General features: G+C 40.1%; 2 protein-coding genes and 1 pseudogene across 2 annotated transcripts in view; 1 reads left to right on the plus strand and 2 right to left on the minus strand.

Annotated features, from left to right (window-relative positions):
* Positions 1–14,054: 14,054 nt before the first annotated feature.
* LOC145414107 (heparan sulfate glucosamine 3-O-sulfotransferase 5-like) lies at positions 14,055–53,573 on the minus strand. Its single transcript, XM_080283666.1, has 6 exons — positions 53,439–53,573; positions 39,145–39,371; positions 26,371–26,645; positions 23,683–23,903; positions 22,320–22,449; positions 14,055–14,294 (listed from the first exon to the last, which is right to left on the minus strand). Exons 2-6 carry the CDS (start codon positions 39,350–39,352, stop codon positions 14,055–14,057), a joined length of 1,074 nt encoding a protein of 357 aa, XP_080139792.1. The 5' UTR covers positions 39,353–39,371; positions 53,439–53,573.
* Positions 53,574–56,666: 3,093 nt separating this feature from the next.
* On the plus strand, positions 56,667–56,785 carry LOC145414342 (5S ribosomal RNA; annotated as a pseudogene).
* A 13,220-nt stretch (positions 56,786–70,005) lies between these two features.
* Spec2 (CDC42 small effector protein Spec2) overlaps positions 70,006–72,089 on the minus strand; it is a 9,796-nt gene continuing 7,712 nt past the window's right edge. The window contains exon 3 of the mRNA XM_080283631.1: positions 70,006–70,203. Coding sequence (XP_080139757.1) covers positions 70,006–70,203 — 198 coding nt within the window. The remainder of the gene's footprint in view (positions 70,204–72,089) is intronic.

The raw sequence follows: 72,089 nt of genomic DNA on the forward strand, positions 1-72,089 counted from the left end.
CTACCAAGAGGCTTAGGCTGTCTGGTAGAGATTGTATGTAGGGTCAGAAGTGCTTCTTGGTGTAATTGTTGTGTTGTTGTGGTTATGGATGTGTGTGTAGTCTGTGAACCAAGTGTTATCGGCCCGCACAAGCCGACTGCGTGCAAGCATACTTTATAGTCTGCGACACTGGTTCTACCACAGCGCCCCTTGTGTCCGCCAAAGCAGTACGTTGCCAGAAGAACACTCCCAAAGTTTATTACCCTCTCAGGGCACGAACCCTCGTTCTTCAGTGTACGAAAACGCACACTTTACCACTGTACCACAGAGGCTCCATATATATATATATGAATATATATATATATATATATATATATATATGAATATAAATATATATATATATATATATATATGAATATATATATATATATATATATATATATATATATATATATATATATATATATATATATATATATATATATATATATATATATATATATATATATATATATATATATATATATATATATATATATATATATATATATATATATATATATATATATATATATATATATATATATATATATATATATATATATATATATATATATATATATATATATATATATATATATATATATATATATATATATATATATATATATATATATATATATATATATATATATATATATATATTATAGACAGATAGATGAATACAGGTAGACAGATGGACAGATTAAAATAGATAGATAGATACAGTATAAATAGAGAGACAGATCTGTCATTATACATCAATGTCTATCATTAATAATGGTAACTAAAAGTAGCAGCATGTGGCAAGAAACATGGTCACCAACTGCTTAAATTCTATTATATGTGGGATAACTTTCTAATACAGACATTTGCAACATCATAAAAATACACATAGCACAAAAATATAGTCCTGTGAGTACATCCTGAAGCTTTGTTATCATCATTATTAAGCAGATATCTCCTAACCTAATACCACAGTAGGAATGGTCTGGTCCCAAAAAGCTGTAAATCTTGTATTTCTTTTATATCTACAGCCTCAATACACAGAAAATGAGTAGACATAGAGTTTCAGGTAGCCATGTTGTCAATTATGAGTCCTGCATTGAAAGGACAAGGAAGAAGGAAGTGGGGAACTGATGCAAAGGGAGGATGCATCAAGGTGGATCTATTACATGCTGGAATTCAACAATCTTTATCACCATTATGTCTCAAGTAAAGTACAGTAACTGAGATACCGCACATCTACATTATAAAATTATACTTTACTGTAGTTAAGATTTATATTATGGGATATTTTTGATACACTGGATGCTTGATCATACAGCTTTACACTATATTTTGTACTACGTATCATCAGAACTACACACATTACTGTGAAGATATGTTTAAATAATACTGTATCGTACTTAAAATATTAACGACTAATTAGGACATGCCGGTTCTTGCTTAACTTTGATTTGGCGTGACCGAATGCTACAGAAAATGAAAGAATAATTGCAAGATCACAAAATATTGGCCACTGTCTGTGCAAGCCTTGTATGCAGTATGGATGGCGACTGACTTTAAAAAAAAAAAAAAAAAAAAAAAAAAAAAAAAAAAAAAAGGCAGAATGGGATTCTTTAAAAACTCATATTAATAGGGAAGATTAAAGGGAACAAGATAAAACTGCATACCATTAACCTGAAAGCACGGGGCAAGTGGAAAATTAGAAAATTCCTCAATCACCATCACTAATGAAGTGTTAAAATTTGGAATGGTTACAGTCAAACTACGTAAGCTCCTTCACTACAATACAGCATAAAATTGGTGAAAAAGATGGCTTACAGCATGTCAGAACTTTGTGTTAAATCAGCCATGGCAATATGTAGCTTATCATAAACATCCTACTGTTCTCAATACTGTACCAAAAAATTCTAATTATTTATCACAACACCTGAAGAAATCAACACAGATTATCACATAATATGTGGTGCCGGCAGTGTGCGATCACAAAGCTGTTAATAGGTTAAAAACTACATCAATATCGGTGCAAAGAGAGGCGAGGAAAGGGCCCAAACATGCCCCCTCCAAGCTAAGTGCAAGACTGGACAGACTCGGTTACTAAATGCTGCTTCTGTTGGGGTGGTCAGTGGGCCTTGGGATCAACCCATCACACTCTGTGTTTGTTTATCAATGAACATTTTGGCTTCCCAGCAGATTATAAGAGAATGTGTTTAAAACCTACTGTAGATATTAATAACAGTCTCTTCTCAAATACACTGTCTTCTGAGAGGAAGATCTCAACAGCTTTGCATGTACAAGACCACATAAATGTCAGTGAAAAACAACAAAGAATCCTCTCAACTCAGGCCATTTACTGTACTCATAACTAATTACTAATTCCCACAGAAAAGTATAAAATTAGTTTCATTAACACACACTGTTATTCCCAATGCAACTTCAAGAAGCACTAATGCAATGGGTGTAATGGTGAGGCCAACCGCCACCCCCAGAATCAAGGCAACAACGAGAACAACAGCTCCACACTGACACTGCCACTCCAGAACACATTAGCATAGAACACTAACAATCCCACTATTTTGCACCCAGATTTACCAACTCATCAAGGCTTCATTATTCATATTATACAGTGCTTAACTATATTGAAGAGATATTTTAGGCATGATGACTAAGAGTCCACTGCTGAAATGAACCAATTTACATACAGTATATCCTACTGAGCATGGCTTGTTGAGTCAGGTGGAACTAGAAGCAATATGGAGGAACTATGTAGTCTCCTATACCATGGGTACTACAGCAGCATGTCCCAGAGACAAGGTGCAGATGATATATATATGATGTGCAATCTTAGGAGGCAGAAAACAGATCATTCTCTTAAAACTAATATTCAGTAGAGCACTGTAAGTTCAAAAACATTTCTTGGTGACTGTTCAGTCAGTGGGACTGTAGAATATTTATTGCTATCTGCCAGATTTCAACAATAACATACAAATACAGAATATATAAAAGACATAGTAAGTTAGCTATACATATCTAACCTTTCTATAAAAATTTAATGGTTTAGTCTGTCAAAAAGATCACTGGAAGAAGATACCAGGGCTAAGGAACATGCAGTGCTCTACTACATAATAACAGCATACAGTAAGTCCTCATTATATGTCAATGATATGTTCCAAATTATTATAACTTTTTCCACATAACTTGGAGGAGAAATTGAAGGAAGTTGGCAAATCAGCTTTACAGGCAGCAATGGAAGTTTAACAGGTGATTTTTCTGTAATTACTATGGAGTAGTAAACAAACAAACAAACACAAATCTGACATGTAACAAGGACTTTCTGTATTACCTCACTCATGCCCTCCTTGGTCATGTGGCTATACTCACCCATGTGGTCAGAAAACATCCCAGGCAATGCAGTTTTCTACAATGCTGTTATTTTCTTGACATTATGAAAGTTTTCTAACCTTATGGTAGTACAGTATATGTATTCCTGATAACATGACACATTCTTCATGAATAAGGCTAAATTCCATGACAATGTAGTTTCCTTAATGCAATGAGCTTCCTGACATCATATACCTGCTATCCTGACATTATGGCACCATTGTTAGCAGTACCAACGATTCTCTATTTGCATGACTTCTCGACAATAGACTGTACGTTGGTAGAATTGTGACAAACACAATGGCCCTCCTAGGATACTGGCAATTTAACTTATGTTAACACTATTGTACTGACTTCTTTGAGGGGACTCTTTCCATAACTGGAAAAAATAATGTATTTCCTGGATTTCAGTTTCTGAATCATGCAGAATTAGTAGAAACTTATGAACATTATGAGACTCCAAGTAACACACACATATTTGATAGTTATGAGATCAAGATTAGTACCTACAACAGGATCAACGGCATGAATTTTCTTTATTATATATACTGTAGCCATTTCACTGAGATTATCACAAGCTTCCAACAAATTTCAATATACCTATAAGTAGTGAAAATAAGCAATGTATACAGTATATTACTATTATATACATATGCACTCTCACACACACACACACACACACACACACACACACACACACACACACCCATACACACACACACACACACATATATATATATATATATACAGGTATACCCATTTCAATGATGCAATTGGTTAAATTAAAACCTGTCGTTAGGCGCGGTATCGTATCTCAGTGTAGAATTATCATGTAAAGTATAGGGATGCATTTTTGAGCCTTAGGTTTCCCCCCCAACCAAGTCCTAAACCCACCTAAATGAGTCCAAAAACAGGTTTAAAGCCAATCTAAATGGCCTAACAGCTGTAAAAGAAGCTAAACTAAGCCTAACACCCGTAAATAACTCACTAAAACCAACAAATAAAATCTGAAAACTGTCAAATGTAAGTTTCGAAAAAATCAAGCTTCGTAATCTGTACCTCAAAATGATAATGTTCACCCCACCTATGGCTAAAACACATTAAGCTAAGTCTAGAAACAGTTTATAAATCAACACAAACTCACAATTTTTGTTTAAAAAATAGTCAAAATCAGCTTTTAAAAAATCAAAATCCATCGTTAAACTGGGAATTAGCCACTGTTAGGCAGGGTATGGTGGTATTTCTACCTCCATCGCTAAGCTGGGGTATCCCATCTCAGGGTATCGTATATCGAGGTATACCTGTGTGTGTGTGTGTGTGTGTGTGTGTGTGTGTGTGTGTGTGTCTATCTATCTATCTATCTATCTATATATACACACATACATTCGACCCTCGATTTGGCAGACCCCTACTTCCCGCATTTCGGATTTCCCGGTCACGGGCTGAGGCAGGACGATATTATCAAATGCCAGACAAATGCCCGTACAAGTCCGGGATTCTCAACAAAAGTCCGGCCATTATTCTCTCATATAAAACTATAAGCAGTCTGCTGCACAACACAGTATAATTTTGGCAAGGTTTTGACTCGATAAAGGCCATTTGTAACATACACAAGAAATTATTTTCACACATGAAACGCACCTTTGGCAGCCAACGAGCTTCAAGCCACCAGCTCCTAACTCGTGGCAATATCCCATTTGCCTCTTACCTTTCTCAAATGCCACTATAAATAGTTTATTGCACAACACAGTAAAGTTTAAGGAAGGCTTGGACACAATAATATTCATAGATAATAAAAATCAAACATTTTCTTACGGACGAAGTCAGTAGGATCCATTCCTACTCATTTAGCTCACCCAACTCAGTGTGATTAAATACCGAATCAGCACTTTTCACTGGAAAATATTTTAATTCTTTTTACCACAGTGGCTCATACACACCTAATCATCTGAGATCTACTTTTAAAAATTTTGCTTAATATAACTTAATTAAAAAATTAGGTTTCAGAGCTAAAATGCACATTGTCAGTGTTTACATCTCGGTCAGCTGATGAGTGGTTGGCTGATGTTAGCAGATATTTCCCCCTCAGATCGTCAGCACAGCTTGACAGACTTCTCTTTTGCATAAATATTTATTTTGAGTAAAAAAAAAAAAAAAAAATGCCTCTGCATTGTAAATCGATGTTTATCCAGAACAAGAGTCCATCAGGGTGAGTTGTTCGGCTAGAGGCAAAACACTTCTGCTAATTTAAAGAAATTTTCACTCTGAATCCTGATTCTCTATTAATAATTAAATTACGCACAAATTTTTGACTGAATTTCAAATAATTAGGTGTGCAAACCTACATGGTGATAAAGATTAAAATATTTTCCAATTAAAATTGGCGATTCGGTCCAAGATTGCGTGTTTGTATCTTGGTCAGCTACAGTCAATCCACGTAAATCGCGTGTTCATAAAGCACGGATTCGTAAATCACGGCTAAGTGGCCGTCAGACTGCCAGCAACCTTAAATCACCGTTAAGTCACAAAAATCGCAGACCTCGGCAACCAAGTGGGCCTTTTCCGAGAAGAACCGTACATCGCGGCATTCAAACTAAAAATTGCGACTCAACATCAATCACCATGTAACCCTGGTGGCAAGTGTGCATACTAATGCCGCCATGATATTGTTGTTCTTGTCCCGCCAGTCCGCACACTACAGACTGTCGCCGTGGAACATAAGAGCTACCTGTCTTTTTTGTGCAACTCCCCCCCCCCTACCTGCCATGGCCCCTCCCAACCCCCCAATGAAGTGCTCTAAGCAGTATGGCATCGAGAAGCTGCCGCCATTGTCGTACAGTCAACGTTTGGAGCTCATTCGTCGTGTTGAGAAGGGAGAGAAGTTTTCAAAGCTGGCGAAAGAGTACACGAGTTCTTCCCAAAACCACCCCACTCCATTCACTTAAGCAATTTCATCGCAGGATTAAGGTGAGATCCCTTAACATTGCTTATATCTATTTAATACATGCACTGAATATTCCTAAATTCATATGTTTGTGTTTGATGGTGCCTAGATAGGTGTTGGTAGGGTGCTGTGGGGGCGGGGTGGCCAAAGTCCAGACCCAAATTAATTTTTCACATAAGAGTTATTATTCATTAATCACGGAATTCGTAAATCACGGCAGTGGTCGAGACCCAAATTGCCGCGATTTACGGGGACTGACAGTAATTAGTGGCTGGCTGACCTTGGGGTGCTCCATTCCTTGCTCATTTTCCTCTTTTTCCTCAGCTTTCTGATCTTCTTCTATCATACCCTCCACAGTCTCATCAACAACTGTCTAAACAACCATTCTTAGGGTTGTACCTAGCAAAATACAGCTGTTGTGTCAGTTATTATTATTATTATTATTGCATCAGTGTTATTATTTTATGTACTGTGTATGCCGGTTATGTTGGTGTGGGTAGCCTACATTCCAGAATGCTCTAGATTATCTGAATAATTGCCGGACAATATTGAAGAGTTCGGACAAAGTATGGTAATAGTCAGTGGAATGATATGTGCAGCTGGACTTTTGCCATTCCTGGACTGGTCTATCCCCCTTTTAGTCCGGCAAATTGAGGGTCGAGTGTGTGTGTGTGTGTGTGTGTGTGTGTGTGTGTGTGTATATATATATATATATATATATATATATATATATATAGATAGATAGATAGATAGACAGATAGATAGATAGATAGATATAGATATATATATATATGTATATATACAGTATATATATACAGTGTGTATATATATATATATATATATATATATATATATATATGTATATATATATAGCTGAGTTGACATTTTCATTAAAAGTAAGAACACTAGATTGTAAAATTAGAAAAGCATACAATAACTTTCAAAAACATGGTTAATGAAGAAGTTTTCATATAGCTGCATTATTTGATACTCAGCAACCAGTTCCAGATTGCATAGGGTAAAATGGGGTAATTTCAGCCCAGCGAGGAACTGTGAGTGTTTATGCTGACTTTATTCTAGCTTACTGTACTCAACCATGATTTTATTCTATTTTATCATTATGTTTTGTGTGCCTACTGCATTTTTCTTGTGTAGATGGTTTTCTCATGTTTTTCTCATGCCACTGCAGGGTACAGCCCTGAGATGGTGATTGCTTGTCTTTGGTTGATGGGTTTGCTTAACTATGGTAATTGCTTGGCTGTGGTTTATGGGTCTGCCTGACCAGAAAAAGTAGTGTTAAGAACAAGTGCTGAACAATGTACAATACTGTAGTGTCCTTTTACACTGGCTTTCAAAGTTAGCTTATGTACAAATGGGGGCCATGGGAAAAGTCCACTATCTGGATGGAGCCACTACCTGGACATGCCTTTGGCTCTTTTATGTCAGATAATCCAGGGATTACTGTACAATTACTTTATGAACTTAAAGCTCAATTACAATTACTTGTAAATAAAAATGATTAATAACAATTACACCATCATTATCATCTTGAATTTGGCTCTTTTTTGTATTGTTTTTGTTTCTTTCTTGGAAGGAATGGTTTGTGGGCTCCCGGCATTAGGTTCCTTCTTCCATCCATCCATCATCCAATCCTACATTGCTCCATGAGCAACATAGGAGCCTGGGGCTAGGCAAGTTGGTCTTGACATTTAAGATGACAGTGACCAGCCTCATTCATCCCTGAGTAGCATTATGTGAGCAATAAGCCCCAACCATCCCTTGGATATAAACCTTCACCAACTCAATCCGACTGGAGTGCCGTAATTACCCACTAAACCACCAGGCGCCATAATTTGGTTATATGGTTACCACCCAGCATAGTAAATGGTTTCCTGGTGTACAAGAAACCATTTAGTTTGTCACTTAGAGTCACAAACAGGCAGAAGTAAGAGGAAAGAACGAAGGAAAGACAGAAGAGGGAGCGTAAAGTCACCCGCGGGCAGAAGGACGAGGAAAGAATGAAGGAAAGAAAGACAGAAGAGGATGGAAGGAAAGAAGGATGGAGGAGAGGAAAGGGCAGACACCTGAAAGCAGCACTACATCGAGTGAGTGGATGGTAAGTGCCCACACCTACCTCTACTTCCTTCTTCCTTGCATGAAAAAGAAAAGAAAAGAAAAAAAAAATCATCCGGTACATCAGAGTACAATTACGCAAAAAGTTTAATTATTTACATTTCAATTAAATTACGATTACAACTACCCCAAGCCTGGGATGAACGCACGCATGCACGCACACGCACGCACACACACAGAACAGTACCCTGCCATGCACTCGTGCCATGGGAGTCCCCCCGACCAACTTACCAACAGAGAAACAATCAGTGAAGCAATGATGGATGCCATCGATGTAAAATTCGCCCAATACAGGGCATAGGCCCTACTGTATGGTAGCCTAGGATACCTAAGCCTAATTATAATCAATTGTGTATGATATGTTGTGTGGTATTATAACAATATTAATAATATTATAACAATAATGACAACAAATAGGTCGCGGCAAAATTACCCTGTCAGGCAGAGTAATTTCACTATATGACTTTTTCTTTTTTCAAAGTCTATGGTACGAGCATTTTTCTTTTCTTTTTTTTATAAGAATGATTAAGTATCTTTAGCAGAAGGGCTGAATGTATGGCTAAAGCAATAAAAGTATTAATATTCCATATGTGACAGTTTGTAATTAGCAAAACCTACCATTCACAGCAAAAGTACCCCATTTTACCCTAATGTAATTGGATGTACGATATCTTAAACCCATCTCCACAATGACAACTTTTGTTTTTAATTCTAACTCCAGACAATCTAATTAAGCTTACTCTTTGAATCCAGTGATGTTTATTTTTTGCTACTTCCACACAATAATATTCAACTTAGGAATGGTTTCTCGTACTGGGAGTTCACGAAAGCCTAACTAACTCCTCTGGTTTGAAAAGTCTCTCCTAAGTTAAATAAAACTGTCTAAGAGTTGCAAGAATTAAAAATGAAAACATATATATATATATATATATATATATATATACACTGTATATATATATATATATATATATATATATATATATATATATATATATATATACTGTATATATATATATATATATATATATATATATATATATATATACAGTATTTATATATATATATATATACTGTATATATATACTGTATATATATATATATATATATATATATATATATATATATATATACACACCAGTATATCCCCAGACTGAAGAGTTCATGAAACCTTCCCTTCAATGACAAGGTCAAAAACAATCTCCACCAATCCCCTGAATCTTGGTAACATCTTTTTAATCTTATTCTTGCTGTTACTATGAACATAACTTATAAGGTAAACTGAAAATTATAAAGATTCCTTTGGACTGAATGTATTAATACCGTACAGTACATACAAACTGCCTCTGTATTTAACCCCCTAAAGTTCAATGACGTCTTGCTTCTTTTAGTTTTACTACCTTCATACAGTTTCATACATGTTACAGAGAAAAACCTAGTTGCCATGGGGTTAACAGAGACTGCTTCTAACCCCACCACTACAAATTACCTCTACAAAGCTAAATCACAAGACTGATGGGATTAAGTCTTGCTGACACCTGATTATACGTACTTTATTAATTTGGAGGAAAACTCGAATCATTTTTTTTCTAATATGCCTGGTATATTCAGATAATTTTAATCAGCTTAGGAGAGACTTTTCAATACGTAAGTCAGATATGGCCTTCACTAACCATTTCAGTGCAAGAGATCTTTCCTAGGCTAACTTTAACAATCTGGAGGTAAAAGTGCTAAATACAAAAATGTTGTACAGTAGAATCTCATAAATCGCACATTTCTAAACAGCGAATTCATAATACAGTACATGGCAACATCATGCAACAGTTTGGAATAACAATAATTCGTGAAAATTATACATAATTCGCGACTGCACCCTCATGACTGAAGGTTTTCCAATGCATTTCTGAACATCTGTTATGCTATGTTTGCACAAATGGTGGTTTCTAAATAAGTAAAACTGTATAAAAATGAGATTTTCCTCTCTGAATCAGGCAGGCTAATTTTGAAGCATATAAAGATCTGGAGCAAGTTGCCAGATGATGCCAGATCACTTAACACCAGCAGTGTTCACTTATTTTGCCTGTGGTTTTTAACTCTGGAGTATTGGTTGAATGTAAAGACTGTTGTTCTTCTTGGTATCTATAACTGTAGTAAAAAGATTTCCATTGGGATAATATCTAGGCTTAACTCCTTATGTGGATGTGGGCCAATAACTTGTTTAGCAAAGCCAATGACACACTTGCCGACCAGCTTGCTTTCTTCACCTTAATATCTCATAATATCCTTCTTGGCGGATCACAAGGGAGTCAGAAATTCGCACAGAAGGTCTATCAGTGTTACTGCACCAAAATGCAGCACAATCAAACCATTAATAAGGGCAAAAATTACCAGCAAAAAAACACAGCACCACCCCCCATTTTGTGGCTACCAACAGTTTGGTTTGTCAACATTATAATTCAGTGATTATCTCGGTGTTTACATATGTAGAGATGAGTATTAAAATGGAAATCTCAATTAGCTCAAATTAACAAAATTAAAGTATTCATCCATCCATCCATGAGGAGCGTAGGAGCCCGGGGCTAGGCAGTTGGTCCTGACATTTAAGATGAGAGTGACCAGCCTCACTCATCCCTGAGTGGCATTACATGAGCAATCAACCCCAACCACCCCTTGGATATAAACCTTCACTGGTTCAATCCAACTAGAGAGCAATAATTACCCACTAAACCACCAGGTGCCAAAATTTGGTTATATGGTTACTACTGTATTTAATTCATCAACCGATCATATATCACAGCAGGTGACAAGATGTTTTTTTAGACGAATCGTTGTTTACATATGTACAGATGAGGATTAAAACAGAAATCTTCAGAAGCTCAAATTAACAGAATTAAAGCATTTTTTTATTCATCAACAAATCATGTACTGGTACAATAGCAGGTGACGAGATGTATTTTTAGACAAATCTGCAGTCAAGTGACTCAGCCAGCACCTGGGCTGTGAACCGTTTGCACCAAAATGCCACCACATCAGCCAACCTATCGGCAAGCAGCTGAAAATACTGTATTGGCTGTCCAGTCTCTCTATAGGGTCTCTATTAAGTACTAAACCAATCATATTCAAGCACTTACTGTAAACTAAACCAATTACAGTGCTTCCCTCCCAGATCAAGCATTAAGGGCATGTGCGCAAGAGCCCCGCTGCCTGGCTCATGCTTGTGGTTTGTCTCCTCTCTATTGACAGTGTATGGTTCTAGTGTGGTGTACGAGAGGATTCTGCCCCCCCCCCCCCAGTGTTTCCTCTATCTGCCCAGTTTTACCATGGCCGATTGTAACCCTCTTAAGCCTACAACTGCTTCAAGGAAGGGGATGAAGAAGAGGCCAATGTTAACTTACACCCATAAGTTTGATGTAATAAGGAGGAACCCCTCCCCCCTCCCCCGTCCATTCAAGCAATGTCATCAGTCACAGTCAGGTAAGAATCTAACAATACTGTATTGTTCATTTCCATTAAATGGCTTTACTAATTCCTTTTCCAAGTTGTTAGAGTTCGCTGGCAAACAAAGTGACAGACTCATAAGTAATTTTTCCCATAAGATTAGTTACAGTATTTCTAAATCATGAAATTCATCTTCCTTCTGCCTGTGGGTGACTCTACACTCAGTGACAAGCCATATGGTTTCCTCTACACCAGGAAACCATTTACTATGCTGGGTGGTAACTATATAACCAAATTATGGCCTGTAGTGGTTAAGTGGGTAATTACAGCACTGCAGTAGGACTGAGCCAGTGAAGGTTTATATCCAAGGGGAGGCTGGAGTTGATTGCTCACGTAATGTCACTCAGAGATGAGTGAAGCTGGTCACTCTCATCTTGAATGTCAGGACCAACCTGCCTAGCCCCGGGCTCCTACGCTCCTCATGGGGCAACGTAGGATTGGCTGATGGATGGATGGATGGACTCAAATCGCGGCATGTGCCCTGTTCCATAAGACCGTGATTTGGGCAATTCCACTATATGCCATCAAATTTAAGGAGTAAGAGAAAAAGTTGCAGAATACTGTACCTGCACAGGGTATTAATGTGGCCAATTATCTGTCAGGGCCTCTTCACACACTGATGCAAATTGTTGAATCATGTAGGCCAGCATATAGGTTGGTAAAAAAACATGCCACTGCATTAGGCCACATTCTGAGCATTCTATTTCTCTGAGGCAGACTTGATACTGGTCAGTGAGAAACATTATGCCAAGAAAAATGCCCACTGAAACAAGGTGTTCTTATGCCAACTTTTTCTTCAACCTACAGAACCGGACTATTTCCATTAGAATGTCTAATTACTGACATCTGTGTAACAAGATACTTATACTATCCAGAGACTGAGATTCTTTACACTTTGAAAATGCCACTACCCAGTTCTCTGTAACTTTATCAAATTGGAAGCTATATGGTACTTTGTCCTATTTTAAACAGTTGTGACTTCTGACTGTGAGCAGGTACTGCTTGACTGCTCAAATTCTTGGTGTGTACTGTACACTATGTAATTAAACTTTGGACAACAATGCAACTTAAGAATAATCACTAGATGTGCTTTAGCAATGATACCAGTATACAATACAGGATATATATATATATATATATATATATATATATATATACTTACAAATAAAGGGCTCTATATATATCTGACATGCAATTAAACTTCTGCCATCTACAATAGGCAGTGAATGCAACCAAGTACAAAAATAAACACATGCAAATATCAAGTGCTCTGCATGTAGTTCAAATAATAACTCTAAAAGCAAGATATCCAGATAACAATAACTACTGAAGCAATGTTGTTATGATAAAAAGTACCAAAATTCATATCTGCAGGAATATGAATGTTTTATCAGCTGGATAATAAGTATGACTGAAGATCTACTGGAATGATATATCAGACAACTAAATATCGTAAAGTTTAAACTGTAAATTAAATTTTACTGCAATGTGATGCAATATACCATCTGTTGTACAAGAGTCCATGCAAAACTTTCATTTAAAATCAGAACTATACTCACAGCTATCTAGTGATATATCTGGCATAAAAATTTTCAAAGCCTATGGTTAGCCACATTCATCTACTGAAATAATCTTCATTATTTACTATTCATACTACTGTAATAGTACCAGTATATTATTTCCACACCTAAATTTCTTTAACTCACTTAAAAATGAGAAAACCGAGTCATTCATACTCATCTAAACTTTGATCATATTATGGGCCCGAACTTTGACCATATTACAGGCCTGGACTTCTGTATTACAAGCTTAAATAAGTAAAAATAAAATCAGTATTAAAAAGACATACATACTGTATCTTGAGGTCAAACTGTCTGAGATGAACAGGAACTCTTTCAACATCAACTTTCGACAGAGCCTTACTTTCAGGAAGCATCGTACTTACATACTATATGATGCCAGGAGGAGAACTGCCAATACATGTTCACTAGCTACCTGCTGTTAAGATGTGGGCCAACCAAAATTTCTACCCACCACTTCACAGAAATGCCAATAAATGTTCACTAGCTACCTGCTGTTAAGATGTGGGCCAACCAAAATTTCTACCCACCATTTCATAGAACTGTTCATTGAATGGAGTAAAAAACTTACGAAGGTGAGACATGACAGCCGGATCAACTTTGGGGTGGGGGCGGCCCTTTGCATCAGCCAAGCACTTCTGAAAAGTCTCATTCCTCATGCAGTAGAATCCTTTGGTCTCATTGAAGTAGAAGTTATCAGGTCGAATGTGACGTGGTAACCCCAAGAATCTCTGAACCTGTTATAGAATTTTCAAAGTCAGTATTGTAATTATATATTGTTGCTATTATGTGATAAACCAATATCTCACACTCTTAAAATCATTCAATGAACTAATGAACTGGTACTATCACACCTTGTAAAGAAATTTCTTGTTACAGGTTGGCCCCCCCTCCCTTTTTTTTACATCAAGTCCACAGCCAATTTTTAAAGATATGCATATTATAAGTAACAATGGCAACCAATACAATTGATGTACTACCTCTCCCAAAATTATACAGTAGTATCAAACACATGGAAAAAGTTGCGATATTTTAAAACACATTCTCAATTATCTTATACAAAACTGAGGACTGCCTGTACAGTCTTATAATCTGACTAGCAGCCAACAGTCTTATTCAACAATATGAACTTCCTACCACTCAGGGGGTTAAGGATAAATATGGCATGCAACATCCATCTACCCACCTGTCCAAATAAAGAGGAGAGGGAGAGGTGTATCCCTGGTATTGTGTTCTTACACTACAGGCAAATATACCAAGCTATACCCATGCATAACTGCCCGTCAAGTTATATAGTAGGTCTATTAATATCCCCATGCCTTTTTCTCACCTAAAGATGAGGTGTTGCAGAGAAAAAAAAAATAATAATAAAAAAATAAAAATATAGAGGGAAAGCTCTCAGTAACATATTCGTGAAATGAGCCACAAAATCATCTACATTTCAGTCAAACCCACAAAATTTTATTCAGCCTAAAATGTCTAACCATCTGCACGTATTCTCTGCATTCTCCTTTATATATATACCGTACTTTGCATACAACTACTGTATCAGACAGTTACAGCATTCCATTAATTATCACATTCAAAAGGGATGCTAAATCCATGTTATGTACTCCACTTAATTCAGTCTCCTGTCAATTCCCCTGCATGATGTTATTCCACTAACTATCATATTCAAAAAAGAATGCCAAATCCTTGTCATGTGCTTCTCTGTACAGTAAATACATCACCCAACTAAATCAGCTCCATGTCAATTCCTTAGCCTCCTCACTATTTACATCTAGTTTTCTCACACCACTCCTTTACCCTATTCTTCCACCTAACCCTTCTCCTTCCACCTTCAAACTCTTATAGCTACAGTATATTTGATTCACGATCCTAACAACAGTATATCCATTTGCTCTCTACTCTCTCTGTGTGGTCATACTAAGCACACACAATTTGACATTACTGAGAGGCTTCCTTATTTCACATCTTTCTTAAATCACATTACATCTTTTAATATCCACTCTAAGCATTCCACACATATTCCTCAATGACCCCAATTTCTGTCTATTTCCTGATGCCTTAATCCCATAAGGGGTGGCCACAAACAAATCCCCTCCATGTCACCCTGTCCAACACCATTTCACTGCCCTGTTCCCAGCTCACACCCCCCTCTCTCATATACCTCTCCACTCCATCCCTCCATCTCATCCTTGGCCTCCCCCTCCCTCTCCCCCCCTCCACCTCACTCACATACATTCTCCTCATCAGTCTCTCACTCTCCATCCTCTCCACATGGCCAAACTTTCACTGATTTTAATTAAGACTTCGTACAAACATGTCCTACCAGTCTCACAACCATAAGTTTAGGTAGGCACTAATACACCTTCAAACGAACCTCTTCCAACCTCCACATTTAGTCCTCTATTTAGTACAGTGTAGCAAGGCCTTCATAGCACAACCCATTATTTTTCCTTAAGACATACTATTCTCCACTTCCTTTATACATTTACATCTCTCTTCTATAATGCACTGAGGTACAGCAAATGCTTGTATAACACGAGAATAGTGTACTCTGAAGCTCCCACTTTATGGGCCATATGTTTACATGTTAAAGGATTTCATTGTATCTAAGCCAGCCCGAAGTTCAAACTTTTGGGCAATGTTCAGTTTCTTTTTTTTCAAGGACATTTACCTACCTAATAAAGACTTCATTACATCCAAACCATGGAGGATTCCTCACCTTCAATGGAAGAGGTTGTGAGCTTGCTGGGGTCTGGAAAGCTTGAGGCAGGCAATAATATAAAGGTGGTTGGCGGTCCTCCCAATATTTAACGAGTCGATTGGCACACCCTCCTTTTCCTTCCGGTTGCAGTGCATCAGCAGAAACCTCTCATCATTACGAGGGAAGGGTCAAACACTCGTATCCTCTTGTCAATGGGTGATCTTCCTTATGCCTGAGCTGTCTCCAGAATGGCTTCCTTCTTGCCCAGAATCATACAAATGGAGGACTCGTTAACTTTGTAAAATTTCACAATGTCACAGTTCCACTGTCCTCCCTCCTTCCTCTTGATGACATCCATCTTCTGCTCTTGTGTCAGAGACTTCCGACATTTGGCAGGATCATGGAGGACTCGTTAACTTTGTAAAATTTCACAATGTCACAGTTCCATTGTCCTCTCTCCTTCCTCTTGATGACATCCACCTTATGCTCTTGTGTCAGAGACTTCCGACATTTGGCAGGATCATGGTGCAACAGCATGGTCAGGCTGGGTCAAGTGGCCCAAAACAAAGAGCAAAGATCACACAGAGCAAGTGTGCAGCCAAAGCACGGGGAGAAGGTAAGCTCAACTGGGGCAGGAATGCTCAGTGGACCGTGACAACACCCCGAGCAGACATGTGATAGCAAATACGAGTACATCATAGGCTGAATCTGCGCTCTGTCTATCACTTGCTGCACTGGATGAATTCCAACTGTAATTTTATACCTCGCACCACATTCTGTCTATAACTGACCATGTAGTATGACTTAGAAACATAAATTGAGGCCTCCCACCACATTATATCCATCTTCAACACATAGTCAGGTGCTGTAAAAAATGAGCAGCTTCCTCTGACTGCATTACATAAAGTTTCTTCCTCATTGCGACATTTTGGGGACACAATATGGCACCTCCCATATTATGTGAGAATCATGCTTTGTGATCAAACGTTATGCGAGCGCTTGCTGTCATCATCATCATCATCACCATCAACCAGACCTCCTTTCCCACCCTAGGGCAGAGTGAGGAGTAACAACATCCAAACAGCCAAAGTTTGCCCAGTTCACTGGGCCACACTTCCATTCACTCATCATTCAAGCCCTCAAAATCCTGGCTCCATCACACAGGCGAAAAAATTTTTTACCACATTCTGTAGCTTCACATAATTTTACCTATCTGACAGGGCCAATCTGAACACTGTCACATTAAATAGGGGTGCCAAATCCCTGATCATGAACTTCTCCACATAAAATTCATCCATCTGGCTCGGTCTCTTTGTCAGTCCCTTAGCCTCACCAACTTCCACACCTCTCTTCCTCACACACTCATCCACCAAACCTCCTCCCTCCTTCAAATTCGTACAGATATACCTTTTTCACCACTCTATTGTCATTAATTCTCTCCATATGACCAAACCATCTCAGTACCGTCTCTTCGATTCTGGTGTCCACAGACTTCCTCACGCTGCATCTTTCACATATCACATTATTCCGTAACCTATCCACTCTCTGTACTCCACATACATTCCTCAGCAGTCCCATTGCCACTGCTCTTACTCTTGACTTTTCATTTTCATGCCACACCATAGTCTCACATTCATATGTTAAAGTTGGAACTAACATTCATCCATGTAAGCCTTGCGCAGCTGCAACACTCAAGCCTATTTCTTATCACGGCCTCCACAGCACCGGCTACTTTCCTTCCTCATGTCACTACTTTCCACTTCTGTTGCACATTTTCCTCTCTTTTCTATCATTGTACCCAAATATTTGAACTTTCTCACCAATTCCAGTTTCTCTCTGTTCACTGTAATATCTCACTGGGAGTCACCTTCTCTCTCAGTAACCATCACTTTACTCTTCTCTACATTTACTCTAAAGACATCTACAAAACTCTGCACTAGTCTACCAACCTCTTGTCCGATATTTGCAAGTAGCACTGCATCATCAGCATACAACAAAAGTGAAATATTTCATCCATCACCACTCATTACCAACACCATCCCTCTCTCAACAACTAGCATTTTTACTTCTCTCACCATCCCATCCACATATACAATAAACAACCATGGGGACATCATACAACCTTGTTGCACGCCCATACTGATGGCGAACCATTCTCTTAGATGCCCATTTACCCTTACACATGCTTCACTTCCATCATAAAAACTCTTGATGGTACCTAGCATCTAAATCATACATGAGCTAAACCTTCCACAATCCTTCTCTGTCTACTTTGTTGTATGCTTTTTCCAGATCCATAAATGCCATAAACACCTTATAGTCCTTCTCACAAGCCTTCTCCACTATCTGTCTTACTGCAAATATTTGATCCACACATCCTCTGCCTCTCATAAAACCACTCTGTTCATAACTCACTACAACTTCTGATAGGTCTCTTACTTTCTCTATAATAATTCTTTCATATACCTTCCCTATAACTCTTAATAGACTTATACCACGATAATTCTTGCACTCACTTTGCTCACCTATATTTTTGAACTGGGGCACAATCACTGCCTTTTTCCACTCTACGGGCACAGTTTCACACATCCATGCCTTCTTATATATCTCCAACGAGTACTTCATTCCACTCTCCCCAATACACTTAACCCCTAAAGTAGTAATCCCTGTACTATCCGGACGTCCACTTTCCGGACACCCCACTTACCGGACATTGTGGGCCTGGACCTTAGGAACCCAAAAATGGCCAAAAAAAATAAAAAATCCAAATTTTTTCCCACCCGTAATTTGAAATTGCTGCGTGGCTCTGAACAGATGGTTTACACCATGGTCCCTTCACCCCTTCCTCCCTCCTGCCTCCCATCTCAGGTTGCCATTTGATATTTTTCATTACCAAATGTGGGCCAATTTGGTAATGAAAAATTTGTTTGGTAATGAATAAGAATACAGTACATCCCCACAGTACGCGAGTTCTGAGAACACGATCCCCCTTGTACATGAGGACCTATTTTCTTTTTTATTTTAGTGCATTTTTTATTAGTACGCGAATTGAACTTGTAAGCGAGATGGGCAGCAAAGAGTGGCCCAAATCCTGGAGTGACCCCGAGTACGCGACATTACCCCCCCACCAAGAAGCAATAACGGGTAAAGGTGAGCAGCCATATTCTTGTTGGTTTAGTTAAGCCATATCCTAGTTGATTTACCTAGTAAAGCCAGTTTCTTGCTTCCTTTTTCTCTCTTTCACTTTCCATGTTCCATCATTCCCCTTCACCACTCACTCTCATCCCCACTCCCACTCTCCCTCAGCTTCTCCTCCCCCCTCCCTCCACACTCAACATCTCCCCCTTTCACCATTCCTCCTCTCACCTACTCCCTCTTTACCCCCAATTCCTACCTCCCCCTATCCCTCCATTATCTTAGGTAACATGTCTTAGTTAGTTTCCCTGTATAGCACAATACTTAGGTCTGAAAGGCGTCTCAAGGGTTGCCCATGAAAGGGGGTGCTGCCCATATGTAATTTTTCCCATGAGTTTATGTATTCACAGTACGCGAATTCCTAGTACGCGACGTCCTCTGCCGCCATGTAGGTGCATACTAGGGGGATGTACTGTAACGCATTACCAAATGGATTTTTCACATGTATGAGGATACACAGGATGGAGATGGTGGATTGTATGCTCTCTCTGATTAATCTCCTAGACTACATAGCTTGAAAATAATCAACATGCTGTTAATTATAAGGAGAGTGATTACATGTATTTCCACTTGTATATATAATTAGTGAAGAATAAATGCTAGATTTACAAGTTTGGTAATGAAAAATTAAATTTAGTAATGAAAACTGAGGAGTTTGGTAATGTGGCCGTTGCGAACTGGCAACTCTGTTTCCCCGTCATCAACAGTTACTGCCTAACTTCAATGGTGAGTAGATGCATAAACTGCAATACCTCGCCACCAGACCACATGGGAATTTACAGTGTTGTGCAGTGTTAAGAAATTAGAACTTAGAGGGCAAAGGATCAACTGTGGAGTGCAAATTGGCGGTTGAAACTGGCATGATGCAGGTAGGAACAATGTGTAGTGTTTAACAATTATAACTCACAGTGCAAAGAATTAAGTGCAGCACAACACTGGAGTACTGTACGTCCTTCAAGAGCATTTTCACTACTGCCAAAACCTTAGAAAGGCAGCCACAAACGTGATGTAAGTACCATGGCTGAGGTACAGTCACTTCTAATTCCTCATTCTTTGGTTCCTTTTCATTTATTTCATGCTTTACGTCCATTATTGGTGTGAATAGGGTCTTAAATAGGTTTAAATAGGTGCTATGCATGTCCGGTAGGGAGTTATTTAGGTGGCTTTCAAAGTTAGGCTGGGTTAGGGTCCTTAAGCACCAGTCCAGGAGCCAGGGGCCCACTTTCCGGATGGGACTACTTTCCGGACATGCCTTTGGCTCTATTACATTGGATAGTAGAGGGATTACTGTAGTAGGATCGATCGATCCTTTTCCAGAATATGGCTTGATGCTGAATAGGACTAGTAGGATCAATCGATCCTTTTCCAGAATATGGCTTGATGCTGAATAGGACCGACGGAGGAGCCTTTGTAAAAAACTGCGGTCACTAGGCTTCGGCCCGATTGTGATGTAATGTCGATGCAGATCAACAAGAACTAAGTCCTGAGTAGGAAGGGGGAAGGATCTGGGTCTCTACCCATGGTGGGGGGGGGGATTCCCCCACCGACCACTCACCACCTTCCTCTATCCCAATACCTTTGTTCCCTCTCCCCTTCCTTCGTCTCTGACCGCCTCCTGCTCCCTCCCTCCTCCTTTCCCACCATCCTCCATCATGCCACCATGGTTCCCCCTCCTTTCCCCCCCTCCCTATCTCCTTGGGGAGGGTTATATCCCCCATACCCACCCTCCACACCCCTGTACTCCTTCTCTGCCTTTCCTCTTCATCTTGTGGTGTCTGTCTTGTGGTGTCTGAGGGGGGGGGGGATGGGAGTGGATAAGGAAGGTCATGGAAGGGGAGGAATGGGGGGGAATGGGGTGGGGGTGCATAGAAAACTGGAGTTGCCCCGCCTGGAAGGGTAACTTTTTTCTACTTTGACGGGCTATAGCTCATGAACCAGTTGGTCTAAAAATGCTCTGGTTTGCAGCACAAGGTGTGTGAATTCAAGCTCTAAACTTTGGGCATAAAAATTTTTATTTCTGTAAGAGTTGAAAAATTGGCTCCAAAAATAGGTTTTCACGGAAGTTCAGTCGATCGAATTGCGTACCCAAAGGGTTAATCATCTCCGCACACACCTCATCAACCCCAGCTGCTTTCACGTAATTCATCCACTTCACAGCATTCTTCACCTCTGCAAATGTCACATTTCCTGGCATTGCATTTCTTCTCTGTACATCCCCAAAATCAATCATGTTAACAATCGCTTTGCTCTCTCCATTTCCATTTATCAGACTTTCAAAATATTCTTTCCATCTGGTCCCTCCTTCATCCCCATGGGTTAACATTCTACAACTTACATACTTCACACTTTCACATTTCTTTCCAGTCACTTCTACACTTCTGCACCTCTTTCCAGAATAACTTCCTATTTTCAGAGTAATTTGCATTCATTTTTCTTCCTAGATCATCATTTTACCTCCTTCTTTTTCCTCTTAGCTAGTCTCTTTACATGCTTCTTGCTTTCAATATATACGGTTCTTATTTCAACCGAAGCCCTGCCCTGTATCCACTCTAGGCACTTCTTCCTCTTTTCCTCCACTGCTCTCTTAACCTCTTCATCCCACCATGCCATACTTTCTTCTTTGTTGTTACTCTTGCCACACCACACACCGCTTATGCATTCCTAACTAACCAATCCCTAAATGAATTCCACAGGTGCTTGCTGTACTTAAACTAACTCCCCCATTCAACAGCAAAGCACACTGAGAGTCAACATCTCTTCCATTGCCAACAACTTTATTCTTATTCATGGTAAATATAAACCTAATATTTCAGTGACAAGTAAAAAGGAAAAAAAAAAAAAAAAATGGGTACAGTACCTTGTCAATTTCAGTGTAAGGATCAACAATTAAATTATCTCCATCTATGATATGTATCTGCTCCCTTGGAAATTCTCGCAGCCACCGAAGCACATGTACTGCATACTGGCTGATTTGTATTGCCTTGAATCTGGAAGTAAAGATATAATTAGAACTGTAATATATGAATCACTTCATGAAAACCTTCAGAAAATTAAAACAGGAATAAATAGCTTTCTTTTCTTAAAGTAGGTGGGGATGCTCACCATCCACTCACTCAATGTAGTACTGCTTGGGGTGTCTGCCCTTTCTTCTATTCCTTCCTTTCTCTTCTGTTTTTCCTTCATTCTTTCCTCTTTCTTCTGCCTGTGTTTTACTTTACACTCCCTCCTCTGTCTTTCTTTCCCCCATTTTTTCCTCTTCCTTCTGCCTATGGGTGACTCTACAATGAGTAACATGCCAAATGGTTTCCTGTACATCAGGAAACCATTTACTATGCTGGTGGCACCTGGTGGTTTACTGAATAATTAAGGCATCCAATCACAAATCCTATTTCTTATTCTAACCACTCGATGCATTTCATAAGTATTCTTCAATAATCCCATTTCCACAGCACTTACTTATGGTTTTTTGTTCTGCTATATCAATGCTCATGGGCATCTGGAGGGGGGGGGGGAAACAAGGGGGGCAGTTGGAACTCAATGGCTTCAGTTCTCGTTCAAGGATGATCGAGTTATTTGAGTCAATTCATGCATTCTGTCACTATGCATTTGACATAAGTCATGTAACTCATGTAAGTACATGCCTATGCCTATTTGAAGTGGGTGTATTTTGATATATCGGCACATATATGTAAAATTTCTTTTATTTTGCCCCCTCCTTATAAAAAAATCCTGCGGATGCCCCTGTCAATGCTTGCCTCTTTCTTTTTAATCATAATTGGTCTATTCAGGTACTTATTTCTATCAATATCCTACAAACTTTCATTTGAATGCCTTCCTTGAATCCACCTTGGCCATTTATATTTTCTTCCACTTCTTCTCAACCTCCACATCCCACCACGCCACATCTTTCTTACATTTGCTTCTCTAGCAAAAACACACAAAGCTTTATCATTCCCAAATAAACACTCCTGCTATGCAATTCACAAGTTTTCCAAATCTATTTGCTCCCAGTTCAATGACTCCTGTCTCTCTATCCATATACAACCTGACACCTTAACCCTGGAGAGCATGGCCACAAACTTATCACCTCCACATCACCCTGTCCATCATCACGCTGCCCTCCCTCATACTCACATCACCACCAATAATATGATATACTGTACTCCACCCCATCCCTGATCTCACTCTCACCTCTCTAACTCCACACCCAAAATACAAACCCATCATTGATCTCTCCATCAGCTGTGAGGACCTTTTTGTGGAAGGGTGCAACCTGCCGACCTTTCCGAAGCTTGGTTTCCATTATCTGAGCATAGTCAGAAAGGACACGCGTTGCTGGCTCCCGCACAATAAGCAAAAGCTTCACAGTTCGGTTCATGGCCCTAATTCTTGCCGGGGCCTCACGGGAGATGAAGTATGAGGGCGTTTTCTCAATTGTTACCTGGTGGGGGTGGATACCACAATGTAAAAATATTCATATGTGTCATCACTGCAATGTTCATCAACCAACTTCATCAATAATACTCATGTTTTATTTCCATTATTTAATTTATTTTACATACTTATGGTTACTTATGTATATCCTGAATGCAGGCTCACTCCTATATACCCCAATCTTTGTCAGTGGTCAATAATGTCTAATAACTCCTACTCCTACTATTGATATTAATTATCATAAACAAGTTATTACCATACATTAATATTTAAAGTAATAAAACATTCACCTTCTCTAATATACCTTAAATCTTTAAAAAAAACTGCTATTATGATCTGCAGCATATTATTTTATGCTAAATCTTACAAAATAGCAACAAACTGGCATTTCAGTAATGTAGTTAAACAGAGGGAGTAAAATGAAAGCATTTGATTTTAGAAGTAGTAAGGATGATTCGTGTATATTATTACATAATGACTGTAAGTTCCATATCCTAATAGTACTAACCTAAAGGAGTTCCACAGGACTCCACTCCCTTCCTTAAATGCGTGATATTCCCAAACCCCAACCACCCACAAACATTGCTACATATGCAGATGATATCATACAACAACCATATACCACATGCAGACACAGCCTGCATAGTGCACACTGCAACAGGACTACCTCAACACCATGCAGACTTGGGTCAAGGACAACAGGGTGCTGATTATTTCACCCAAATCAACCACCACACTCATCAGCAGCAGTAAATATGAACACAGGTACTCCCCTCACATCACACTTAACTATGTACGTGTCCTATACACACCCTCCTCTAAGATCCATGGAGTGACATATGACACTGGACTCCCCTTCAAGGACCATGTACAAGATATCAAGAGGAAATGCACCCGCAGCCTCAATGCAATACGGGCAACTAGAGGACCAAGCTTTGGGCAACAAAAAGAAACACTCTCCTTATTCAAACAATATACAGTACTAGATCAAAGACGTCTGGTGCCTCGCCAGCATGGGCTCCCATCCTATTTAATACCCACTACAACACCTTGCAAATCACGCAGAACAATGCCCTAAGCATCACCACTGGCTGCACCAAAATCACTTCCATAGGTCACTTACACTCTAAAGCTAAAGTCCTCCCTGTCAGAGACTACCTTCGTATAAGGGGCACACATATTAATGCAGTAGCTTGTGCCAATACACAAACCCCCTCTCATTACTGACACACACAACACACACAGGCACATAAAGTGATCACCAAACACACATTATCTGCAACAATATCCCACCTCCAGATATTCCAATGCTAGCAAAGAAGAGGCATCTACATGCTCATTTCACACACAGGGCAATACAACACCTAGATCATGAAGCCATACCGTAAGCCTCCCCCTCCTAATATCTACCCTCGAAGGTGTCCTTAAATAAAGATGATCCAGTTCACCAAACTAGGAAGTGACTTCCTGTGTGATGTTACATTGAATGGAGAGAGACTGGAATTGGTGAGAGAGTTCAAATACCTGGGCACAGTGATAGAAAAGAGAGGAAAATGTGCAAAAGAAGTGGAAAGTAAAGTGACATGAGGAAGGAAAGTAGCTGGTGCTATAAACACCTTGATAAGAAACAGAGGCTTGAGTGTTACACCTGCATGAGGCTTACATGAAGGAAAGTTAGTGCCAACTTTAACATACTGTACAGATGTGAGACTATGGTGTGGCATAAAAATAAAAAGTCAAGAGCAAATGCAGTGGAGATGGGACTGCTGAGGAATGTATGTGGAGTATCGTGAGTGAATAGGATATGGAATAATGTGATTCGTGAAAGATGCGGAGTAAGGAAGTCTGTGGACACCAGAATCGAAGAGAGTGTACTGGTACGTATGGTCATGTTGAGAATGGGTGACAACAGAGTGGTGAAAAAGGTAAATCTGGGGAAATTTGAAGGAGTGAGGGGATGAGGCAGGCCAAGAAGGTGTAGGGATATGATGGATGAGTGTGTGAGGAAGAGAGGTATGGAAGCTGGTGAGGCTAAGGGACTGACAAGAGATCAAGTTGGTTGGATAAATTTTGTGCAAAGAAATGCATAACCAGGGATTAGCATCCCTTTTTAATGTGACAGTGTTTGGATTAGCTCCATCAGATTGGTATATGTGAAGCTACAGAACATGGTGAAATTTTTTTGGCCTATCTGATGAAGCTAGGATTTTGAGGGCTTGAATGATGAGTGAATGGAAGCGTGGCCCATTGAACTGGACAAACTTTGGTTGTCTGGACGTTGCTACTACCCCTAGGGTGGGAAAGGAGGTCCGGATGATGATGATGATGATGATGATGATGATGATGATTGATGACGACGATGACGATGATGATGATGATGATGATGATGATGATTGATGACAACGATGACGATGATGATGATGATGACAATTACTGTATTTAGAAATTGCAGTTAACAAAATTTACTAACATACCTGGTTATCAAAGGAATATGGCATCCTCTTGCGGTACCACTCAAGTCCATTCGCATATCGTTCATCATCGTCAAAAAAATGCATCTCCATCCCATTCTTCTGCACATGTGGGTGGAGGTTGAGCATCTCCAGGAGTGCACGGGTACCACACTTGCGTACACCAATGATGAGTGCCTGGGGGAGCCGGCGCTGTGTCCCACGTACACGGAGGCGCTTACGGTATGCCTCAGTGGTCACTGATGCAAAACCACCACTTTCAGATGCTAATGGTGGGGCTGAAAGTGATCAATGGTTAAGGTGCTAATTAAAAGCTCTATTTTTTCAAGGAGACTGATAAGATGAGTGCATGTGAGTGAAGCAAAGGGGGACAGAAGGAGGAGGAGCAGGAGGCCCAGGAAGAGGTAAAACAATGGGGCGGAGAGGTATATGAATGAGGATGATGTTAGCTGAAGGGAAGGCAACCTGATGGTGAAAGAAAGGATAACATGGCTACAATGTGTGGCCCGCCCCTTTGGGATTAAGATATATGGCTATAGATTGACATATTTACTTTTCCATATCTTGGGATATCCAATGATATATTATCACCAAGCATCCTATTTCCCAACATTAAAAATGGGGTGGGTACAATCCAGAAAAAAAGAGAGAACTATCAACAAAGTGATCAATGAAATGGGCCATAAATTTATTCCCTGTCCATTTTCATTCATTTATCATCTAATCCAGTGTTGCTCCATGAGGTGTAGGAGTTCTGGGCTAGGCAAGTTGATCCTGACATTTAAGATGAAAGTGATCAGCCTCACTCATCCCTGAGTGGCATTAGATGAGCAATAAACCCCAACTACCCCTTGGATGTAAACCTGCACTGGCTCAATCTAACTGGAGAGCCTTAGTTACCCACTAAACCACCAGGTGCCATATTTTGGGTATATGGTTACTATCCAGCATAGTAAATGGTTTCCTGGTGTACAGGAAACCTTTAGGCTTGTCACTCAGTGCAGAGTCACTCATAGACAGAAAGAAGAGGACAGAAAGAAGGAAAGAAAGACAGAAGAGGAAGGAAGGAATGAAAGAAGGAAGAGAGGAAAGAGCATGCAATCAAGTGCAGCACTACATCAAGCAAGTGGATGGTTAGTGCTCCTATTTCATCAACATTATCATGGTCATCCAGACCTCCATTCCCACCTTAGGGCAGGGTGAGGAGAAGCAAGGTTCAGACATCCCAAATTTGCCCTGTTCAATGGGTCACGCTTCCATTCGCTAATCATTCAAGCCCCCAGAATCCTGGCTCTATCTGATATGCCAATGACATTCACCACGTTCCGTAGCTTCACACAAATGTATCCGACAGAGTCAATCTGGATGCTGTCACATTAAAATGGGGTGCCAAATTCCTAATCATGTGCTTCTCCTCACAATATTTATCCAGCCAGCTCAATCTCTCGTCAGTCCCCTCGCCTCACTGACTTCCAAACCTCTTTTCCTCACACACTCATCCATCATATCCCTCCACCTTCTCCTTGGCCTACCTAGCCTCCTCCCTGCTTCAAATTCGCTCAGTTATACCTTTTTCACCATTCTAATGTTATCCATACTCGCCACGTGACCATACCATCTCAGAACACTCTCTTCGATTCTGGTGACCACAGACTTCCTCACTCCATGTCTTTCATGAATCAAATTATTTCGTATCCTATCCGCCCTCTGTACTCCACATACATTCCTCTGCAGTCCCATCTCCACTTCTCTCGCTCTTGACTTTTCATTTTCATGCCACACCATAGTCTCACATCCATATGTTAGAGTTGGCACTAAAACTCCTTCATGTAAGCCTCATGCAACTGCAACACTCAAGCCTCTGTTTCTTATCAAGGCCTTCATTGCACCAGCTACTTTCCTTTCTCGTGTCACTCTACTTTCTACTTCTTTTGCACATTTTCCCTTCTTTCTATCACTGTACCCAGGTATTTGAACTATCTCATCAATTCCAGTCTCTCCCCATTCACTGTAACATCGCACTGGGAGTCACCTTACAATCTCAATAACCATCACTTCACCCTCATGGCAAAATGCTCAGAAACATCAGCAAAACTCTGCACTAGGCTACCAAGTTCTTGTCCAGTATTTGAAAGCAGTACTGCACCATCAGCAGAAAACAAATTTGATATATTCCATTCATTCCCAACACCACCCCCCTCTCCATTACTTGTGTTTTTACTTCTCTCATCACCCCATCCATATACAGTATATATATATATATATATATATATATATATATATATATATATATATATATATATATATATTAGTAGTAGGTGGGGGCGCTCACCATCCACTCACTCGGTGTAGTGCTGCTCTTGGGTGTCTGCCCTTTCCCCTCCATCCTTCTTTCCTTCCATTCTCTTGTCTTTCTTTCCTTTATTTTTTCCTTATCCTTCTGCCTACGAGTGACTTTACACTCCCTCTTCTGTCTTTCTTTCCTTCATTCCTTCCTCTTCCTTCAGCCTATGGGTGACTCTACACTGAGTGACAAGCCAAATGGTTTCCTGTACACCAGGAAACCATTTTCTACGCTGGGTGGTAACTATATAACCAAATTTTAGCGACTGGTGGTTTAGTGGGTAATTATTGCGCTCTAATCGGATTGACCTGGTTAAGGTTTATATCCAAGGTGTGGTTGGGGTTGACTGCTCATGTAATACCACTCAGGGATGAGTGAGGCTGGTCACTCTCATCTTAAATGTCGGGACCAACTGCCTAGCCCCGGACTCCTACGCTCCTCATGGGGCAATGTAGGATTGGATGATGAATGGATATATATATACATATATTTATATATATATATATATATACATAGTGAACAACCATGGAGATATCACACAACCTTATACACGCCCTCACCAATCGTGAATCATTCACCTGGATGCCCATTAACCCTTACACAAGCTTCACTACCATCATAAAAACTCTTGATGGTACCTAGCAGCTTACCATCTACAACATACATGAGCAAAACCTTCCACAATCCTTCTCTGTCTACTTTGTCGTATGCTTTTTCCAGATCCATGAATGCCATAAACACCTTATAGTCCTTCTCACATGCCTTCTCCACTATCTGTCTCACTGCAAATATTTGCTCCACACATCCTCTGCTACTCCTTAATCCACTCTGTTCATCACTCACTAGGAAATCTGATATCTCTCTTACTTTGTAATAATTCTTTCATATACCTTCCCTACCACACTCAATAAACTTATGCCTCGATAATTTTTGCACTCACTTCGCTCACCTTTATTTTTGTACAGGAGTAAAATCACAGCCTTTTTCCACTCAGCTGGCACAGTTTCATTCATTCATGCCTTCTTACATATCTCCAACAAGCACTTCTTTCCGCTCTCTCCACTACACTTAATCATCTCTGCATACACCTCGTAAACCCCAGCTGCCTTCCCATTTTTCAGCAGCTTCACAGCGTTCTTCACCTGGGCGGGAGTCAGGTTTCCTGGCACGGCATTCCTTCTCTGCACACCCCCAAAACTTATCATGTTTACAGTGGCTCTGCTCTCTCTATTCCTATTCATCAGGCTTTCAAAATGTTCTTTCCATCTGGTCCTTACTTCATCCCCATGGGTTAACATCCTTGACGCTTTCACATTTTTTTCCACTGTCACTTCTACATTTCCGCACCTCTTTCCAGAATAACTTCCTGTTTTCAGAATAGTTTCCATACATTTTTCTTCCTAGATCATCATTTACCTCCTCCTTTTTCCTTTTCACTAGTCTCTTTATGTGCTTCTTGCCCTCAGTATATTCAGTTCTTATTTCAACTGAACCCCTGTCCTGTAATCACTCTAGTCACTTCTTCCTCTTTTCCTCCACTGCTCTCTTAACCTCTTCATCCCACCATGCTGAACCTCTTTTTTTATGTAACTCTTGCCACACCACACACTGCTTTAGCATTTCTAACTATGCAATCCCTATATGCATTCCACAGCTGTCCAGATCCATTTCATTCCAATTCACTGATTCCCCTATTTAACTTTAAAATTCTTGGCTCCATCAATAACAAATGCATTAAATAATATAAACTTCATATTTTCAATGCCTGAGGAGACAGAAACAATTCCATCAACTGCTTAAAAATGAGTACAACTCTTCGCATACGTATTATTAATGGTAATAAAAAAATAATAATAATATTTATATTCTTTATCAATTCATTTGCTTCCTAAACTATCATACCTCACTTTCAACAAGTACACTTGTATTTAAAGATCGTATCAGCCCTCTTTTCCTTGCATTTCACACCTCCTCTCACCCTCAAACTTACTAAAACTGTTATACTCTCCACCAGCCAAGCCAAATCTTCTTTATGCAGTTACAACTGTACAGAGTGATAGGTGTTACAAGATTTATCTTGCTGGTGAGTCTCTTGAGTGTCTGGAAGAGTTTTGTTACTTGGGAGACATGTTATGTGCTGGAGGTGGACTGGAGCTACCTCTGCAGCTAGACTGTGGAGTGGCTGGACTGGAGCTACCTCTGCAGCTACACTGTGAAGTGGCTGGAAGAAGTTCAGAGGGCTGTTGCCTCTCCTGACACTGAGAGGTCTCTCCCTCCGTGCAAGGGATCTTTGTATGTGGCATGTGTTAGAAGTGTAATGCTGTAGGGCAGTGAGACCTAGGCAGTAAAGGAAGAGGATAATCATAGGCTCAAACATTCAGAAATGACAATGATTAGGTGGATGTCCATGAATGTGAGGCCTGGGGGTGCGAAGTTTATGAAACCCCCAAAGTTTATGATTGAAGAGCTGAGAAGTATGGGACTGAAGTGTACTGGTGCTGTGATGAAGGGTACATTGAGATGGTTTGGGCACACAGAGAGGATGAGAGATGACAAGTAGGTGTGGAAAGTGAGGAGTGTGAAAGTCAGGGGTAGGGTTTCAAGAGACAGACTGAAAAAGACCTGAGACAAGGTCACAGAGTATGACCATGGGGATAGAAGACTGAACAGGGTGGCTGCCAGAGATTAAGCAATGTGGAGAGCTGTATTAGCTGATCAAGGCCAATGCATGTAAGCATACTGGACCCTTTATGAATGAGATGAAACAGCTACAAATTCATATACAGCGTAATTCACATGCTGTATACACTGCCCCTGTAAAGCAGACAAACACACACAGTTTTGTTGTTGTTAATCACTGTACACCAGCAGATTAACTTTTATTCAACCATATATTTTCTCTAGCAATGGAAATTATTAAACCTGAATGGGAATAAGATATACAGTACAGGTACTGTGTTTTAAAAGTGGTACACCATTTCTATCTATCTATAGCTAGACACCTTAATCCCATAAGGGGTGGACTTCAAGTTACCCTGTCCCCTATCATTCTGATGCCCCCCCCCCCAACTTACACCCCTCTCTCACATACTTCTCCACTTCATCCCTCCATCACTTCCTTGTTCTCTCCTTCCCTCTCCCCCTTTCCTCCCCACTCACATACACATCACTCTCACTCCATTTAATCCACAAAAATGTCCAGTTCTGCAATATCACTTTTATGATTAAGCAATCTCAATGAATATAAACACAAGGGACAAAGATACTTACTGTGAAAATATAACTGCTATTGAAGTTTATATCTACAGGAGGGGGAGAGATAAGGTAGGACAAGTAGAAGATGAAATGAGAAAAGAAAAATGTGACTGAAGAAAAGAGAATGAAATAAAATGAAAAGGAGAGTAATGAGATGGAGGAGCAGGAGAGAGAGAGAGAGAGAGAGAGAGAGAGAGAGAGAGAGAGAGAGAGAGAGAGAGAGATGGGAGGGGAGGGGAGGGGAGGGAAGGAGTCAACAAGATTCCCTCCCCACCAAGTCAGACCACAGAACCCTTCACATAAGCCTCCTCCACAAATGTTTGTTTGGTTGGCAAAAGCACAACACTGGCTGCTCATCGGCCAGTAACATGATACAGCACTACATACCTTTGCCACATATTCTCGAGAGCTCAGGAGGCCCTCTGCTACCTCAGGTGTGTTATTTGTGTTTTTTTTAATATTGGCAGTCTGCACAGATTATATTATTAATCTTCAGAACTATGCTGAAAAAGAAGAGGTGCTGTAGATTCCTCTAGGACCACGACAATATGGCCTTGTTGTTTTTGCCCCTTACTCATCTGGATATGAACTTGGTGAACTGCAGGTTGAAGACACTCCTTTGCAGTCCACCATCCCTCCTGCAGGAGCATAAGGAGGCAGCTATGGGATTGTATAACCACGCTGTGTGGCAGTTATTATATACGTTCCATCACGTGAAAGTGTCCCTCTCCACCATCAATATGGCCTTGAGAAACTACACATTTAGTCCTCATTATACCTACAGGTCTCCCATTTTGACATTCTTTTCATCCATCCAACCATCCATCATCCAATCCTATGTTGCCCCATGAGGAGTATAGGAGCCCGGGGCTAGGCAAGTTGGTCATGACATTTAAGATGACAGTGGCCAGCCTCACTCATCCCTGAGTGGCAATACGTGAGCAATAAACCCCAACCACCCCTTGGATATAAACCTTCACTGACTCAATCCAATTGGAGTGCCGTAATTACCCACTAAACCACCAGGCGCCAAAATCTGGTTATATGGTTACCACTCAGCATAGTAAATGGTTTCCTGGTGTACAGGAGACCATTTGGCTTGTCATTCAATGTAGAGTCACCCACAGGCAGAAGGAAGAGGAAATGGTTTCCTGGTGTACAGGAAACCATTTGCTTGTCATTCAATGTAGAGTCACCCACAGGCAGAAGGAAGAGAAAAGAATGAAAGGAAAGAAAGACAGAAGAGGGAGTGTAAAGTCACCCGTAGGCAGAAGGGCAAGGAAAGAATGAAGGAAAGAAAGTCAAAAGAGGATGGAAGGAAAAAAGGATGGAGGAGAGAAAAGAGCAGACACCTGAGAGCAGCACTACATCAAGTGAGTGGACGGTGAGCATCCCTTTTCACTCATTAAAATTCTAAATTACAGAAATACTGCATACTGAATTTCCTCACTACCTATAGAGCTGATATGCCAAGTTCTCCCAACTTGCTGTGATATTTTAAAACACATCCCAACTTATAATAAGGACAGCTTACACTGGGCTGTATTCCCTTTCTTAACTCTTTTTCGTAGGGAAAAGCATTTTCTTTCTACTTTATTTTTACTGCCACGTGAAGATTTTGTTAAAGTAGAACAGACCTTTGGTACTGAAGACGTTATGAAAGGCATATTTAACCTCTCCAGTGCAGTGAAGTCTCCCCTGAACTGAATAAAAACTGCACGGAGTTTGCAAGAATAAAATTAAAATATGCCACTGGAATGAACGCATTCACGACAAAAAGTGTACGCATTACACTGTAATTACCTTCAATCCAAGGATTTCTTCATACTGTATAGCGATCTTGCTATCCTTAAACAATTTCATTGTCTTAAAGAGACAATTTCAAACTGATGAGTTAGAAATAGCTTGCCTTAATCTCTTCACTACTAAGATGATCTACTATGCTGAATACAATATAAAAAGGGGAAAAAAGTCTTGATAAAAAAAAAAGATAATGTCATGTCACTGATTTTGCGACTTCTGACAAAACGCTTAAACCCGAGTCCCAGTGACGTTTTTGGCTTAATTTTTTATCACCAAACGATAGACTCAACTACAGAGGTTTACTAAGGCTGTACTTAACCCGTCACGTCCCGAGCTATTTCGCACCTCCGACACCCCCAAATCCCGAGGTATTTTCAAAAAATTTTTTTTTTGGCTAAAGCCTCCGCTTTTGGTGAGAAACATCGAAAATTCATAGAGAAATCGCTCACCTGAGGTTTAAAATACTCAATCCAGGTAGCAGTACCTCCTTACCTTACTGGGTTTTCTAACAGGCTGGCACCAAAGAAAACAAGTTCTATGGGAGGGGGAGGCGATAGCTCAATCGGTAGAGAGGTGGCCTGCAGTCCTAACGGACCCAGGTTTGAATCCCGGCTGGGGCAGGGAACAGTTTAAGGATTTGAATTTCATTAAATCAGGCTTTACTGATCTACCAGAAGACCCGCCGACATGTCGTAAAAATACCCCCGCTAATACCAATACACCAGTCCTGTATGAGACAGCCCTAGCATGTATTCAATATGGACGGTGGATGTTAGCGCCGAAGTGGTGACATGTAGAGGTGTATGGTATGTAGGAGAACTGCTGGGCCTTGATAGCAGGCTGTGAAGCCTATGCCCTGAGTATATATATATATATATATATATATATATATATATATATATATATATAAAAAAAAAAAAAAAAATCACACCACTCATAAACGGTATTTACTTATTTACTTGGTATGAATTTATACGCAGTACGAGAGTATATTGGTTTTCAAACAGTAATATAGGCATTATAAGCATTGTTTCACTCACTAACTCATCACCATACCTAACCTTTTTTTGCCACATTACCTGATCATCATTTCTGACTGTTTCTTCCTCTAATGCTATGTAAACTTTGTCCTCCACATTGTCACTGATTGGGGAATCACTCTGGCCCTGAATGTCTTTATTGGCCAGGTCACTGGTAACAGGTGAATTGCCGAGACAATGGCGTGCAGGGGGGTGGAGGTTATGCGGTGCAAGGCATTGAGCCCTGCTTGGCACCTTGTAGAGGAATAGAGGAAGGCGTCCCGTGTATACGTACGAAAAATCATGCGCGAAAATTGAAAATTGTCCAAATTATGAACCTTGCAATTGCGCAACGTACCAGTACATCGTCGGGACTGGCAAATGCAAAATGTTGCAACGTATCCATACGTCGACGGGACGTCTCAGGTTAACCACTACAGTTAAATAAATCTGGGACAGCACAGAATAAAGCAAAAAATATAACGCTGAATTGAAGGAATTTATCATTTAATACATCTCTTCCTTTTATGCCTGTTTTTCTATTATAAATCATGTCCATCTCTTTCATCTGTGGGAGACTCAGCAGAGTGAAGAGGAGGAAAATAATTATAAAGAAAAGTATTATGGTTCTGATGAAAATGAAATTATAAAAATAAAACTTTGACATAATGGACTTCAATGGACCAGAATTCACTTTTACTGGAATTAAGGAGCTACCAGACTAAATTCTTGTGTATCGGAAAAAAGTCTGACAAAGCCAGAAGCAGTCCGGAATGCCTGACCACTTCAGCTATGTTCACCACAATAGGTAAATAAAAGATGTTTATCAGTGTACAGTACAATATTATTACAGTAACCCCTCCAATATCCGGATCAATAGAGCCATCGGTAGGTTCGGATATTGGTTTCGTCCGGATATTGGGCCCCAGCTTATGGACTTGTACTTACGGACCCTAACACAGAGAAACACCTATACAACTTCCTCCGGACATGCATAGCACCTATTTAACACCCAAATCACACCAATAAGGCACATAAATGACTGAAATAAATGCAATAGAAACATAAAATGTGGGTTTAGAAGTATGTTCATACATTAATAAACATTCTGGTACTTATGGACTCTAACCGAACCTAACCTAACCGAACTCTGAAAAACATTCCTACTGCACATGCATGAGGTAAGTTAAGTATGGAAAGAAGTACAGTATGACACTTTCTGGTAAGTATAGTATGGGAAAAAATACAATATGAAACATTCTGGTAAATATAGTATGGAAAATAGTACAACATGAAACATTCTGGCTACTGACAGCAAGTCCCTGGCCACCTCGATGAATAACCGCCTCCTCTCGGACTCTGACAGTAAGAACGATTTCCTGAAGCACTTGCACTACACTCTTCCTGAAGTCTTGCACTGAACTTAGTCACTAACACACAGAAGTCATGGCGAACAGCGCAGGTCTTGTCGCGGTGAGAGACAGGCGGGAAGTGGGGAGGATGCAGCGGCGCTCTATCGGACGTCGGAGGAATGACGAACCAAAACAATGCTCTCACGTGGCGCGCGCGGCAAGTTCAAATTACGGACGGCAAAAAAATCGATTTTTTTTCCAATTTTTTTGGATTTTCGGACCATTTTCGGAATGTTTGATCCCAGGACGATAAGGTTCGGTTAGTGGGGATGTTCGGTTATTGGGCGTCCGGATATTAGAGTGATTACTGTATATATATTAAACCACTTGATTGTAGTAGTGGATGCTTTCCTCTCCCCCATCCTTCTTTCCTTCCATCCTCTTCTGTCTTTCTTTCATTCTTTCTTCGTTCTTCTGCCTATGGGTGACTTTACACTCCCTCTTCTTTCTTTCCCCCATTCTTTCCTCTTCCTTTTGCCTGTGGGTGACTCTACACTGAGTGACAAGCCAGATGGTATCCTGTACACCAGGAAGCCATTTACTATGCTGGGTGGTAACCGTATAACCAAATTTTTTGCAGCTGGTGGTTTAGTAATTACGGCATTCCATTCGGACTCGGTCTGAAGATTTATATCCAAGGGGCGATTGGGGTTTGCTGCTCACATAATGCCACTCAGGGATGAAAGAGGCTGTTCACTCTCACCTTAATAGATGAGCAAGGTCAGGATTTGTACATGAGTGGCAAGGTGGTACCTGATTCAGTACCAACTTTGGAAAATGAAAATATAGATTTTAATCACATTTTTTCAAGGTAATGCAATGTATTTGCAAGAGTTCTAACCTACAACTACTGAAAAACAAAGAAAAATATAATTTTTATGAACTAAATAATGGGCAACTATGTAGCAGAAGGGTGCGTCAGATTCATCCCAGGGCACCATTACACGTCCACATATGCCTCCTCCACTTCCCCCCCCCATATTGAATGTTTCTGTTGTTTACCTTTTGTTTAACAAAACTCTTTTAGCTGCAAAATAACACACATAAATACATAATTATATTAACTAGTAAGCGTATGCCTTGACCTCACGTTAGTGGCAAGGTGGTACCGAAAAATGGACCAAGAAGCATAAAACCAAAGTTTTACACGGGAGCAAAACCTACCCATCATGCACGACCACAGCAGACCTTGAACTGAGAATACTGGGGAGGGCGGCCACAGATGCTCACAGGTGGCGGCGTGCTAAAGTTCAATAGGCCTGTGGAACCGACTCTGGCGCCACCTTGCTAATCTAGGGTTAAATTAAATGTCATGACCAACTTGCCTAACCCCAGGCTCCTACGCTCCTCTTGGGGCAATGTAGGATTGGATGACGACTGAATGAATGATGATGTATAATACAGTATAGTACTGCAATGGTAGTGAAAACAGCCAAGATGTGATACCCAGGCTTATTGATGGGAACAGAAATACCACCATACCCAGCCAAACAATGGCCAAACTCTGGTATAACGATGGGTCTTGTTATTATTTACTGATTTTGATGATATTTCAGACACAAATTGTCTTTAGGGTGATTTATATAAACCTTTTTTAGACTCAGATTATTGTGTTTCAGCCATAGGTGGGGTGAACATTGTCATTTCAGGGTACAGTTTACTATGCTTGATTTTTCCACACTTATATTTGACGAACTTCAGATTTTATTTGTTGGTTTTAGTGAGCTAATTACTGGTGTCAAGCTTAGGTCAGCTTCTTTTACAGCTGTTAGGCCATTTAGACTGGCTTTAAACTTGTTTTGGGACTCATTTGGGAGGGTTTTGGACTTAGTTGGGGGAACCCCATGGCTGAAAAACACATCCCATTACATGTTAAATCTATCCCGATATATGATATCCCCACCTAACGATGGGATTTTGCCTAACCAATTGCATCGTTAAATCGAGGTACACCTGTATGACCAAATTATGGTGCCTGGGAGGTTAGTGGGTAATTAGGGCCCTCTAATCGGATTGAGCTGGTGCAGGTTTATATCCAAGGGATGGTTGGGGTTTACTGCTCACGTAATGCCACTCACGAATGAGTGAGGCTGGTCATTCTCATCTTAAATGTCAGGACCAACTTGCCTAGCCCTGGGCTCTTATGCTCCTCATGGGGTACCACAGAATTAGATGATGATGATGATGATGACAGAATAAACATTTGAAATGGGAGGAATTAGATACAGTATAGCAGGATAAACATTTGAAATGGGAGGAATTAGATACAGTATAGCTTTCTTTAAAAATGTCTTTACAAATGGTCCTTCCTTAGGTGATCACCATTATATAATTTGGGGATATCAGGAATACAATATTAATCCTGTGTGTGTGTGTGTGTGTGTGTGTGTGAGTGTGTGTGTGTGTGTGTGTGTGTGTGTGTGTCTATCTACTATACACACACACACATACAAAATAATATACTGTATGTTATGGAGCCTCTGTGGTACAGTGGTAGAGTGTGCATCTCACACGCTGGTGGTCGCGGGTTCACCTCCCGCCACAGTTGTAAAAACTTTGGGAAGCGTTCACCGAGTCACTTACTGCTTTGGCGGACAAGGGGTGCTGTGGTTGAACCAGTGTTGCATACTAGTATGCTTGCACCCAGTCGGATTAAGGCGGGCCGATTACACTTGGTTCACAGACTACACACACATCCAAAGCCACTTCAACATTACAATCAGACTCATAAGCACTTTTCACCCTACATAAAGTCTCTACCAGACAGCCTATGCCACTGGGCAGAGATACATTGGCTGTATCATCCCTGCTTCGGTAGGGATAGGCCAGTCCTGCAGTGGACACTCAACAGCTAATGATGATGATGTTATACTCACAAGGTTTATGAGTCATACACCTTCCCACATACCACCAACACACAAATACTAACCACCATTAAACTAACCATAGACAGCAGGAGCTCCCATGGGTGAGACATAGTAGAGGACAAGGCAGACGAAGAAGGAGGCAAGGATGACAAGGGGGGCCACCCGGCGCAGGCTGCTGACGGCAGAGGTGCCCTCACACCGACCCCCCATCAGCCGCCCCCTGGCAGGATGGGGCTCTAGGGTATCACTCCATGCAAGCGGTTGCCCCTCACTCCCCCAGGGCATGATCTGCCTCCCATGCCACCTAGAAATACAGATTGCTATACAGCTGATGTGACACAATTTTACTCTAATAAACCACAATTATATGACAGCAATAGATAAACCTAAAACTGCACATGGCAGACTCAAAATTAAATGCAAAAAAGTACAATAAATTGTGATCTGGTGTATGCAGTAGTACACTGATCCCTTGGCAACACATTTTTCAGTCTGTTTTTAATTAGAGCAGGAAGTGAAACTCATACACAAACCTATTCTCGTATCAGTCCAAGTAAAGGAAGCCACTTACTTTCCGGCAAAAAATGTATGCTTGTGAGCACCAGCTGAGAATTTCAGAGGGTTGAATGATGAGTGAACGGGTATATGGCTAATTTCACAATGCACCTGGCTGACAGTATTCTTGTGTGTTAGCATTTTCCAGCTCCCTCATAAATAGTAAAAAGAAACTGGAAGATGATGATGATGAGTGGACTACACAGTCTGGCTACTGGTAGCTAAGGCTACCACACTGGGGAAGGATAGTATCAAATATGCTACTGTATATGATACCTGGGGTACTCCACCATGTGGATATTGGAAATCCCCAATCCTTTTTCAACAGATATTACATAACTCCAAAACTTCCACACACACCTGGACAAATAATCTTATCATTCCCATTCACAGCCCTATAAAACCCAATGTATCAATCACACCCAGTTTCCTGTCACTATTTATATGTGATAACACTTGGATGGGACAAGGCCTTAACCAATTCAACCACAGACTTCTCCAGTTACATAGAATTAGGTGCAACATAATGTTCACCACTGCACTAGCAATTTCTTTGCTCTTTATACCTGGCTGTCATTTGTACAAGTCTTCTCTTTCTTGATCATAAAATAACTTTCAACTCTGCCAATAACAATGCTGTTCGTATTACATTACACATTTCGCAATTTTGGTGGTGAATGTCAACATCTACAAAACCTCAATGTATTGTATTTGGCTTAGCTTAGTAAAAGTAATCTGTCATTTTGTTCCAACATCACTCCTCTGATACTTTGTGTCGGCAGTATCCAAGTCAAGTTCCATGACATCAACAACATTTTATCTAGCATACTGTCTACTTAGAGATGACTTAGGGTTCAAGAGAATCACAGTGGAAATATGACGAACAGATATTGGAAGTCAGCCAGGCCTTCTTGTTCAATTTCCAGATAACCCCAAGGTTCTCTTTAACATACCCCACTAGAGCCCTGGGGTTCTTGGAGTGGTAGACAAGGAGTGGCAGACAAGGAGTGGCTTCAACTTGATGTCACCCTCGGCATTGCCTCCCGGCAGGAATGTCAGCTGGTCCTTCGAGGGCTTGAATCCTGGTGTAGACTTTTCCTCTGTTGCACGATATTTCTTGGAAGACACTCTCTTCCAAAAGAGTCCAGTCTCGTCAAAATTCAAGACCTGCTTTGCACTGTAGCCACCCTCCCTGACAATGCGTTTGAGTTCGTCAGGAAACGCTGCTGCCGCCACCACCACCGTATCTGCACTTGCCACCTCACAGTACATCTTCACGTAGTGGAGGTTTGCTCACTTCTTGAACCAAACTGCCGCCATCGTATCCGCACTCACCGCCTCACTGTACATCTTCATGTGGTGGAGGTTTGCTCATCTCTAGAACTGGTCAAACCACCTGTGGCTTGCCTTAAAGGTCTCGCTCTCATCAAGATCACGCCTGACCTTTATTTCAACCCATAGCGAGACAGCCTCCGTGCATATAATTGCCTGGCTCATGGGTGCCTTGCACTGGTCATGATCCTCCACCCACATAAGCAGCATCCACTCCAGCTCCTCCATCGCAGGCTCTCACTGGCGGGTGATACGGGAGGCGGATAAGGTTGCAACCTCCCCAGAAGCAGCCTTAATGGTCTCCTTCTTCTTGATGATGGTGGAGACAGTCGACTGGGCCGGGTGGAGACCCGATGCAATAACAGACACACCTTTGCCTTTGTCGTGGCACCTAAGAATTTCCAACTTCACTTCCAGTGACACATGCTTATGCACATGTTTCGCAGGAACATCACCAGCACCACCACTACCAGGCCACTTACCACCACGACTAGGGCCTCCACTAGCACCACCACTAGCCCTAGCACGTGCAGCACCCTTACCAGACATTATGACACTCATATGGGTAAAAAATAACACAATATTGCACTCCACACTCGATTAGTATCACCAACCTACTCACGGCACTCCTCAAACACAGTTACGATGCACTACAATAGCACCTTGCATAACGTTGGTGGTGCAACACGATGCGTGGTGGGCAAGCGTAAGGTACCGGAGCCAACCCACCCATGAATCACATCATCTTTACGTTTCTGCCTGGAATAGTGCTAAGTCTGTTCTTCGCTCTGCTAAAAATAATTTCATCCGTACTAAATGCTCTCAACTCTCCAACCAGAATTCTTCCCGCTCCTTCTGGCACCTTGCCAAAAACCTTTCTAACAACTTTACCTCATCATCCTTCCCTCCTTTTTTCTACTCTGATGGTTCTGTAGCTATTTCTTCAACTGATAAAGCAGATCTCTTCGCACAGACTTTCTCCTCCAATTCCACCTTAGACGATTCCGGTGCTGTTCCTCCATCACTTCCCGCCTCTGACTTCCTCATGGCTGACATTAAAATTTCTTCAGCTGATGTATTTTCTGCCATCACTGGCCTCAATACTAACAAGGCATATGGGCCTGATGGAGTCCCTCCTGTTATTCTCAAGAACTGTGCTTCTGTGCTTACACCCTGCCTAGGCAAACTCTTTCACCTTTGTCTGTCAACTTGTACATTTCCTTCTTGCTGGAAGTTTGCTCTCATTCAGCCAGTCCCAAAGAAGGGTGACCACTCCCAACTCTCCAACTATCGTCCAACTGCTTTAATGTCCTGTATTTCAAAAGTTTTCAAATCAATTCTCAATAGAAAAATTTTAAGGCATCTTTCCTATCACAACCTTCATTCTGATCGTCAGTACGGGTTCCGTCAGGGACCCTCCACTGGCGATCTTCTCACCTACCTTTCAGACTCCTGGTCATCCTCCTTTCGGGACTTTGGCGAAAGCTTTGCCATTGCACTGGACATCTCAAAGGCTTTCAATCGAGTCTGGCATAAATCTTTAATTTCCAAACTGCTCTCATAAGGTTTCTATCCTTCTATCTGTGCCTTCATTGCTAGCTTTCTTTCTGGTCGTTCTATAGCAGCTGTTGTAGACGGCCATCGTTCTTCTCCTAGATCTATCAACAGTGGTGATCCTCAGGGCTCTGTCCTATCACCAACTCTCTTCCTTTTATTCATCAATGACCTAAGCTGTACATCTAACCCTATCCACTCATACGCTGATGACTCCACCCTTCACCTTTCCACACTGCCCATCTCAGCAGTTACTTCAACAAACAAGGGATGAGGCTATGGCACACCTAATGTCTGACTTGGCTCGTATCTCTGACTGGGGTAAAAATAATAAGGTTGTTTTTAATGCATCTAAGACTCAGTTCTTACACCTATCAACCCGTCAAAATCTTCCACAGGTATACCCACTAATGTTTAATAATCCATCCATCCATCCATCATCCAATCCTACATTGCCCCATGAGGAGCATATGAGCCTGGGGCTAGACAGCTGGTCCCGACATTTAAGATGAAAGTGAATGTTTAATAATATTCAGCTTAATCCTGCATCATCCTTGAACATGCTTGGGGTTTCATTTACTCAGCACTTATCTTGGAAAGATCATATTACATCTCTTGTAAAATCTGCTTCCAAGAGATTGAGTGTGCTAAGCCGACTCCGTTCTTTCTTTACCCCTGCACAACTGTTGACTCTATACAGGGGTTTTATCCGCTCCTGTGTGGAGTACAACTCTCATGTGTGGGGAGGCTCCCCACATACAGCTCTTCTCAATAGGGTGGAGTCAAAGGCTTTTCATCTCATTAACTCTCCTCCTCTTACTGACTCCCTTCAACCTCTGTCTCTTCGCCGCACTGTTGCATCTTTATCTCTTTTTTATCACTAATGGTCACTGCTCCTCTGAACTGTCTGCATGCATTCCTCCACCTCTACGACGGGCAAGTAGCACCCGTCTAGCAGCAAACTCTCATCTCTTTTCTGTCCAACTCTCCAATGCAAGAGTTAACCGTTACTCCCAGTCCTTCATTTATGCAACAGGTCAACTCTGGAACTGTCTCCCTCTGTCTGTATTTCCTGCTGCCTATGATCTCCAGTCTTTCAAACGCAGTGTGTCCAGGCATCTCAAAATGAATGGATCTTGAATTTGGCTCTCTCTTGTATTTTGTTTTTCTCTTGGAGGGAACTCTTACTGCGGGCTCATTGCCTTCGGTTCCTTCTTCTTCACATTAAAAAAAAAAAAAAAAAAAAAAGTGAGTTCCTCATTCTGAGATGGCAGGTGTGAGAGTAACGATATGAGTGAGCACGGGGTGATGGATGGCTGTGGGGACTGCACAAGCATTTCCGTGCATCCTGGGGGGCGGGTGGCTCAGCTGGCTGCAGGAACACGCATGATTTTAAATTTCGGCCTGTCGTCTGTGGACACGACATAGGAGGGTCCATTTTAAAATCGGGGCTCTGCCATCAGGTTTCGGGGTGCGGTGGTATTTGTACCCCCATCGCTCTGCCGGGGTATTGCATCCAGGGGTATTACCATATATATATATACACACTCAACCCTCGGCTATCACTCCCAATTGGTCCCGTTATGGCTGCACTATAGCCGAAACCGTGATAGCCGAATTGAAGAATTTATGGTAATAATTCTAATTGGTGCCACGACCTCAATATTTACTCCTAAGATACCTTTTTTGTACCACATATTAATGTATAATAGTATAATAGTCTAAAAATGAGCATGTTTTACGATGTGATCACGATTCTTATAAATACCCCTCACAGTTGATTCATTGATGTTTTTGTTTCTTCCCCACACTTCGCTTGGTCTCACCATTCTCTATAAGTTTCACATTTCCAGTTTATCTGCATAACTTAGGTTCTTCCTCTTCTTTATTTCCCTGCCAGGTGCTGCAACATTATGTTAGGTGATGGTAGGGGGACGGGGAGGGGGTACGTTGGCCATGGTCATATAATAAAAAAGGTTATTGTTCTTGCTATCACTGTTCACGGTCTGAGGGCGCGCACTTGAATGGTTTGGCAGGCAAGAGACTCGGTCGGGCGGCCAATCAGCACTCGGCAGGCGCTGACGTCACACGACCAATCACGGAGTGAAGCTTTTGTTGGCTGGGCGAAGCACTGGAACCTTGTCTTTTTGAAATTTTCGAACATTTGTGGTGCGCGATAGCAGGCATTTCGTGCATGATAAAGGTACTTGGGTAGTTTTTTATATAGGCATGATAGCGAGATACGCCATAGCGGAACCCGTGATAGCCATACAGTATACGGTATTTATTAAACAATACAATACAATGTAGCAAGGCTGGGTTATATATATACAGTATATATATATATATATATATATATATATATATATATATATATATATATATACAGTATATATATATATATATATATATATATATATATATATATATATATATATATATATATATACAGTATATATATATATATATATATAAAGATAGACATACAGTATACAGTACTTATTATACAATACAATGTAGCAGGGCTGGGAGCTTCCCTAGATTTTCACGATTTTGTACTGTGTTTTAAAACTCTAATATTACCTTATCATGCACCACATGGGTTATATGATGCAAATGAATATGATAGTCATCTGCTTCAAGTTAATCAACAGCAGTCTTAAAAAAAAAAAGTCTGGTGCTAAATGCATATACGTACTGTACATCCTAACCATGCCAACCCTTCCCTTCTCTTATAATTGGAACCTACCCTCAAACTGGTCAAACTATGCTTTAGTTTAAGTAACAGACATACCAATTCATTTGTTTGTTGTTTTCCATGTTTCTTTCCATTTAACTGGTGATAAATTATTGCTTCCTGTCAAATTTTCTTTCCTACTGTATTAATCTATATTGTTTCCAGAAACATGTTTCCTCAAGAGTAATAGCAAAGACTTAATAAAACCTACTCAGACCTACTGACCTGTACTGTTACTAAGTTAGCCTTACATTACTATAACCTAACCTACCCCAATATATGATACCCTCAGATATGATACCCCGGCTTGGTGACTGGGATAGAAATACCACCATACCCCACCTGATAATGGCCAAACCTTGGTGTAATGATGAATTTATATATTTTTTTTTTTTACTGATTTTTATCATATTTTAGACTTCAATTTTGTTTAAGTTATAACTGTTTTTAGACTTAAATTAATGTGTTTTAGTCACACATGGGGTGACCATAGTCATTTTGGGGTATAGTTCACTAAATTTTATATTTTTCAGACACATTTGACGATTTTCAGATTTTATTTTGGGGTTTAGGTGAGTTATAAACTGCTTTTAGACTTAGTTTAGCGTGTTTTAAAGCTATTTGGGGGTTTATGTGAGCTAGAAGGTTGTTTGGGGACTTATTTGAGTGGGTTTAGGACTTGGTTGGGAGAGAAACTTAAGGCTCAAAAATGCATCCTCATACTTTACATGTTAAATCTACCTCGATATACAATACTCTGCCTAGCGCTTGGTTTTTACTTAACCAACTGCATCATTAAACCAGGGTATACCTGTATTTGCAGGCCACCATTAACCATCAAACAGCAAAGAGGAGTTTTCACGCGAAACCTGGTGTCTGGGAATAGCAGGCCACCGCTAACCATCAAATCGTGAACAATGATGTCACTAAACCTGACGTTCCACTCTCCTGTAATTCTAAAATTTTATCCTTACTGCTTACAATAAACTATATATATATATATATATATATATATATATATATATATATATACCCCAAAATTTTACACTACCACTATCATTGGTGGTAACATATACAGGTGGTGGCAACAATCATCCACTCACTTGATGTAGTTGTCTAGTTCTTCCTTCACCTTTATCATTCTTTGGTAAATTTTTAGTTTCAGACATCTCTGGATTTCAACATGCAAACAACATTTTTCCAGTTTGTTACTATATGGTTTGAATGATTTTGACCTTAATTTCTATCATTTCTATCACAAATCACTAGTTTTTGTGATTTTTTCCCATCCCCACCTAGGGGTATTGCTAGGGGAAAATCACAAAAACTAGCAATTACTGATAAAAATGATGGTCAAAACTGTTCAAAACACATAAAAAAACAGAGAAAATATGGCTTGCATGTCTACCCTAAATCTCTTACCAAACCTGACCCAACTGAACCTAACCTAATGAAACCTAACCTCCACCTGTCAAGGAATGTAGTGTACCCTCAAAATCAGACACTTGGCAACTGCACTTTTTTTCTCTTTTTCATATTCTGAATGGGAATGCTATGGCCACAAAACCATATGGTATGTTCATCATCTCTGAAGCAACACAGATTTTTACAATTTGTATAGATCACCTAAGCAGCCAGAACACCATGATGTCTTAAAAACTTAATACTGTCACTTTAAATCTGTCTGCATAATCCCCTTGAAATTTTGCAGTTACTTTGAAATAATCATTGTCACAACCAGAACGCAGAGATGTCATCCTGATACTGAAATTCAAAATCAAGCATGAAGAGATTGCCCATTATGCCGACCTATGATTGGTGGAGATGAAAACAAAAGCACTAATCAACTGGGGGAAAAAAAAAAAAAAAAAAAAAATTGCGATCAGGCATCGTGCATGTCATGCACTAGTGCATGCCTACTGGCGACTAGTAACAAACATACGAATGAACAGGAGCTCTCTCATGGCAACTGAAAAACCTCCAACACAGACTAAATTCTGATGCGTGGAAATAATTTGCATATTCATTAATGATGCTATTATTCATTTGTGATTGTGTTCTGGGGTTCAAAATTCTCCAGATAAGATCTAAAGACTGGGAAGGGTTAAAATCTGAAATTCCCCACATGTCCAAAACTAAAAAATAAAACCCAAACTTTTTCTATGTCTGCCCTCTCTTCCTATTTCTCCCATCTTTCCTGTTACTTTTAATCACTCATCTTTCCTTTTCAAAAGGCTTTACCTGATTGACAAGCCCAATGGCTGTAAGCCAAGAAACCACTTAGGCCTACAACGTGATTGGGTGGTAACTACTGTACAGTATATAACCAATCCATGCGAGACCCGGAGGGGTGGCATCTTCATCGTGGGTCCATCCCCCAGAGGCTGTTGAGGCAGAGGAGGAGGAGGACAGCATAGGGCCAAACCATCGCAACCCCACACCGACCCCTCACGGGGCCCAAGAACCTGGGAGTGGCTTTGGTCGTGTGGGCAAGTACCACATCTCTCAACACAATACACACAACAACGCTGTTTTTTCTACACTAAGAAATGACTCTCCGGCTGTCACTTCTCGAAGACTTCTTCTAACCAATGACATTGAGAGTAATCCAAGACCCACCAACAAATATATAGGTCCAACATGCTCAAAACCCATCACTTCGTGTCAACAGACAAAGAGTTCAGTTCAGGGCAATTTTTGCAATAACTGGACTCATTTCACCTGCACATCACTTGCATTCAGAGAACATTATACAAACACCTGGACCTTCTCCTTATGCTCCTTCCCCCCCACCCTCAAACTCCACCACCACCCTCTCTCCCATTTCCTCCACACCTCCTCAACCTAACCCACTAATCCTTCCCACACCATCCAATCCCCCAAACCCTCCCATTCCACCCCAATCTAATCCACCCCAACCCTTATCTCTATCATAACCTTCTCCTACCCCTTCTCCTCCACCTACACCCCCACGTACCCCCCATGGTGCAGCACCCAACACACATTGTACACGTTAACATTCTTCAAATAAACATAGATGGCACAAACACCAAGAAACATAAACTCACACAACTCATCAAACACAAAACATACACAGTGCCAGCTTACAAGAAACAAAACTATGCAGAACACAAAAAACACCTGCATTTCGTAATTTCACCACCATCAGACAAGACCGGGCTGATGGCGGTGGTGGTGGACTCATCACCCTGGTACACCAATCCATCAACTTTTCAGATACTAGTGCACACACAAAATCACTTCTCCTCCAACATGACACCACTACAGAAATATAGTCAATTAAAATATGCACTGGCAACAAATCACACATAACAATTGCCAATTCATACATTCCCCTCCAGTCATCCCCCACAGTACCACACAATTACTCTCCTCAAATACACCACATCACTAACATACCCAACATCATCAAGGGTGGTGATTTCAATGTCATGGCGTTGGCCTGGCATGTCAACTACCCTGACACAGACAGATGGCTGGTACTACAATCCCAAACAGATAATCTTTTCATCCTCAACAATCTCCATCAACATAGCCACATCCCACATGAAGCCCTCTTCCTCCCATCATCCCCAGACATCACCTTTTGCTCCCCAAACCTCACCCTCACAACATCCTGGAGAGTGGTCAAAACCCTTGACTCTGACCAACTCCCAATCATCATTACTACCCAAACCAGAATCATACCAGCTGACTACAGACACACACACTAATTATATGACAGCCAAATGGGAGGCCTTCACAACTGAAACAGAACAACACTTTGAAACACTAAACAGTACACCCACCACAAACATCAAAACCACTGTGCACACTTTCAATACAAAAATTCAAAATGCTGACAAAAGACACACCCCTAGATACAACAGAAAGAGACACAACCCCAACTTCACATCACAAATTCAAAGCCACATCACTGCAACACAGCACAACACTCCCCAGCACCCCATACACAAGACACTGTAAAATGAATACAAGAACTCAACACTCAATGAAACAATATCAAAGAAACAAACACTACATTAGAATAATTATCTCCAAACACCTGATCACAAAACAAACACCAGTAAACTTTACAAAACATTAAATTGCATCACACTCTCCAAGAGCAACACTACACAATCACATACTGTCATCACAACAGACACCATACCCTAAAACAAACAACAAGCAAACACTCTCATCAATCACTTTTCACACATTAGCCATTTAAACCCCCACTGCAATGACCGAAGTGTCGTCTGACGCAAGAGAGAGTTTTCCACAGACTTTGCAAACAATCACTTATAACCAGAAGAAGCATATCATTAGCAACCTTAAGCACTCATCTGTCTGTGGCCCGGACAACATAAGCAACATACACCTTCAACACCTTGGACCACAAGGCATAAAAGCACACACCAACATACTGTATCAAACTACAGCTACTCTATCTATCTATTGCCAGATGCCACAATCCCGTATGGGGTGGCCATTTGACTCTGAGTTATTTGTTTTACAGGGAAGGGCACTAACCCTCCACCAACCCACTTGACACGTAGGGAGCACGTATGGTTTGGTTATATGGTTACCACCCAGCATTGTAAATGGTTTCTTGGCTTACAGGAAACCATTTGGCTTGTCACTCAATGTAAAGCCACCTGTAAAGGAAAGAAAAGCATTAAGTAGTGACAGGAAAGATGGGAGAAATAGGAAGAGAGGAGGGCAGGCACAGAAAAAGAATGATAAAGGCTAAGGAAGAAGTAGGCAGCACTACATCAAGTGAGTGGATGATGGTCGCCACCAACTACCACTAACATAATATCCAACATCTGGAAGCATGGTATCGTCATCACTAACCCTGATCCCAACAAAGACCTCACATTACCTTCACACCGTCCTATCACAGTCCTCTGCACCCCCTCCAACGTCACTGAATGACTGGTATTACAGTTAGTTACACCTCACATACCCCTGGCCCCATCACAACATGGTTTTATGCTGCTACACTCCACAAACATTCTTCTTACGGACCTTACACAAAGAGTTTTTGATGGCATCAATTCTGTTAGTTCACCACACAGAACACTCCTAGTCACACTAGACATTAGCAAAGCCTTTGATGCCATCCCCCACCACAATCTCACAAACAAAATATTCAACACAAACATGCACAATAACACAAAAAGATGGCTGGCAAACTATTTAGCAGACAGGTGTACACATGTAACATTTGCCGGTCAGTCATCAAACATCAGAAACTTCACAAACAGCGTCCCCCATGGATCTGTTTTGTTGTCCCCGACTCTCTTTAACCTATACATGCATGACAAACCCACACCTCACACCACAAATATACTTAGCTTCCTATGCGGATGACATAACACACATACACACCAGAACGCAAACACAGCTGTACACATCCTCCAACCTTACCTCAACACACTGCACGAATGGTTCACCACAAACAGACTCACAACTTCCCCAGCCAAATCTACAGTGACCCTTCTCACAAGGTGGACAGTAGAACATACAGTAGTCATATTTCACACCTCACCAAAAACAACATCCCCCTACCACACACATACACACCCAAAATCCATAGTGTAACATACAATACATAAGTGTCATTTAAGCAACACAACACAAACATTAAAAACAAATTAACACCAAGTCTCAATGCCCAACAGTCTCTTGCCCATACAACATTTGGACACAACAAAGAAACCACCATCACAGTATACAAACAAAATATACATTCAGTGATGATTTATGCAAGCCCTGCCTGGGCTTCTAAACTCACTAAAACACACTACAACACTCTACAGACCATACAGAACAAGGCCCTAAAAAAAATCACAGGCTGCACAGCTACTACACCCACAGACCACCTACATCAAGAAACCAAAGTCCTCAAAGACAAGGATTATCTAGACATGAGAGGCACACAAATTCTTGCTGCAGCCTCCACAAACCCACACCAAAGAATATTGGAAAAACACTCAGCACACAATATCATACACAAATACAGTACTGTCATCCCTCCCCCCCACGCCTGCCTCAAACCCGCATCCAGAAGCATATCCACCCTCAAATCACTCACTGCTCCATTAAGTCACTCAAAGACAACACACAGCTGCATGCATAGCCTCCTGATATCCACCCTTCTGAATCCTACCTCCCTCGTGAGGACACGGACCACCTGGCCAGGCTGAAATGTGGGCATCATCCAGCCCTCTCAAGTTATCAGAAGAGGCTGGATGACTCTGCGTCTGATGCCTGTCCAGGATGCAACACAGCACCCCATTCTATTAAGCACATTATGGAAGACTGCACTGCACACAATCACCTACACCAACAACACAACATACACTCCTTGACAGCTCTGTGGGAAAGCCCAGTCTCGGCCGTGGCCTTCCTTTGGGACTCGGGGCTGTTCAGCCGACTGCCTAGGGAACAACTACTACTGCTACTACTACCAACCCATACATGTTCCCAAAGTGTCAACAAGTGGGTTGGCAGAGGGTTAGTGCCCCCCTTCATAAAACAACTACTGGTAACTCAATGACAAACGGCCACCCTTTATGGGACTGCTACAGACAGTATAACCTGACAGACTATCATTCATCACAGAGGAGTTGTACGGCAGAAGCCTTTAACCCTCTGGATGTGACCTATCATTTCTGGGACATTCCCATGGACACAGCCTAAGTCCAGAAAAAATGAAAGTGCTAGGTATAACTTTGTTGCTACTTTCCTAATAGGAAATGGCCATGAAGTTTCCATTTTTTACTGTGATAATGGTAAAAAATGCACCTCTCAATGAGAACATTGTTATTTTCTGAGAAAAAATTCAAAAATAATTAACTTTTGCTATTGTCCAATTTTTTTAACGATGATGAGATCATTTACTTCGAGCAAAGTATTTTACTTGTACTGTATACAGTAGAAGTCCGATTTTTCGGCATCTATGGGACCAGGCAAGTGCCGAAAAATCAAAATTGCCGAATTATCAAAAACCCTACCCACTCAGTACCTTATATGTTTCGGAGAACACTATAATCACTACTCATATCATTACAAATGTGTATGGAGAGAGTACTGTATACTGTTTGATATTGTACAATACTGTAATGAATACAGTACTATACATGAATATGAAAAATAAATAAATTAGTGAACATACTGTATATAAATTAATGGTACAGTAGCCCTACAAGTTCACATGCACTTACCTAAACTTATAGTAGGTTCCTTATTTACAAATGTACAATAGAAGGGGTTGATTGGAGTCTGCTACTGCTGGAAGAAGTCCCCAGCAGTAGAGGGGACGAAAAAAATCGGAAAATCTGCCGAACGATCAGAGATTTTCGTAAATGGGACTATTTCTCAAAACTGCCAAAATGTCAGATTTGCCGGGGAATTGGACTTTTACTGTATATACCGGTACACTAGACACATGTACACTGCTGTCACATAAATGAAATCAAAACTTACCATACTGTAATTTTGCAGTGTTGAGATTATTTACTTCAAGCATGGTTTTTCACTTGTATATATACACTAGACACATGTACGCTGATTGGTGTCACATAAAAGATATCAATACTTACAGTGTTTGTACAAAAACAACAGATGCAAGGTCAGAAATTTTTTGGGGGGCTGTGGATTGAAGTCACCTGACAAGTCATAATAATTAATAGGGCGACCACAGTCGCCTTACACGGCCAAAGAGTGAAATTATTATATCAATCAATTAGAGATACTAAACTGCTAGTACAAACTGGGTGGCTACCAATGTATTAATACCATGCACAGTTAAAATTAGGTTACTAGACATAAATTTAAGCATAGACATGTAAACATTGAGAACAAGAATTACTAATGTACCACTACAGACGGAAAAACAATAGATCCATCAACTACGTAAGGTGCTCAAAGCGTTACCTCACCTTAAAATGCTAATGATCACTGCCTGAGCGACTGATCTCTAACCTTAGCCACACCCTGAACTATAAATGGCCCAGCTCTCTCCCCCACAGTTATTGCTACACCAGAACCCAACACTCATACTCACCTCACCAATACATCTCACATGTTCATTTGACATTTCCAAGAACGTTTTGGTTTCCCAACACCCATTCAGCCATGGTCGAGTGCGACTGAATTTCTGGTGAATAATCCCTGGCTCACCTTGCTCCAAAGACTTCCAACAGATAGAAATGATGAATCCAGGATGGCGTAGTCTACAAGCACACGTGGAGAGGCAAAGGCCGTTATCTGCACTCATTTGCCCTCATCACCAGCCTCTCTTTAACTCCATTCCCTCCCAAGCACAAACAACATCTACGACTCTACGTGCTTAGTGTTCGGCCGCAGAGACGAGCATCTCCCACTCCTCGAGGTGCCACAGGCTGCCACTCACACCTTTAAGAACTTCAGTGGGCGGACTCCATTGCGGTCTAGTTAAGTTTCCATACATCCCATTTGTCAGAATAAGTGAACTCGTGCTACCTCTGATTTAGGAGAATAAGCCAAATATTCTAAACAATAAAATAATTCATAAACCTTGCATTGTTTTCATATATATTACAGAAAACGCTTCACTGAGCGATAATAGAAAATGGATATTTCTTAGGATTTACTAATACAATTAAGGATGCAAAAAATGACTTGATAGCCACCAATGGCATCGTTACAAGAACGGGTTAATTATCTCCGACCTGGGATAAGACGGATATTCATTATAATAATGTAACTAATAACTCGAAGTCGCTAAAAGGGTCGGGAAAGATGCAGTTCAGCTCAAAGTCACTACTGCCATCTATCGTTCCATTGATCAACTTTATGATGCTCTATACACCACTAGAATGTCATTTTCATGCTTTCCTGTCTCTCCTCAATAAAGTCTGTACTCGCTCGAGTAAGGGAAAACTATCTCAACTCTAAAATTACAAAAATTCAATCAGGCCGAAATAGGATAAACAGATACGACCACTGACATCTTCGATCAGTTCCACGACAAGCTCAACCCAATGTATTAATCTCTTTTCAAAGGAAGTGTAGAATACAGAGAATAGTCATATGGCTGGCAGCGGAGTGCGGGTCGATCACCATCTAGTGGTACATGAATGGACGTTTGTGTGTACTACTAACGCAGTTGCCGCCATCTCACCTGACCTACATTGTGCAACTATTCATTAATGATCCTGCATAATTACATTGGCTTATTGTTGTTGTTGGAAGACTTGTTTGGTAGACTTACAGAATAAACTAATACAGTATGTCTATTAAACATTTTGAGAACTTGTAAATACTCGTAGAGGTACAGTAATGCGTGGTCATAATTTGATGTGCATGGCATCGGTTGCAGGCGCGGTACTTATAAGATTATGGGCTATCATAAACTAATGTGTCAAGCATGACTTTGGTAGCACTTCGGGCTCTTGACACGGTAGGTTTCCTGTATTTCCAAACAGACTGCCAATGAGCAAAAAAGTAACTGAAGAGACAAGCCAAACGGGAATAGAGAAGTGAAAAATAAAATTACATGATCAAAGCTAAGCTCAGTGGGATCTGACCACTGGGAATTAATGTTGTGCAGCTATCTGGAAGGTTGTGCGTGTGTATCAATATTAATTTACAATCACAAGCCACATAATCGCTACATCTCTCGCCGGTGTTGGGGGGATATTCTCTAGCTAGTCATGGGATGTATGATTAAACTCAGGATAATGAGGTTTATGGATAACTAGATTGGAGTGGACCTCAGGGATAAGGGAACTGAATAGGGATTCTGCCGGTGATCGAGAAGCATAGCCTACAGTAGAGAGCCGCCATTAGGTGACCAAGGCCGACGCTAGCAGGCATGTTACAGCCTTTATAAATGAAACGAAAGAAATGATAACTGCATTGGACAGCCATAAGTCAGTTGATATAACCAGGTATATGTAGAATCAAACTAGAAAACTATGATTATTGGGTTCCCAGTCTAGTAAACATCGTATCGTATATAGCCTACATAACACATCCAAAATACTTCCCTGTCCATCGATATATATATATATATATATATATATATATATATATATATATATATATATATATATATATATATATTACGTATTCCGGTCGGCTTTCCCCACGGTTTTTTACTCCAAGTTATCTGATCCACAGATCACGACACTCCTAAAACCATACTTTTCATCATGCACCTGCCAGATTTATATATTAATTGTCATTATTAACAGATGGGTATGAGACTATGGTGGGGCATGAAAATGAAAAGCCAAGACTGAGAGCAATGGAGGTGGGACTGCTGAGGAATGTATGTGGAGTACAGAGAGTGGATAGGATACGAAATAATGTGATTCGTGAAAGATGTGGAGTAAGGAAGTGTGTGGGAATCAGAACCGAGGAGAGTGTACTGAGATGGTATGGTCATGTGGAGAGAATGGATACCAACAGAGTGGTGAAAAAGAAATATCTGACCGAATTTGAACGAGGGAGAGGTGAGGTAGGACAAGGAGAAGGTGGAGGGATGTGGTGGTTGAGTGTGTGCGGAAGAAAGGTTTGGAAGTTGGTGAGGCTAGGGGCTGACAAGAGATCGAGCTGGCTGGATGAATATTGTGAGAAGAAACGCATGATCAGGGATTTGGCACCCCATTTTTAACGTGACATCGTCCAGACTAACTCTATTGGATATGTTTATGTGAAGCTACAGTACATGGTGAATGTTTTTGGCATATCAGATAGAGCCAGAATTCCAGGGGCTTGAATGGTGAGTGAATGGAAGTGTGGCCCATAGGATTGGGCAAATTTGGGCTGTCTGGACACTGCTACTCCTCGCCCTGCCCTACGGTGGGAAAGGGGGTCCTGATGCTGATGATTTTATTCTATACAACTTCAATATAAGACCCAGCAGACATTCAACAATCATTTTTAATATTATTCAGTTGCCACCTTTACTTTTGTACAAATGCCACAGTCACAGTCTTCTTCCATTCCTGTCACTCAGGTCTCCTGGCCCATATTTCACAAATATTCATCCTATTCCTTTCATGGCTTTGTCATTTCTGTATGTATTATGTACAGACTTCAATCTCTTCACTTCTGTCCCTGTCATATTCACATGGATTAGCCTACTTTCCACTCCACAACACAAATCCAATTTACCACAATTCTGCTGTCATTTTTTTTTTTTTTTTTCCCCATCTGCTTGACCAAATACAGTGCTCCTACTGCCATCTCATACATTGTTACACCTTTTCCCACTTACACCTAGATTTTCACACCTCTTACCCATTTGCGGCCACCCTTTGCGGGATTAGGGCATCGGGCTATAGATAGATAGCTATAGAACGTGGTGAATGTTTTTGGTGTATCCAATAGAGCCAGCATTCCGGGGGCTTTAATGATGAGTGAAACGGCCATACCACGTTGAGTACACCGCTTCCCGTCCAATCAGCGAAGTTAAGCAACGTTGGGTCTGGTTAGTACTTGGATGGGTGACCGCCTGGGAACACCAGATTCTGTTGGCATTCCTCCGTGTCAAGTGGGGTTGGTGGAGGATTAGTGTCCCTCCCTGTAAAACAATTAACTCTAAGACCTTGGCCACCCCATTTGGGATACATGGCGTCTGGCAATGAATGAATGAATGAATGATTACCCATTTAAAGTTTCCTGCACAGTACATACAGTATTTCTCTCTGATATGAGCCGGGCCTTGAATTATGAGTGCTACTAAGTTACTGGAAGTCAAACTGACTGAACAAGAAAGAAAAACCTCATTAACACAAACAAAATGCATTCATGCAGAATATTTACCCAGCAAAAATTAAAGAATACTTTTAGTCGATGCTTTTATTTGGTACCATTAACTGTACGGTTTATGTCACAATAACAACTGGATGACAGGATACCATGACAGGACAACAGAAGGAGCTAAAGTACAATTGTGCCAGACTTGAGTAACACTGAAGATACTTCTTCATAATTGTACATTACCAGTATAATATTGTACTGAGGAATGTGCTCAGTATCTGAATACAGTATATCATTTGCTGAAATTCCACACTTGCAACAAAAGGTTATCAGTTCTTTGAAAATGTAAAACATAATAAAAGCCAAAAGATAATGAAATTACTAAAAATAATACAGAATTAAGGTGACAGCATTAGACATGCTAGGTCAATAAGCACTACAGACCATATTAAAAAAACTTTATAACAGGGATTAGCTCAGTCATATGACCATAAAGGAAAAAGCTGCTGTCTTCAGCCCCAACCACTGCCAACCAGCAATAAACCTCCTCATTATAATGGCTTATTTTGTCGAAGATGCTGCCAAATAATTATATGCAGCCTGGGAGAGATCCCTATTAAAAAAAAAAAAAAAAAAAAAAAAAAAAAAAAAAAAAAAACTTCCTTAACACTTTCAGTACAATGACTATGTTGTCCCAGCTACTGCCAAATAAGTTTAAGTTTAGGTGGACTGCTTGGACTGGAGGGGTTCAAGAAGGAAGCACAAATATCATGGGAAATACAGAAATTAGAAGTGAGGCTGGACTGAACTGGACAATAAACTCCTAGCACCAGGCAACACAGGCCATATGGCACTACATCATATACATATATATATATATATATATATATATATATACATATTATATATATATACAGTACCCTCGCATCCAACACGGTAATATTGTCATGCATGGGTCCCGTGTTGGACCAAAAACATGTTGGACAAACAACAGAGCTTATGGGGAAAAATGAATTATGTTGGTAACCCTAGGAAAAGTCACCCTAAATACCTACTATATACCTATACATATATTGGTACTACTGTAATTATAATAAATGATACTGTACTATGAATGATAACTAACCTTTTAGGATAATGTTGGTGGGCTTGCTGGGAATGGAAGGTGATATCCAAGACTGTAGGTAGTCCTACTGGGTCCATGGAGAATGGCTGCTGGCGTCACTAGTGGGTAATGGCTGCTGCTCTTCCTCAACCTCCCTCATAAATCCTTTGAAATTCCTCTCCCCTTTCTTCTGCCTCTCGATGAATTCTAGCTTGGTGGCCTGAGGGAGGTGCCGCTGCTTCTTGGGGTTCTCAGAAGGCTTCCTAGGCATCGTGAGCAGGGTAAAATGCAGTAGCAAGGGCAGAAAATGCAGCGAGAAAAAAGCACCGTCCAGTGCGAATTATGCAACTGAGTGGCGCTGTGGCGGAAGAAATTAAAAAAAAACATCACGTGAGAGCAGAAGCGTTTTTCATTGGGCGAAATCACGATCTCGCCACGATAGCGGGCGGGGGAGGCTACTTGATCGGAAGTTTTGACTGGCTGTCAGAGTCACGAGAAAGTCCAGTATGACCGTGTTGGACCAGGGGTGATCGTGCTAGAGGCGAACTCTGCGGATTTCGCCCACTTCTTGGAGCTCAGTCAGTGTTATGCTTACGCACCCGTTTTACAGTACTTAAATCATATTAAACCGTACTAATTTTTTGCTCTCCGTGCTGGACAAACGCGTGTTGGACGCGAGGGTACTGTATGTATATATATATATATAAATGAAGAAGAGAAGCAAAAAGTACTTTCTAAAATTAATAAAAACTTCAATATCTTATACACATTATCACTTGCTAATCACTACCTATGCTGAGCCAACATCTGGTATAAAGGTTTCACAATATGGAGCACCATATAACAGATGCATTACTTGTATTACACTTTTCAGAGATCGGTAATGAAAAGCACAATAACCTGGAATTCAAAGGCACCCACTACTCCTATGCACCAAGTATGGAGATATCAAATATAAGAAAAGCCTGTATAGTTATAAAAAAGGATATTTACAAATATAAAACTCTATGGACAAAATTACACACATAAAAAAAAAATTAAATCATATAATGAAATTTACACTAACAGTAACTGATCAGATCTTCAACGATTTATCAAAAAAATTTGTATTTACCTTGGTTTTTAGGTCTCATACAACCAACAACCATTAAGCACATCAATAACATTAACATACTGTATAGCACATGAATGCTAAATATAATTTTCCTTATTACATCAATCTTTGAAAACTAGATGATCAGTATCTGCTTTAAGTAAGTCATTACCAGTAGTGGCATTAAATTTTATCAAATAATCTCATTTCTACTAACTCCACTACCGAATTTTATAAACTTTATACACTTTGTATTTCTAAATGCAAGCAAGAGCCTTTATCCAAGTTGATACAATGAACCAGTATATCATTACTGCAAGACCTTAGTATTAAAGCACTAATGATATAACTGATCAACATTTTTTCAAAATAAAATACCTGCATTTACTAATACAATAATTATTAGTACTGTACTGTATTATAACTTCATAATACATCCATTACCTAGCATTATCATCAAAAAATTGGCCCATGAAAAATAGACTCTTGTGCACAGAGGCAGGTTAGAAAGAAGACTGTACATAAACTTGACGAGGATACTTGGTCCCTCACAAGGTGGGGTTGTCGGGAGCTAAGGACCTTGGGTAGCAGTCACACTATGGATTACATGTAACCTACACTTAACAATTAACACAAGGTACTTGCAAGTGCTGCAAAGCAAGCAAGATAAAAATATTACTTTACCAGCAGATCTATGAGTATTTAGCACATTAGCTAGAACCTAACCAACACTGAGGTCACAGTCCAAGCAATGAAGTGGGCTAAATTCTTAAAATTCTTTTTAACATATCAGACCCCTGCTCTTTTCCTTTTCGATATCCTGATATACTTTTAAAGTCAAACATCAACTCCTTCAGCCCAATGACATTTATTATAATTTCTGAACTGGAAGGGGTTTGATAGAGCACTGAATCACTCTTTCACTACCAGAGACCCATCATACGGTGTACTAAAACAGTCTGGTGGCAAGAGGACTTAAAGATGTTGTACTTGGGCTAAAGGGTTAAACAGCAATTCATGATATGCTATTGAGCAGAAACAGGAGAGGCATTGGATTACATGGGAAGAGGTAAGGACTCATATTCTCGCTGGTTAAGATGGCTCCCTAGCACCACCACCTTACCACTTTCTTTTTCCTGATTAGTATTACCTTATGCTGTACATTATTTATGGAAACTAAACTGATATTAATATGTAATTTATGGAAACTATGTTGATATTACTATACAAATAACATACAAGAGAACACTAAATTATAATAGGCAAAATAAATCACTCATGTGGTGGTGCTGGAGAGTGTACTGAGCCTACAAGAACACTAACCAAGGTATGAGAGTGATTTTCTGCTCCCTCGGTAAAGCACAAACCGACGTGTGTTTGGATAGGTCACACAAGGCACAAGGGTAAGGCTGACAGAATCTCCCAGCTAATTCCAACATGAGACTATGGAACAAACTTTGACTGATGCTCTCAAGACAAAGATTATGAAGCAAATCTTACTACTTACTCTTTTTGAAGCAGATTCTATTAATTAATCTTTATCATATAACTGTTAGAGAAGCCTTCATTAAATTCTTCCATCAACAATATATTAAAAGAATAATCTCACCAATATTAGTTCTTCAAGTGGTAAAAATACTATCAATTCATATTTTCTGATATTCATATTTCACAGAGCTAAAAAGTTCATTCTATAATCTCTGACTCCAAAATGAAATGAGCCTGACCTTACAAAACTTCTATAATCTTATTTTACTGGGACTAATAAATAAATGGGGGATGTTTACAAATCTTTCTTCACCAATATATTCTAACCACTGAACTTTACTTATAATTTAACCATACAAGAAATATATTTACAAGTGAAAATAGTGTTACATACATAATCTCACATTAACTGCACATTTCCTAAATGACTTAAAAGACATGGCAAGGAAGAGCGGGCTTATTGGCTGGGAAGCTCTTAAAAAGTGAGGTTATGTTAGGCAAGGCGGGTTAGGCAGTCAACAATAATTACTCATACAGTACAGCCAAAAGAGCTAAAAGTACTGGGTTTCAGCAATGGCTATAATATGAAGCTCTGCTTAACAAGTAATGAAACAAATTTTCATCGCACTGTGAGCCACTGCTTCTCTGTCACTCTCTAAATGTGACAGTTTCAATACTTTTATCTTTTTCAGTTGTACAGTATTTCATCATATAACATGATGAAAGGAACTGTGTGCTACTGAACATTGTTATCAACAAAAAACAAATCACTTGGGAGTATAATCTTCCTTTGCCACAGAAAATTTGGAATGCATAACTAGTGAACACTCTTTCACATGATGTATGTTAGCACAGTGTTATTTCTGAGTGGAATGAGGTGGCTATCCACCTACACAAATGGCACATCTCTGTTTCAGCTACTCTTAAATCTACCTGAGTGATTTGCACCTTGTCACAAGCTCATTCTTTTGTATCTGAAGTACTTACAGCTTGCATTTTTCATGCATGCATCTCTCCAGCATATACAATACATAAACCATACACTATATCGTATAACAGCACTTCCCTGTGATTAAAAGCTGAATCAGATTCACTGTACATAAAACATGTTATTGCTTAAAACTGTAATGGTGTAAATGCAAGAGTGTTTAAAAACTTTGGCTTATCATACTCCACCTCTTATCAATTACTTTTATGTATTCATATGAATGTGTGTGCATTATTTAGCATCTGGGCCATGCTAGAGAGCAGGCTGTAACATTTGCCTATATAACAATGTGATTTTCTGCTCCATAATCCCCCTCCTATAAATTTCTTTACATAGTTGTGGTCAGTTCTATATGCTACCAAACAGGACAAGGAGCAAATGTGTTCCATCAGTAAATAATGCATGTGAGAATCTCTGGACTTTTAAATACTACATGTGATATGTTCTCATACAAAGTGCTACTGTTTGTTTCTGCAAGTAACATGAAAACGTTGACAAGTGGCACTAAAATAAAGTTTCTTCCATGGGTTAACAAAACAAGGGAGATTTTCTAAGCTGTGAAAAACTGCATGATATCATTTTCTCTGAATGCATAAAGAAGAGAATTTCATAACAATGATTCAAAGTGATCTCACAAGGGTGTAAGAACATTAAAATCGGCTATAATGTACTGGGAACCATGCTCCAATAAATGAGTCTGAAAACAATTACAAACATTCACAAGAGGCACCAGAGTGAAAGCATAATATGAGATTCTGGTAACTTGTATCAGTTCTTGTATCTCTTTCATCACTGACACTAAATATACTCCCATCAATCTCTCCCTAAACAACTTTTATACAAACTTGAAAGGTAAGGAGAATCTGAATTGTAGCATTCTGACACATGCAGAATTTGTACAGTGAATAAACATTAAGGTTCTCAATGCTAGTTCAAATGCAGATTAATTGCCCAAGGAAGAGAGTCATCATGGGGTGAGAGGTATGTATGAAGTTTCCTTTCATTTTCAGTGCTGTGGCACTACAAATACATAATTCTATCTTGTCATGTTAAGCAAATAATTGATGAGGTTAATGAACATCCTTGGCAACAGTGAATATCTTAAGAAAGATACCAGAAAGCTTTACACAGATTCTAGACTGATGGATATAACATCTAAAACAAAAGATTTTTTTTTTTTCTTTTTAACAGCAAGTTGTCCAGGGTCCCTAAGTAAAGCAGAGAATCTTTAGGAAGATCAATGTTCAGTCTAAGAATCTAACTACGCATAATGACAGGAATAAAGCTATATCTGAAATAGTAATGGAAAACAAAGATGAATGACAGGCTGCACATACTTATACTGAAAACTAGCTCTGAAGCCATAGAACTAAAGCAGGGTACCAGTATGGTACTGGAATAAACTATCATTTGTGTGACTGGTTCCTATTTCATTTGTGCATGTTGTGTTTGAAATACTCAGCTAACTGACAGTCTAGTAATAATTTAATTCAATTAATTTCAAAGGTATTGTGCATATATATACACTCAACCCCCTGCTATCACGCGTTCAGTTATCGCGATTATCTGCTATTGCGCACACATCAAATGCACAACCATACATGCTATTGCGCACCCCAAGACTGCTATCACGCGTCAAGTTTGAAGACAGGCTAAGCGAAACTTATTTGCACGGCACTTCATAAGAAGTTTACCGAGGATACGATGGTTAATCGGAACGGTAACATGGTAAAATTGCCGACGATACCATGGGCATTTGGAATACATCTGAATGGATTCCTGCCGAGGATACGATAAGCAAAACAGTGTGACCAAAACCCAGGTGACTCAACAGAATATATCGTAAGGCAGCACTGAAATTTAGCCTAACAGTGAATACTTATTAATAATGTACTGTATTTTAGAATAAATATCAATCGCTTTGAAACCCTTATAAAGAGTTAATATCTCCCATCAGTAGATCTTGATGTCACATCAGTGTTCATGTGATTAGTATTTGGCAGAAGTTGTATAGTGCTAACCAAACCCAAGCAACGTTGGGTCTGGTTAGTACTTGGATGGGTGACCGCCTGGAAACACCAGATGCTGTTGGCATAACGTTCTCCCTACGTGTCAAGTGGAGTTGGTGGAGGATTAGTGCCCCTCCCTGTAAAACAATTAACTCTAAGCCCTTGGCCACCCCGTTTGGGATACGTGGCGTCTGGCAATGAATGAATGAATGAATATTTCCTATGCTGAGAAAACTGTGATGTCGATAAAGTAATCATGTGTTTACAACTGAGACAGGGCTCTGGCAACAGTACAAGGAACGTATGTGATAGCGTCCAAGTTTTATTCCACTTAAATCTTCCTTGGCCATTCATGATATGATGTACTGTGTGATACCCCCTTTAGCTGTCGACAGCTAAAGAGATCTGACGGCAACTAAGCCACTCCCAAGCCTCGGAACCCTTCAAACCACCCAAACCTTAATCCTTCTAAAAGTTTGATGGCCTTTTATGCTGTTTATTTATTCATTATAATATTATTATTAATATAATAGTGCTTTATTTCATATTGGAGGAGAGATTGGCAGGAAATTGTATTCATAAAGTGGTTAAAAGTTAGATAAATGGGCCACCGAAAAACCAATTAGAAGTTTTCCCATTGACTGTTCAGTTCAGCTATCGTGAATTCAGCTATCACGCGCGTTTGCTGTAATCAATTAGGCGTGATAGCAGGGGGTTGAGTGTATATATATATATATATATATATTATAAAAGTGACACAGTGGACACTGACTTGTGCGATACAGTTATTAACAGATTTGAGTCCAAGACAAACACTGTAAAAATTAATCAAATTACATTACATGCAAAATCTACTACCGGTACTTGAGCTGAGTGAAAGACTGCAACCTGCAAGTCAATTATAAAATCTCTAAAAAATTGATACAGTACATAAGGACTAAAAGCAAATGAAAGCAGGAAAAGTAAGTGGTAAAGAATAATATAAGAATGCTGATCCAGCTGACTCTGATCTGACATTACACTAAATAATTAATGAACATACTACCTCTGCAGCATAAAAGGAGCATACCAAGGGATTACATTAAACAAAACAATGATATCAATACCTAAAATAGAGCCCAATTATAACAATGCAGACAGCAGTCTCTACCCATATGCATCTGCTTATGAGCTGTAAAAAAACTCTTCATTAAACAACCAAAATTCATGACGAACAATCTGTCTAATTTTACAAATGAATAGTGCTTTGTTATTTGAGCAATTACGGGAAAAAGATATATATATTTTACTATATATTTCAGAATGTACATTAAATATTCTTCAAAGACCATTTTTTCTTTTTCTCTTTACAAGTCTCTTCAGACGTATCTTGCTCTTAATATAATCCCTCCTCCTTTCATCTGAACTAAGGTGTCTAGATCAGGCAGAGCAGCAGTCAACCAACAGAGCACCACAACACTAGCATGATGGAAGCTATAAAAAAACAAAGTTCACAAGCCAGGAGGAAGTAACGGTATAATACCAGCCGACTGAAAATTGCAGTTTTTCAATGTACACAAAGAGAAAACACTGGAAAAATTAAAACGCCAGCAGAATATATACTCTAACTGAATGTAAATCCTATCAATATCTTAATGCCAGCAGCATGTAATTTGTATGAGCAAAATGCAAATGTGTATTACTATTATCAGGCAATATCGTCATGACAATCTTCAAGTGACATATTAAAACAATTCATATTACATGCTCCTGGTAATTTAGAAAAAAAAAAATAATTATCATGAAATAGTTCAGGCAACTTATGATATCATTCCTGTTTTAACATCATTTTATCTACTCTACTACAGTACATTTTCTAGTCCGTCTATCCTACCATAACATCCTATATTACCACTATACTAACAAATATCCTGGTGATGGGAAGTGCTGGTGACATGCGCTGTGGGTAGGGAGGCTGGTCCAGAAGTGACATAGAATAGCACCTCCTCTCCTGAAATATTATTTCATTAAATAAAATCTAGCAAGACAAGAAATTTTTCATTAAATAATTGTACAGTACTGAATTCCCCTTCCCATATTCAGTAATATAAACAAAGCTGAAGCCATTGCCAATTCCATGTCATATAGCCAGTCACTCGGGCATCTGGCGAACAAGGAGTAAAAGAGTCTTAGATTAATGTCTACTGACACCATGAGCATCATTATGGCAATCAATTATTGTTCGGTCTGTCCTGTCTTTGAATATAACCCACAACAGCTGGTTTACATACTGGGCCCCAACTGTATTAGCAGAAACACAGGGAAACAAATGAGCTCCAACAGTCTGACTGGCCAGAATATTTAACCTAGGTTCTTCCAGCTGCAAGCTGGATTTATTTTTTTTTCCAACGAAGAAGGAACTGAAGGCTGAGCCCACAAAACTGTTCCTTCCAAGAAAAAAACAAAAACAATACAAAAGAGAGCCAAATTCAAGATCCGTTCATTTCGAGATGCCTGGACACACTGGGGTTGAAAGACTGGAGATCATAGGAAGTAGGAAATATAGACAGAGGGAGACAGTTCCAGAGTTGACCTATTGCATTAATGAAGGACTGGGAGTAACAGTTAACTCTTGCATTAGAGAGTTGGACAGAAAAGGGATGAGAGTTTGTTGCTAGACGGGTGCTACACACCCGTCGTAGAGGTGGAAGGATGCAAGCTGACAGTTCAGAGGACCAGTGACCATTGAAGTAGTGACAAAAGAGATAAAGAGGCAACAGTGTGGCAAACAGACAGAGGTTGAGGGGAGCCAGTAAAAGGAAGAGAGCTGATGAAACAAAAAGCCTTTGACTCCACCCTGTTGAGAAGAGCTGTATGTGGGGAGCCTCCTCACATATGAGAGTTGTACTCTTAACAGGGGCAAATAAAACCCATGTATAAAGTTAACAACTGTGCGGGGGTAAAGAAGGCACGGAGTTGGCTTAGCACACCTCATCTCTTGGAAGCAGATTTTACATGAGATGCACTATGATCTTTCCAAGATAAGTCCCAAGTGAATGAAATCCCAAGCATGTTCAAGGATGATGCAGGATTGAGCTGGATATGTGCTAACCATTGCAACATTGGCTTCCTTAGGAATAAGGGGATGGAATCTACACTTCTGAAATGAAATCTCATGAGCCAGATCTACAATTCTGAAAGAAACTGCCAAACTTTGCCCCATGAAAACTCATGTGCCCATTTTAAAACGTCACACAACATTTTTTTTTTTTTTTTTTTTAAATAACAGAACAGAGGAAGGAAAAACAAATGAGTAAAAAATAATAATAATAATCCATACACCATATTGCTGGTGTCCTCCATTCATAAAACATCTGTAACAGTTGGACTTGAACAGCTGTAGGTTGAAGTTTGGAGGGAAACAACTCTAGGGAAGCGAGTTCCAGAGAAATGCAGTTTGGAGAATGAAAGAATTCTGATAGGCAGAAGTTCTACAAAATGGCTGAGTGACGTTCCAGTCATGAACGCTACCAGATGCTCGTGTAGCACAACAGAAGGCATGGAGAGGTGGCACAATGGACACAACCTTGTCCGAGCATTTGCCATAAAAATTTCTGTAAAATAATGCAAGGGTGGCAACATTCCTTCTCACTTGCAGGGGAGGTAGTTTATTTATACAGTAATAGCAGGGTTATTAATAATTCCAGCAGCTTTTTTCTGAACATTGTCTAGTTGTTTTAATGCAACCTCTCCACATCCACTCAACAAGGGTGAGCAATATTGAAGCTGAAAGTGCACATGACTAATGAATTATAGCTAACTGCTTGTCAGTGAAGAAGTTATGGACTCTGTACAATAATCCAAGTTTCTTTGAGGCAGTTTTAGCAAGTGATCAGACATGAGAGGTCCAGCTGAAGGCATTGTTATGTGACACAGCAAGAGTTTCAATACTTTTAGAGATGGGAATATTAGTAGCACTGAAGGTAATATACGAATCCGACAATATCTGTCAATTACTAATTTTATATATTTGGTTTTACTAGCATTAAATGAGACAAGGTTGTTATGTCCCCATTCATTGATCGTAGGTAAGTCTTGAGTTATGGAGATGGCTGTACTGAGTTGAGAGTTATAGATATTACACTTTGTAAATGGAAGTCTGAGTGTTAATGAACTAAGAAGTGTTGAGTCATCTGCATATAAATGGATGGGACTGTGGGTGACAGATAAGAGATCATTAATATGAACCAGGAACAGGGTTGGTGCCAGAACTGATCCCTGTGGCACGCCAGCATTAAATGAGTGGAAATTGGAAAATACATTATCTACTTTTACTCTTATTTTGCTGTCACTGAGGTATGAGGAAAGCAGAGGAACAAAAGACATTAGACAATAGCAAGGGAGTTTGGACAGCAGGGAACGGTGCCATACTCTGTTGAATGCTTAAGAAATATCAAGGGCTACTGAATGAGTTTCTCCATGTAGGTCGATTGATTGATGGATGGTATGAGTCAGGAGACTGAGTATGTCAATGGTGGATCTTTCGTGGCAAAAACCACATTGTCTATCACTAATTAAGTTCTTGGATTCAAGATATTTAACTACGTGCTAATTAATTAAATTTTCAAATACTTTACCAAGAGAAAATGTGACAGCTATTGGTCTGTAATCAGAGGGGTCAGAGGAACTTCCTTTCTTTGGAACTGGGTGGATATTGGTTTCCTTCCATGAATTAGGGAATGAAAAAGTACGTATGCATGGTCTGAATAATTTAACTAGAACAGAGGCAAGCTCTGGGGAACACTTTTTTAAAACAACTGGAGGAATTCCATCTGGTCCTTGAGCTTTGTTGGTAAGTAAATTATCTAGGATAGATTTTACATATCCTGTCAGAATTTTAAGTGGAACAATTTCAGAAGAGTCAAGTTCTAGTACTAACAAATTAACATATTTACAATACAGCTGCTGCAGCTTTTCAGATACTGTAGATCCGCAAGGTCAGACTGTCAAAACTGCCACAAAGACTTATGATTAAGCATTTCTCAGTTGGTGGGGGCATTCACCATCCACTCACACAATGTAGTGCTGGTCTCAGGTGCCTGCCCTTTCCTCTCTTCCTTCCTTCTTTCCATCCTTCCTCTTCTGTCTTTCTCTCTTTCATTCTTTCCGCTTCATTCTGTCTATGGGTGACTCTACACTGATTGACTGGCCAAATGGTTTCCTGTACACCAGGAAACCATTTACTATGCTGGGTGGTATCCATATAACCAAATTATGGCACCTGGTGGTTTAGTGGGCAATTAAGGCACTCCAATCGGATTGAGCCGGTGCAGAAGTGGTTGGGGTTTATTGCTCACGTAATGTCACTCATGGATGAGCGAGGCTGGCTCCCCCCGGGCTCCAATGCTCCCCATGGGGCAACACTGGATTAGATGATGAATGAATGAATGATATATGAACATAAACTTTATTCATACATCCAACAGGAATTAGAAGTAAAAACATGAAGTCAAAGAGCCTTTCACATAAGCTTATCCAATATATGAAAGGGAATACTTTCCTTTCATCATCTTACCTCCCTGCATACCTTTTTTTTTAAATAAAAAGATAAAATAAATCCCCTTCAGTAACTTCTCAGTCAATATACAAAACACCAGTGTCAGAAATACCTCTTTCCAAGAACAAGTACCGGTATATAAATTTCAAAGGGTGTGAATTTAACTTCATTTGCTAGTATGAAATCGACATCATAGCTAACTAATACAGTGACAGCGAGTTGTCATTCACAATTACAAGTGGATATCGGAAATTAACAATAACCATCTGCAGACATGTAACACCAGCTTGAAAAATTACATCAGACTATCAACATGCTGTACTTTCTGTTTCAACAAAATGATGTTACTACTTGACAGAAACATTTAGTGATGCACCTAATACTGTTTAAGGTTATTAAAGACAGAGAGCACTAATTTAGTCAGCGACAAAACAACCTTGACAATCCACTGCATCTATTTCACAATTAAAAACATGTTCATCATTTTACTCAATGATGCATCACATCAAAGAGAATCATCTACAGCCAAACATACCTGGCTTCTCTCAGTTTTGGAATGTTAACCAGCATAAGAAAATAAGAAAACTAGGTGGAATGTATCATACACTTTGGTCCCTAAATATGCAATATGGAAAAGTAACGAAATTTAAGGATGGAGGTGTCACATTTTTTCATAACCCTATCCAAGCCCACTTTCATCACTTCCCCTATACTCCAGGATGTCATCTACAGATCCTACTCTACCCTGCTTTCACCTACTCCCATCCTAAGGTCTCACCTATGAGCGTTGCACCGGCACTACAGTCATGTGGTGGTTGTGGGGTAGGGCCTGCTCATAGCCTCCCTTACTCTTCATCTGTGACTGAAGCTGAACCAGTTGGTTATTTGCCATCTGGACGTCACTCGAGCCAATGTGACCCGTGTGGACAAAGTTGGTAGGTTCACCAATCATGGACCGATCCAGTCGTCGTCGTCGCTGTATTACAAACCACCAGTCAGAATGATTAAAAACAACTCAGCAAGGATGAAAGTTAAATAACAACAAAATGCATTTCTGACAATGTCCTGCAAAATTTCTGATGACAAGAAGTAGGGGATACCACAGAAACATGCAAACTGTCTCATATTTATCAAAAAAAATGAATTACGAGCAATAACACAGCCAAGACAGTATCTTTGGTATGTGATACAGAAATAACTCTTTGATACCAGTACATTTTTGCTGATGAAGTCTATCTTGTACATAAGTGATGCCACATCTCTTATGAGTGTCTGGCACTAGTGAATTCCTTAGGAAAAACTGGCAGTTTTGAAAAAAAAAAGAAAAAAAAAAGACCAGATTATTATTGGTATTGTTATTGTTATTGTTATCATTATTATTATTATTATAGTGTTATTATTATCAATGTTTAATACAATTTTGGATTTATTTTATAATAATAATAATCACCATCATCATCATTATCATCCAAACCTCCTTTCCCACCCTAGGGCAGGGTGAGGAGTAGCAATGTCCAGAGAGACCAAATTTGCCCAGTTCAATCGGCCATGCTTCCATTCAAGCCCACAGAATTCTGGTTCCATCTGATATGCCAAAAACTTTCACCACATTCTGTAGCTTCATGTAAACGTATCCAACAGAGTCAACCAGGATGCTGTCACATTAAAATGGGATGCCAAATCCCTGATCATTCACATCTTCTCACAACATTCATTCAGACAGCTCGATCTCTTGTCAGTTCCCTTGCCTCACCGACTTCTATACCTCTCTTCCTCACACACTAATCCACCATATCCCTCCACCTTCTCCTTGGTCTACCTCGCCTCCTCCCTCCTTCAAATTCACAAATTCGCTCGGATGTACCTTTTTCACCACTCTGTTGTTATCCATTCTCTCCATAGTACACTCTCTTCGATTCTGGTGTCCACAGACTTCCTCACTCCACATCATTCATGAATCACACTATTTCGTATCCTATCCACTCTCTGTACGCTACATACATTCCTCAGCAGTCCCATCTCCACTCCTCTCAGTCTTGACTTTTCATTTTCATGCCACACCATAGTCTCACATCCATATGTCAAAGGTGGCACTAACACTCCTTCATGTATTGCACGGCTGCAACACTAAAGCCTCTGTTTCTTATCAAGGCCTTCATAGCACCAGCTACTTTCCTTCCTTGTGTCACACTAATTTCCACTTCTGCACATTTTCCTCTCTTTTCTATCACTGTGCCCAGGTATCTGAACTCTCTCACCAAGTCCAGTCTCTCTCTATTCACTGTAACATCACACTGGGAGTCACCTTCTCTCTCACTGACCATCACTTTACTCTTTTCTACATTTACTCTCAACGCACAACGTTCACAGACATCAGCAAAACACCGCACTAACAAATACAAATTTTAGTGCTACTCACAATGCTGGCCATTACATTATGTTCCTAAAGACCCTGTCCATGCTAGTGTGTGTCACAATATAATACAGGAAGACTAATTTTGTGGGCCAACCATGACAACAAATTCTTCCACCGACTTTTTTTTTTTCTTTTCCTTTTTCTCTCCTCTGGTCATATCCATGTTCATAACTGCCTCTTCCATTTTTTTTTAATTCTCTCCATTGGGCAAACACACAATTAAAAGGTTACAACTATCCATCTATTGCCAGACGCCTTAATCCCGTAAGAGGTGGCCACAAACAAATCAACACCATGCTGCCCAACCCCTGCCATTTCACTGTCCTTCCCCCAGCTAACATCCCTCTCTCATATACCTCTCCACTACATCCCTCCATCTCATCCTCAGCCTCCCCCTCCCCCTCTCCCCCTTCCACCTCTCTCACATGCTCTCTCCTCATTAGTCT

Source organism: Coenobita brevimanus, chromosome 98 (genome assembly GCF_032717465.1).
Source record: "Coenobita brevimanus isolate Jiangsu-jjx chromosome 98, ASM3271746v2, whole genome shotgun sequence".
NCBI classification, from domain to species: Eukaryota; Metazoa; Arthropoda; class Malacostraca; order Decapoda; family Coenobitidae; genus Coenobita; species Coenobita brevimanus.

Excerpts from the sequence above, each read along its gene's own strand:
- LOC145414107 (XM_080283666.1), bottom strand. The coding sequence starts at position 39,352 with ATGCCCTGGGGGAGTGAGGGGCAACCGCTTGCATGGAGTGATACCCTA. Across the intron at positions 23,904-26,370 it reads CATATTCCTTTGATAACCAG|GTAACAATTGAGAAAACGCC; the intron begins GTATGTTAGTAA and ends CACCCCCACCAG. Across the intron at positions 14,295-22,319 it reads CTTACACTGAAATTGACAAG|GTTCAGAGATTCTTGGGGTT; the intron begins GTACTGTACCCA and ends ATTCTATAACAG.